Below are 71,651 nucleotides of genomic sequence, written 5' to 3'. Positions count from 1 at the left end.
GAAGTAAATAGACTTTGTGTCCTGTCTGCCAGGAGCCCAAAGCAACAAGGCCAAGTGATGGTGGTCTAAAATTTTTGAATCTGTGAGCCAGAAGAAAACTTCCCACCTTTATTGGATGACTTATTTTAGGTATTTGACCCAGAATCAGAAATCTAGCTAATGCCTGGCTCTTCAAGGACAAGTAAGTGCCTTTGCCTGAGTTTGACTTCCCCACCAAGGAGGCACAGGAGTGGGGGCAGCTTTAAAGCTCTCCCACATATTTCTGTGATTCAGCAGCTCATCTTCAAGGAGTGGAACCCAGGGTACATCAATCAATCTCCTCCCTCCCCAGACACCTAGATAAAGAACAAACAAGTTCATTTCTCGAAGTTTGCCCTCCTGTGTTCGGGTCCAGCCAGGAATCACGACACAAAGCTCTGTCTTGTATGCAGGAAGGGGATAAATGTCAGTTGGCCTCCCTGGGGAGGGGGATGAGGGGGGTCTCTAGCTCCAGGGAAATGTGTTTAAGCTTAGGGGGTATGTGGCGAGATGTTTGAAGTAGCCTTAGATTTCCAGAGCTATGACTTCCTTAATCATGGCTGTGCACGCATCTGATATTGGGCCAAAGCAATGGTTCTTCTTGGATCTGTTCTTCTTGCAGCTGTGACCCACTGCTGCATGGAAAAGCCACCATCAACAGAAAAACATCCTGGAGCTCACAAAGGGCTCCTTTTTTAGCCTCGTGCAGAGTCTCTGAGGAACATGCACTCTGTACACTGCTGAGGAGCTCACGCATGTGGAGGGTGAATTCTCTTTCTGGTCAGTTGGTGGTCACCATTACTATTACCTGAGGACCAGGAGCCTTCTCCACTACTGAGCAGTGTGGGGAGGCAGGATAACAAAAGACACTCAGACCTTTGTAAGGTGGAAGGGAGCTTGTGGATGCAGAGGGCTCCTGGGGACAGCATCAAGTTACTTATTCTCTGCACTACCTCTGCCATTGCTCATAAATGGCAGTTCCAGGTCCAGTTCTCTCTGGAAGATCATCTGCCTTGACATGGAAGCCTAGGCTGCTCACGGTGGGTCAGCAGCAGAGTGCTTATGGTCCAGCCCATCTCCCCAGACAGTTTCCATCTGTTAGAAAATGTATGTGATCAGTTCAATGGGGATTTAGAGGGCTCTGCAAGCAAGCATGCCCTTTACCTAATGATGGTGAGGCCATTAGCAGGTTGTGGGCTGTTCATAGACAAGATGCTGGGTGATAAGAGACTCTTATCTCCTGGCAATGCTCCCCAAGGATCCAGCCCTTCTGAAGACTTAGTCTTAGCCTGGAACAGGACACAGGCCATGGTGGCGACAGGGGCCAAAGGAGAGGACCTCTGCCTCCTGTCAAGGTAGACAGATGGAACAGAGCTTTGTCTGTCTGTGCATTGGAACCTTTAGGGCAGCATTGGTCCCCAGAAGCTGGTACCTGCCAGAAAGTACTGGCTTCACTGGAATTGGGATCTGGCAACAGCTCCAAATATATATATTGGTTTCACTGAATATTATAGAATCCCCCTTACAATGTCACTTAATTGTTTGGGGGCTCGACCAAGCTTGTCTCATATAACCTTATAAACATAACTCTCAGATACCAAGTGGCATGTGGAAAGCCTTTCCCCTCAACTTAGTGCTTCAGATATCTCCACCTTCTCAATAGTCCCTGGAGGCTGGAGCCATCTCTAGCGGCCCTCAGAACTTGTAGGCTCTCAGAATTTCCCCTGGGTCCCACAGCTGTTCAGGCACCACCCTGTTGGCTGCTGCTTTCAGCTTTAGTTTCTTCTCCATCCCTCATCTCTGCTTTCTCCCCTCACTCGCAAGGCGAGGCAAGAAGCTAGCTGTGAGGCCCAGAGGTGAGTCCAGGTGCCTGGCATTTGAATACTTGCTTATCTTGCTCCTTGCTAAGCCATTGTGATTAGCTAAATTCTAGATCTCCAGGAGGCTTTCTGGGGCGGGGGGGGGGGGGGGGAGGGGGGGGGGGGAGGACTTCACAGGTCCGCATGCTGATAGACCTCCTGGTGTGTCTTGTTCCCTGTTCCCTTTTCTGTCCCAACAAGTGCCTTGTTTTCTTTAGGAGACAGGATTAGGTCAAGCTGTGTCTCCAGTCTCAACTCTGTAATTCAGAGCTTCTTCTCTGGGTAGCACTGGTGGACATCAGGTGGTGGAGATGGCCTGGCATCTTCGTTCATCCTTCTGCTTCTTCAGGCCCCATCCCTCTCTTTATCTTCTGTCATCCTCATGTGGTCCTGGGAAAGGAGAGGGGCCATTGCCCCAGCATGCCTTCCCCTCCTATCTCATTGTCTAAGGTCCCTCTTTAAGCCATCACTGGGGATAACACGGGCAAACCAGCCTCAGGGAGGAATGTGATGGGCCATGCAAGTCCCTCCGCTTCATTTCCTGAAACTAAATTACCATACACTTGGTCACTTAGAAAATAGAACTTAATTTTTATTTTATTTTATTTATTTATTTATTTTTTGGTTTTTCGAGACAGGGTTTCTCTGTATAGCCCTGGCTGTCCTGGAACTCACTCTGTAGACCAGACTGGCCTTGAACTCAGAAATCCGCCTGTCTCTGCCTCCCAAGTGCTGGGATTAAAGGCGTGTGCCACCACTGCCCGGCTAGAACTTAATTTTGTCACCATTCTGCCTGGCATAAATTAAAAGTCAAGGTATGATTAGGGCTGCCCCAGACCCCTAGGCTCTATGGGACAGTCTAGCTTCTGGTGATTGCATTAGTTCCCCAGCCTGTGGCCACGAGTCCCCCTTCTCAGCCTCTGGAGCCCCACTGATACACTCTTTGTTTTCTGAATAAAGCAGGCACATATGGGTTTCCAAACAGGAGGAAGACAGGGTCACAAGGTAGGCTACAACCACTGTGGTCTGAGAAGACACTTTCCACTGGATTAAGCTCCTCCTACCCCCATTGAGAAATCCACAGTGACTTCCATTTCTCAAGATCCTTAATTTAATCTACAATGAATGACCAAGTGTTCAAGCCAGGCAGTATTCACAGATCCTAGGGGTTACAGACATATTTTTCTGAGGTTTACCATGCGACCGAGGTCAACGTTCCTTACCTCTGTACATTGGTGATGCAGACTATCCTCCATTGGCAAACAACAAAATCCTTGAATGTAATTATGGGGGCTGCAGTGGCTTTGAAAGGTGGTACTGTGCACCCTAGCAGTGTCGGACCTGCAGGGAGGAACACCAAAAGTTGGGTCTGCTCTTGGGTTTACTCTCTCGGGTTCATTTTCCTACTCTCCCCGTTTGGTCTTGACTACCTAGATTTGTGTGTGTGTGTGTGTGTGTGTGTGTGTGTGTGTGTGTGTGTTTGACTGCAGAATTCTCTCATTGTGCCTTGCCCGACATCTGAGAGCAGCGAGTGGCCTGCCTGGCATTGAAAAGGAAAAAGTTTCTGCAAGACCCACCTGGGGCTCTCAGCCTTGAAGTTGCTGTGGGTCTGGGGCTTGTGAAGGGAAGCTGAGATGGGGGAGGGCTGGATGAAGGTAAGGGACTGGCCTTGAAGGCCAGAGAGGGTGGCCCGAGAGACAGGTTCCTGGGCCCTGGCTTGGAATAGCACATGTGTGAGGACAGGTGAGTTTCCCACCAGGGACACTTGTGGGACCCCAGCAGGGAACCCCCACACCCCCGTTGCTGCCATTCCTAAGCCCCCAAGCCTGAAAGCTAGAGCCTCGGGGAGAATGAAAGGGTCTAGGCAAAAAGGCTCCAAGGCAGTTCAAAGACAGAAAGAGACCGAGGATGAAGTTTCTAGCCGCATCCAAGGGGAGGGCTTTCATCTTCCAGCCTTTGAATCAGGAACCAAGGTGGGCAAAGTTACTACCAGGTTAAAGTTTAAATGGTGCAGAATGGGGAGACGGGAAGATGAAACACTGGCTGGCTGGCCAGGGGAACAAAGCCGAGCCCAGCCCGGGCACCTGGCTGTAGGGGCAAGCGTTGCAGAGTCCCAGGCAGGAGGGGCCTCTCGCCATCATTGTTCCACTGAAGAATGAAAGTAATTGAAAGGAAAGGGGAACCAGGGAGTGGCTCGGGCCTGAATCGTTAGGGATTTAAAGGGAGCAGGCTCATCAAGCAGTTTCTCTTATGGAAATGCCTCATTGAAGGCAGGATAGGGAGGAGGGGCTGAGCATTCTTTGACTAAAAGGTGCTGTCTCCCATCCCTCCCTCCCCCCATCAAATACAGACCAACATATCATTTGAAATCAGGTCATTTTTGTAGACTTTGGTCCTCAGACTGCCTGGGCCAGGACTTCTTCCATGACTTTGGGGATTGGGGAGCCTGGAGTTCAAGAGGAAGATGTGCTGGACACCCACAGAGTTTCCGCTCTGAGACTAGGCTCCCTGTTTGCCTGGGAAGCCTAGCCATTCTGTCCTCCTTGGTTCTGCGTGGCACCTTTGTGTCCAAATTGCCTCTAGTCAGTGTTGCTTGACTGACTACCATCTGTGATGTCTGGGGGTCTTGAAGGCATGAATCGGTGAGTTAGCATCCTGATTCTGGATGCACATTATTAATAGGTTTCCTGTCCCTAGGAAGACCCACCTCTATGTTTTGTTATGGTCCATTTGACTATAATCAGGCTGGTAATACAGACTGGTAAGAGATATGCTAGCAGAAGAATTGACTCTGTAGGTAACTTCTGGGAAGAATAGGGAGCTTCTACTTCCAGCCAAGATGGAATAACATGGTCCAGATTGAAACCAAAAAGCTGGGTGAGATGCATAAGACAGTGGGTTGGGGACTGGAGACATAGCTCAGCAGTTAAGAACACTGGCTGCTTTTTCAAAGGACCTAGATTTGATTGCTGGTACTCACAAGTTGGCTCATGACCGTCTGTAACTCCAGTTCCAGGGGATACCAAGCTCTCTTCTTGCCTCCCGAGACTCCAGGCATGTGTGTGGTACGCAGACATGCATGTGGGCAAAGCACTTGTACACATGAAATAATAAAATAATGCAAGCAATGGTTTCTTAAACGTTGATATAGAAATGAAGGGCTGTGTTCCTTAAGGGATTCGAGCCAAATGAAGCAAGTCCTTTGTCTGCCTCTGCTTTCTGCCTTGAGGTTGCCAAGGAGCTGGACTGTCAGAGCATCGTGCAGGGGTAGAGTGAGGAGCTGGGTTGCCAGAGCCCCGGGCACAGGCATAGTGTGAAGAGGCACTGTCTGAGCATCCTGCAGGGGTGGGGTGAGAGCCCTAAGCACAGGGGTGGGGTGAGGAGCAGTAGATGGTCAGGTCCCTGATCGGAAGGTTAGACTTGAGGTAAGAGACCAGTGTTGCTGTGCTTACAGAGAGCGCAGGTGGTTCACTACATGTGTTTCAATGTAATCCTAATAAACCTTTGCATGCATGGGAGGAAACTGAGGCCAAGGAATGAACACCAGACACCCAGAAAGAGGAGGATTTGGAGGCACAGAGCTCGGGTGCTGCCTGTGCTGAGCAGCTGAATGAGAAGAGTTAATGATTCACAGGGCTTTGGACAGAGTCCTCAGCAAGGTGGCTACAGTTTGGGTCTTTAGGGTCCCCTAGATGCCCATGTGGTAAAGGCTTGGCCACTGATGGGGCGTTTATTATGTGAACTATGAGGTTCACTGTAGACTAACCAGGAACTGCAGTCTCCCAAAAGGAGACAAAACGAACCTTATCGTTTTGTAAGGTGATCGTCTTTCATTTGTTACGGTAAGGGAAAGCTGACAGACACAGGGGTCTTGTCTCAAAAGTAGGTGGTAATGAGCCTTAGGCCAAACACTCTCTCTCCTTCCACCTAATGAATCCTGAAAACAAGACCCCAAAGGATGAAACTGGTTCTGAGTACTTTAGCTGTAAGCACAACAAAGCTTAAGAATGTGTACACGAGCGTGTACACACACACACACACACACACACACACACACACACACACACACTCACTCACACAAATGTCCAGCATGCAGAAGAAGGTTAAAATTCAGTTTGGTGTCTATTTACAAATTATCTGGTATGCAAAGAGGCAGGAAAATGTGGCCCATGAGAAAGAGGAAAATTATTCAATCAAAACTGACACAGAATGGATACAGACGTTTGAGTTAGTATTGCATAGTGCTAATGACTGTATCCCTTGTTTAAAAAGTTAACTCTAGGCCTGAAAGACACACAAAGGCACAGATGAAGATATTTCACGGGAAGAGTGCGAGTTTGAAGTTGAAACGTTACATTAGATTAGAGCTAACGGTGATTCTGTTTTGCAGAATGAGAGAAGGGTGAATTTGAAGACAGTGCTAGAAGCCAATCCCAAGCACAAATGGACTGAGAAGGCAGGCTGTAAGAGCAAGCTGCAGGGAGTTTCAGCCTTTCCACAGCCACTCTAGGCTTCTCCAGGGACGGGTAGGAAGCATATTTGAAGAAACAGTGAGCCAATTTTTCCCCAATGTAACGAGAACTATAAACCCATACACCCAAGAACTCAATGACCTTCAATTACAAGAAAATGTAGATGGTATCTTTCAAATACTCAACGGATTTTCAGCCCATACTTTACACATAGAAATAAATTTATCTATCTATGTATCTATCTATCTATCTATCTATCTATCTATGTATCTATGTATCTATCTATGTATCTATCTATGTATCTATCTATCTATCTATCTATCTATCTATGTATCTATGTATCTATGTATCTCTCTCTCTCTCTCTCTCTCTCTCTCTCTCTCTCTCTCTCTCTCTCTCTCTCTACATTGATAAGGTTTCTTTGTGTAGCCTGGGTGTCCTGGAACTTAATCTGTAGACCAAGGTGGCCTTGAACTCACAGAGATCTGCCTGCCTCTGCCTTCTGTGTGCACCACCACTGCCCAGTAGGATAATTTTTAAATAATATTTATGATGGAACATCTACAGAACCTTCAACCCAACATTTGTCCTGCCTACAAGACGTGCAGGGATAAAGATGGAGCAGAGATTGAGGGATGGCCAACCAATGACTGGCTCAACTGGAGACCTATATCCCATGGGAAAGAGTCAACCCCTGACACTACTTATGATACTCTGCTACGCTTGCAGAAAGAAGTGTAGCATAACCAGAATGAAACAACAGGCAGAACTTGGGGAGTCAAGAACTAACACTAAAAATACCACCTACCACAATATATAATTTAGAATGCTGGGGACTGAATTCAAGAGAAAGTGTGCAAGAGCTGTACCCTGAAAAGCTAGCATGATGCTGAGAAATTGAGGAAGATCCGAATAGACAGACGTGCCCTGCCCACAGATGCCAATTCAAAAAGAATCCTAAAACAAGCTTCAAGCCTCTGCAAGCCGGGGACTAGCATGACCTGGCTTCAAGACTGAGTGAGAGTGAAGCCAAGCAGCAAGCAGGTAGGTGCAGCTCTCAGTGTAGAGATGGACAACAGAACAAACCCGGAAGTAAGCTCTTCATGTGTGGAAAAGCTGAGATTTCTTGAAGGTTAGAGAATGATTCTAGAAGTTGGGTTGGAGCCATTGGGGAGCCAGGCACAAAACAAACCAAGCTCAATTCATTAATTATCATATATAGCACTGAGCACGGGGGCCACAGGCCCAGATGAGAAATGCAAAAACCGTCACAAACCCCCAATAAGGAAAACTTTCTTACATGTAGTGTGAGAACAAAATTTGAAAGCAGCATTGTAACAATAACAAAAATTCATGGTCAGCAAAGACCACCAACAATTTGTTAAATATAGTCATAATAAAAATATTAAGCTCCTGCAGGGGCAGGGTGACAAAAAAATAAAGGCATGCAAGGGCGTGCCCAGACAAGTCCAAACAAGCCCAACTGAGTAATGGGCTATCTGGTGTTTACTTCTCTCTCCCTCCCTTTTCTGGGAGGTCCGAGTTTCTACAAGTTCTGCCAGTTCTGCAAGTTGCTGATGTTTGAAATATCCAATCATGTGTAAGCGCGCGAAAATGCCTTCCTCCCCCCACCCCATGCTATAAAAGACCCTTTAACCCACCACACGTGGCCAAAAACCCTGCTCTTGGAGCTAAAGAGCATGTCGTTTTTGACCGCCGGCTCCTCCCCTAATAAACCTCTGCTGATTGCATCCAGGTATGGTTTCTTGTGATTTTGGGGGGGTCGCGATTCCGGAGGCTTGAGGAAGGGTCTCCCGAGTATGGGGCTCTTCAGTAGCACCAAAATCATGGTCCTTCAAAGAAAAAACAAACAGTGAATTTGGTCTTATGAAAATGGAAAGCACCCTTTTCCCATTTGAAATATACAATGAAAATGAGGAAAAACAAGCGGAGAGACATTTGCAACCAGGTATCAGTGGAAGGATTTGTCCTTAGGATGTGACTAAAACTTTCAAGGTTCAGTAACAAAATAGAAAGGTGAGCCAACAGAAAATGACAAGCAAGGGGAGGTGGGCTAACTCAGGAAAGTGCCTGCCACCACACCAGCACGAGGACCGTGGTGTGTGTGTGTGTGTGTGTGTGTGTGTGTGTGTGTGTGTGTGTGAAGAGAGAGAGAGAGAGAGAGAGAGAGAGAGAGAGAGAGAGAGAGAGAGAGAGAGAGCGCTTGTATGGATCTCAGGTGAGATGCTTCATGCAAAAGCCAGATACACAAGCATCATACCAGATGATTCAATGCATACACAGCTGTAAAGACTGTGAGTGAACTATAGGCTCAGACATCCGTCAGTGGTGCTGGGTATTTGGGACAGTGGATGAGAGGGATAACGAAGCATCAGGAGGCATCTGAGGCACAAGGACAGGTGCGTTGACTTGAGTGTGGTTTCATAGATAGATGCATGTGTCAAAACTTAGGGGGTTGTGCATGTTAAGTGTGTGCCACTTATTGTGCACAAACCTTAATAGACTTGTCTGAAACAAAAGGAAGAAGGGAGAGGGGGGAAAGAAGAGTGCCCCAAATAGAGGGTTCAACTTGGACAGAGGCCAGTCATCAGGGGTTCACCAAGTAGGCCTGGCTGGTAAACACGGACATGAGGAGGGGAGAGTCAGATATTACTGTCCCTGTAGCCTGATTTCAGTACACTCTGTGCTTAGTGTCTCCAAGACTCCTAACAGTGTCTAGCGCGGCCATCTCTATGATCCTGTAACACTCAGCCTCCCGTTAGAGAGGTTCAAATGAGCCCCATGGTAAGAGCTGGAGGCTCTGGATACTGAGGCAGGGTCTGAAGGAAAGAAAAGGAACTTTCAGAGAAATAGGCCCCAAACCTCCCTGTAGCCAGAGGAAGGTATGTATTGAGTCACAAAAGCTAGTGTATGGATGAGTTGTTCGCACACATGGTTCTCTTGAATGAACCATCAGATATACATTTTATACACTGTCCAGCAGGGCTTTCTGCAACCATCCAAAGCCCAATGGCCATGGGCCTGGGGAGGTGACTCAGTGGGTAAAGGTGCAATCTATACAAGCATGAGGACCTGAGTTTAGAGCTCTAGCACCTATGTAAAAAGCTGGTGGCTCCTGTCTGTAAACCCAGGGCTGGGGAGACAAAGACAGGTGACTCCCAGGAGCTCTGGGGCCAGTCAACAACATTCCTGAATTCATTCATGAGCTCCAGGTTCAGTCAAAACCCTGTCTTAACATGTAAGGTGAATAGTGACTGAGGAAGACACATGATGTCAAAATTTGACTTGTATATTCACACATGGGCACATGCACCCACACACACAGGCATACACACACAGGCATGCACACACACACACACAGAGAGAGAGAGAGAGAGAGAGAGAGAGAGAGAGAGAGAGAGAGAGAGAGATGTGCACGTGCACACTCACACAAAAGCAAATCCAAAGGCTGGGGATGGTGGGGATGGAGGTAGAATTTGTGGACCGTTCATTTATTTGGAATAAGAATAGCTATGAGGGTCCATAGAACACAGACTTCCAAAAGGAAGCCCGAGGGGCTGGGTCAGTGTGTCATCCGCTGAGCTGGACTCCTGCAATTTGGCTTTCTGGTGAACCCATTTCTGCAGCGCAGTCTGCAAATTGCAAAGCAGTTTCCCCCTTCTCCTGGGAAAGTGGGCAACTGTTGGTGCAGTTTTCTCAGGGAGAGCAGATGTTGCTCATAGCCCAATGCTGAAGCCAGAAGATGCTTGTATAGGGAGTCACGGGTGTAGGGTGTGGTCAGGAGCCTACCAAAGGCCCTTGATGGCAAAGAAGGAAAAGACCCACACAGATATGTCCCTGAGGGTTTGGGGAAGTGGCTCTTTGTGAATGCTTTTTGGGGAGACATGATGACGTAGGTTTGCAAGGTGACTTTAGATTTGGATTGAGATGGGAGAAGAAATGTCCACCAGGAGGTGTGTTGTGTGGCATTCAGCAACAAGCATTACTTGCTCTGAAATGACCCTCCTGACATTAAAATCACGCCAGACAGGATAAGTATAAGGCGGTTGATGGTGTTCACATGCTTGCTGGTGTAGGTGTTTGTTTTGTGTGCTTGGAACTTTCTATCACGGACATGTATTACCTGTGTGTTTGAAAACATGGCAACCACTTTTCCTTCTAATGGGAAGATGAGCTTCTGCTTGGACAGCAGCTTGAAGACAGATGGAATCTCTTAAGAGATATAAGCCACGGGGTGCCCAGTCCTCAACTGTTGGAGGCCACTCAGGCGCCGTGTGTGTTCCTACCAGGCCACGGGCTTTACTGGACACGAGCCAGGGGTGGGAAAGAACAGGAGAGCATTGCGAGGTGCCAGGCGCACCTGAGCAGCTGGGCAGGTGTGACAGCTGCCCAGACTGCATGGAGCTGGCTGTGCCCACCAGTCCCCGTCTCGCCTGCCACCCCTACCTCCCCACCTTCCCGGCTAGCTCAGGTGTGGTGCATCTGCGGCCGTTGGCAGCTCTCATGCCTGCAGTGCTGGGGAGCTGTCAGGTTAAAAGCTGGCTTGCTCGACTTGATCCCACATGCGAGCTGTTTTATTTCCCCTCTCTCCCTTACACAGCTTCGGTGTGCTTTTATAAATATTTCACTAGCCTTGCTAAAGTCTATTTCATCTCTCTCTTAAATTTATTAAATATAAATGCAGCGACAACTCTACCATAAGTCTCTCTTTGCTGTCAAAAATCTCAGGCTCCTGTGGAAGTAAATAGAATTTGCTTTGTTTACCATGAGTAGTTTGGAATCCTATCTGCTTAACAGGTTCCGCCCAGTTCCCCCAAACCTCCCCATTTTTGTTGGTAGGGGTCTGTTCCATCTCTGCATACGGTACAAGAACACGGTCCCATTTCGAAGATAGTATGACAAAGGACTTACCAGGGGCTCTTATCTGAGATGTGGACTCTGAGTGCCCGGGTTCATCAACCCCTTCATAGTCCCTTGCATCAGCAACCATGGCCGCCTTTGTCACCAATCAGACTTGATCAACCCAAAGGCCCATCTGGGCAGAATTCTGCCCTCACCTCTCTTTTGAAGAAGAGGGCTCATTTGTCATAGCAGGAGACTTGGCCACAAAACACACAGGTCCCTATGAAATGCCTGAGAGGGCTGACACTCCTTCCTACCCATCCGAATATCTAGAGCCAAGATAACAAGGGGTGAGGCAGAAATTCCAGTCCCCCAAAACAATCCACAAGCACCACCCCCAAACCCCCTGCCACTTCCTTTGTTTTTTGTTAATTACAAAATAAACACAACCTCGCTCACCGACTGTGGGAAGAGATGTCTGCCAGCTGGGGACCAGCTGGCACTGGGCAGACTGTCATACCTTCTGCCATTTGCCCTCTGTCCAACACATGCGATTTCATGGAGGAGCCAGGGAGCAGGGAGCGGGGCTGGAAGGACCGAGCTTAGGAAGAGCAAGGAAGAGAAGTCCTACTATATTTGTCCCTGAAGCCCTGAGAATGGTTTTCTCTTCCATAAAAGAATGGATTTTTTTTTTCCATGTGAAAACAGTCCCCTTGGCATATCTTGTTTAACTCTTGTTTTGGCTAAGACAAAGGTGTAGAACGTACTGGATTCTCATCATCAGCACACAGTTTAGGCCCAGACTCAGGTACGCAGAATCTTCCCTCAAATTTGCAGATTCAGGGCAGTGGCTACAAACAAAGGCTCAATCTTAAGAGGGAGTGTTAAATATTTATGTTAAATGTTTAGAGTCAGCTTCTGAACGCACCTAAGGGACACAGACTAGTGGCCGAATCCCACAGCTCAGGGCTTTCCTGGGGTCTCTGGGTCCATCCTTTAGATCCAGTGGGGACACTCTGTGGACTCACCATGTGTCTGCCTCACTGTCCCTGTAGACACAGTTGGAGGTGACTTGGGCTGACTGAAGTCAGAGGGACCCTTTCCATGCCATGTATTAAACTTGACTCAGCCCACACTGAGTGCAATAGTTCGATAAAATTATTTTGATTAAAAATGTGAAAAAAATAGATTTGTACTCTTGAAATGACTAATAGTTTTGATTTTCCAGTTTTCTTTCCATATTTTAAACTCACATCTGCCGGAAAAAAAAAAAAAGGATTTCAAGCTGTTTAATGGTTGGAGGGGCGTGAAGCATATGGGGCTAAGCTCACTCCTTGTGCTTTAGATGGAGGAGCAAGCTTCCGGAGCCCCTTACCACCCACTGCCATCCTGGCTCCTCAGAAGCCCACTGACATCTTCCCATCACGGGCATTGTGGGCAGCTGAGAGTCCCCAGGGGGAAGTACAGGACAGTGAGGGCTCTCAGTGTTAGTCACAGGATGGCTCTCTGCCGTGGGGCTGCAGTTTCCTGTCTCTGTTGGGAGTGAGGCTATTTCAGGCCTGCACTGCTTCCCTCTGGCTTGGCGAGGGTGAGGAGGAGGCAGGCAGGGAAGACAGTGGCAAAGTCTGAGCTTCCACCGGGTGTTTCCGAGGAAACTGGTCCTCCTGTTTCTGCTGCCCACTGCTGGCAGAACGTGTTTGTCAAGGTGTCAATCTCTGGTAGCCGGTTAACACACCGTCTTCTTAGAATTAAAAAAACAAAACAAACAAAAAAAAAAAACACAAAAAAACAAAAACAAGAACAAGCAGGTTCTACCACTTGCTCCATTCAAGGTCGGGATGTGTCACCATATAAGCTGAGGTTTTCCTGAACTGAAAATAAAATTCCTGGGTTCTTTAGGATTTCATGGGTTCTGAGAATTCAATATATTTTGTCCTTTGAGCATTTTTATCTCTGGCTTCCCTTTCTCTGGGCAACCAGGGGCTGGGAAAGACAAATGTAAATAAAGGCTGTCTGTCTGTCTGTCTGTCTGCTCATTTTTTAATTCTACACCCCACTCCCCACCACACTGTGTTCCCTTAGCTTATCCTGGTGTGTTGAATGCGTATGGCTACTCCATTGCACAAGTATACAGCACTCTAACCATACCCAGTGCACTTGCACACAGTACTGTAACCATAGCCAGTGCTCACCTGTGCTCTGCAGCTCCTCTGGGAGGGCGTGGGTGTCACTAGGATGCTAATTGGTGTCTCTATTTCTCACCTGAAGCTATGGAGCTGGGAAAAGAAAACCATCTGTCCAGGCTGCAGGATGAGTCTCCAGCTTAGGAGTAATGTGCTCAACCCTTTGGGCTGGCTCCTTCCATACTTCACACCACCAGTTTGGCCAGTCTTGAGATTGTATTTTCCTGTGAAGGCCTGGAAGGGTCATGGTCAGCTTTTGCTTCCCCTCCCATCTGTGGCTTCTGTGTGCCAAGGAATGTTGGTGAGTCATGGTACAGGTTCTCAATGACAAGCAGATTTGTTCTCAGGGGACATTAGGAGGTGTCTAGAAACCCTGTTCGCTGGCCCCTACTGGGCGTGGGTTCTTAGCAACAATTAAACATCGCTTGTCAGATATCCTCCAACCTTCGGGAACCCTTTTTCTTCACAGATACCCATGGGTTAGCAGTGCCAGGTTAAGAAGCTCCAAGGCTCTAATTCAGGAGGTTTATTTTTTTATTGTTTCTTACTGTTCTCAGACCACGACATACAGACACACAGACACACAGCAAAGGGTTACCCAGTGTTTGTCGCAGGCAGGGCTCTAGCCAAGGGATCACATTATATTTGTAAAGAATATGTGTAAACGGGTAATCTGTAACAGGTGAGAGTAATAAGAGTCAAGAAAGTCTTCTGGGAGGTAGGGGCAGGCCTACAGGAGGCACTGAGGTAGGCCAAGGTGGAGGTCCCTATGGTGCCAAGTCCTCAGCTGGTCACTGGAACCTTTGTGTGCTCATGGTCCTATGGAGATGATAGTCTATATTTGGGTGAGGAACCAAAGCCTTTTGCACAGACTTGTGACATCACCCCCTAACTGTGGGCTATTTCCTGGAGGGGGTGGAAGTGAGTTTTGGCAGAGGGCAAGGCCATGACATCAACTTATGCCAAAGCATAGCTCTTGACAGGGAGCATCTAGGTGTGCGGACACACCCTTCCCTCCTTAGCGTTTTAAACTTCTTAAGTCCCAGCAGGATTTGTCTCCTGCAGCAGGAAACGTGCCACTCTACCACACTGCAACACTCTAAAATAAGGGGGTCTCACAGAAAGTTCTGAATTCTAATTTTCACTGAACATCAGGAAGGCTTGTAATGTGGGGCTTGTCTTGCTGAGGAGGGGTGGTGGCCTCTTGAATACAGGATGTCCCCACAACTCACAGCTACTTATTTACGTCTTTATTCTCAGTGCAGCTCCCACTGGACCCAGATGTTTTCCCACCAAGCGCTGGCGTCTCCCCTACCAGCAGTGGGCTTTCTGCATTCTGACCCCAGCATTTCTCTCTGCCTCCTTTCCCACAGCGGACTTTGAAGCAAACCTCAAGAATCACAGGGCAAACTTCTCAATGAAAACTAACGGAAACCAATCTGTCCTTTGTTCTGGGGCACCCTCCCCTTCTAGCTGACTCTGAGGTCCCTGCTCAGTCACACTTCTGCTCCTCCAGGTAGCTGTGGGGTTTGTGGGTGATTTGCTACTGGGAGCCAGCCTGAGAGTGGAGAGAGAACCATTGGCAGGCTTTTGAGCGAATGCTTCCAATGGTACAAGGTAGCAGCTTCATCACGCGGTGGAGAGTGACCCATATTTCCTAACGTGATTTCCCTGCTGTAACTCAAATTGAGTTCATGTTATTCTAATGATATCAGTTGACCTTGAGAATTAGACCAAGAAGCCTGGGGTTATTTCTTCCAGCTTCCGCTGCAGATTCTTGCGATGTGTTTAGAAACATGATCGTCTCCTCATTGCCCTCAGTGGGCAGAGGGAAACAGAAAACAAAGATTCTGACCTGCTCTTATTTCTAGAAAATGCATCTGGGTGGTGGCAGACCATAGGAGGTTTCCTGTCCCTCATTAGGTTCTGCGCCTGTGTGAACACACGGCTTGTGTGTTCTTGCCATCCACACTGCCTGGCCCTTGTCTGCTCTAGTCTCTCCTTAAAGCTTTTCACTGTTTATTCCTGTTGGTGAAGTCCAGGTTCCTCAGTCTGGTGACTTGTTCATACCCTTGGTCCTCCTGATCCTCATAACCCCCGCCATGCATGCACAGTGTGAATGACTGCCTCCTTCAGCCCACACGCTGTGCCCTCCACACCTTCATTTTGTGGTCCTTCTCAGAACCAACCAATCGTTTCTTGGGTCTTCTCTGTTCGAGGCTACATCATCCTCCTTTTACCCACTTAATGCATTGTGTGGCTCAGGCTACTTTGGATGTTGAGTCTGTAGCTAGGAAGGAGGCAGCCGAGTGACCATACGCTGCAAGGGAGGGGGAGAGATCCAGACAGAATACACAGGCAGAGTAGCGAGGGACCTTCTATGTGTAAGCCTCGAACATTGCAGTGTGGGATGGCTTAGGGAAAAAGCCCTGAAGAGGATATTTGAGACCAGAGCGGGTAGAAAGGCATTTAGTCCCTAAACTCTGAGGGGAAAGGTCTTGGATATCCTCCTAAGTACCAAGCTGGAGTGAGCTCCGTGCAGTGTCCCGTGGCTCAAGGGAGCCAAAGTGCCAGCCAGAAAAGGCCCAAGCGTAATACTGTAGGTCAGAACCCAGCACAAATGGTTCTATTCGTGTTCTCCTTGGATGGCTTTGTGACCTGGGCAAGTTGTTTGACTTCCTGTACCTCAGTTTCCTTGGCTACAGAAGAGGAATTGTGAGGAGCTGGCCGCTCATACTGGCGAAGAGTTTATAATCATTCGTGCATCGAATCCACGACTGTTTCTGTTTTCCCAAATTATAACCAGATCTAAAGACGACTGCGAATGATATGCATTCAATCCTGGAACAGAGCAGAGCAAAATAAAGAGCTCTGTATGAGGCTTGGGAGATGGAGTTGTCTGCCTGTGGTCATGTCTGGGACTCCCTGGCTGCTGAGCAGGTGAATCGATTGTGGCTCCCCAATCTTCCATTCCAGGGAAGCAAAACCATTGACAGGAGGTCCAGATGCATCCCCTACTCAGGGGATACCAGCCCTCAAAGGGAGAAGAGAGCATTTTAGCCAGCCGGGCAGAGTGCAAGATAAGCCAGGATACAATGGGGCGTGAGTCTTTGCCCTTGCTGAGTGGGAATGCAGAATTAAGCATTCAGACCTGGAAACCATGTCCCGGAGGAGGCAGCTCGGCTCATTTGGAAGATGCACCTCTCCTAACACAAAGGAAGAAAAAGACAGACTGAGGCTGAAGGAAAGACTTCTTGTGGCAAAGGAAGGCACTGGGACCACAAAAGGAAGGACAGAGAGAAAAGAAGCTGAGAGGGAGAGCAGAACGGAGAGAGCAAGAGGTTAGAGCAGGATAAGACCCTGAACAGGACAGACACACAGAAAGAATCCGAGAACAAAAGACCCCTCTCTACAACACAAAGACAGTGGGGGAGTTGGAAACTAAGACAGGAACAGACAATGAACCCAAGGCCAGGGTGGGACACCTCAGCTGACCCTCTTTGCCTACCATCATGTACCTGAAATGGTTCTTGGAGAAAGTCCCCCCTTTTATCGTCACATCTAGCCCTCACACTTGCATGGACATGTGTGTGTGTGTGTGTGTGTGTGTGTGTGTGTGTGTGTGTGCATGCCCACTTACATACACTCTCACACATCCAAAGATGCGCTCATAACTCAACTAACACATACACACACCGACTCACACACATATACTTTCCCATTCCCAACTCATACCCGATTTACTCCCATACTGCAACATACACGCTTTTATATCTATTCAGTCACATGTACACATTCACTCACACACACAATCACACACATCCAAACATTCACTCCACTTACATGGTCATGCTTGTGCTCACACGGTCACACACGTTCACATGCACATCCACTTATGCACACATACACTAAAATATACATACACACACAATCACACGTTGATACGTAGATGCATTCTCTCAGGATTCACACCCAGTTCCCTCTCACACTGACACATATGCACACTCATACACATTCAGTCACACACTCACGCATATTCATTCACAAGCCATTCACACTCACACATATTGACACGTGCACACATGTGCACTCACACTCTCATACATACCGTCACACACATTATACTCACCCACACAGTCAGCCATATGTATTCACACATATTCACACACACATATGATGTCACATACATCCATTCACACACACTCATATACACTCTCACACTCATGTATACCCTCACACACACATATAAATACACTCATGTACTCTCACATACATTCACACCAATTCACACACACACACATGCTCTCATATATGTTCATACACACACACACACACACACACACACACACACACACACACACAATGTCCCAAGAAGTCACATGTATCCCTCTCTTCTCCAGAACAATGGTTCTCAACCTTAATGCTTTGACCCTAATAAAGTTCCTCATGCTGTGCTGACCTCCACCCATAAAATTATTTCATTGCTACTTCATAACTGTAATTTTGCTACTGTTATGAATCATAATATAAATATCGGATATTCAGAATATTTGATATGTGGCCTCAAAGGGGTCATGACCCACCAGTCTAGAACCTCTGATCTAGAACCTGGCACCACTTCTCTTGGTTGTCATATCTCCTTTGGTTCATCCAACCTTGCATCTGGAGAGTTTTGCCATGAGTGTGGAGAATGTTCTTCCTTTGGGGCCTGGATTTTCTGTGGGCCTTTGCTGCCCCCTGCCCTCCAGTGTACATCCTTGTCCTTCGTGGCAGTCCCTGAGATGTTCCCACTGTCACTGAGAATGTTTCTCCTTTGGAATGGTTGTGGCAGATTTGGCTGGAGGCGTGGTCCCTGGGAATCCCAGAGCTTGAGCTAGGCAGAAGGACCAGCTATCACTCTCTGAAAGCTGAAGTTCTGGGCCCTGCTCTCTCCTTTTCCTTCCAAGGTAGCTGCTTTCCTTCTCTGACATGACCTCCAGTGGCCTGGTTTCTGATCCTGGCTGTGACCCTGGATGTAAAGTTCAGTGCTGGCCTGGCTTAAGGAAACCAGGACAATGGTGCCTCTACTCACCAACTATCCCTACAGCTCTGCAGAGGCACTGCTTCCCTCAGTCTTGGCTATGATGTCACCAGGACACAGGTGCCCCTGCTGGACCACTCTGCAATGCACCAAGCAGGCTTACAAAGCTATTCCCCAGGCAACCTTGTTCTGAGTGCCAATCCTGGGACCCTCACAAATGCACCACAGTGACTGTGTCCCTGAGAGATTCTGTCCTCAGAGTACCTGCAGGAGAGCCATATGGACTTGGCACTTCATTCCAGCCCCTCTGCTATGGGGCTCTGGGGTAGAGGCTTGCCTGACATGTATCAGACCCTGGGTTCCATCCCCAGCACACACACACACACACACACACACACACACACACACACACACACACACCATCAAGATGTGCTCATGACCAGTATTGTATCTGGACTCACAAACCACTAACTGAATAGGAAAAGCTGTTTTCTGTTGGAAGAACAAGGGGATTGATGGTTACCCTTGGAGTGGAAGCAAAATCGTGGTCTTCAAGGAATTTCTCATCTAATCCCTTGGAAGGACTCATGAGACAATTCCATCTTTGATGCAGATACCTGTCTGCCTGGCCCCCAAATGTGTTTTCCTTTTTTTCTCCACAAACTTCTAAAAAAATCTCTTGATGCTTACACCCACTTAAAGCCTCTATGGTGGTGGCAGCAGCGGTGGCAGCGGCAGCGGTGGCGGTGGCGAGGTGGTTTTTGTGTCAGGACTGAATCTAACCTTATTTCCTTTTTTTAGAGTTGGACTATGGTTTGGCTGCCCCAGGTTCATGGTAATTGGTACTTTAGCCAGAGTGTTAGCAATGGGAGGTGGTATAACACTGACTGGTGGGGAGTCTGCCCTTGGGACGAAGCTTTCCAGATGTGGCTCTCTGGCTCTTGGACGCATTCCTACCACTGTCATCCACCACAGCGTGGCCAGTTATATGAAGGTTCTGTTGGAGCTAAATGGATGGAGGAACCTCACCCTTGAACCTTCAAAACAGCTGAACGAACCTGCATCCTTCCTAAGTCTCAGGCATGTCATTATAGAGACAAAACACTAGTCCACAGCCTCTTCTCATTGGCTGCAGGCTCCTCTAGGGTAAGGTGATGTGTCTGTGTTGTTTAACAAGTCTTCCTGAGGCTTTGTATCTGCAACCCACTGTGTGGCCCCTCTCTCCACCTCCCCTGCTATAACTGGCTGGTCCCTGTGGCTGCTGATGTCTCTCCGTGGCAGCTCTACCCCTCAGCTCTTACCTGCATTTGGACGGCATTCTGCTGTCCTATCTTCCTATCTGTTCCTGGGATAAAAACCAGGAGCAAAAAAGAAAAGGCTCATTTTGGCTTGCACTTTATGGTCTGCAATCATGGGGAGCCAGGGCAAAAGCAATGAATTCTAGGGGAACCTGGAGGCAGAAACTGAAGAAGAACACTGCTTACTGGCTTGTTTCTCCTGACTCTTACTCACCTGGCTTTGTTAGACAAGTCAGGACCACTTGCTCAGGGGTGGTACCTTCCACATTGAGCTGTGTCCTCCCACATCAACCAACAATCAGGACAACCAGGCTGGAGAGATGGCTCCGTGGTTAAGAGCACTTGGTCTTGCAGAGACTGTGGGCTTGGTTCCTAGCACCCACACGGTGACTCACTACTCTCTGTAATTCCAATTCCAGACTATCCAACTTCCTTTCCTGACCCCTGTGGGCATCAGGCACTCACATGGTGCACACATGCAGGCAGGCAAAAATATTCATACGCCTAAAGCAAATACATCTAAAAAAAAAAAACAGTATGTGGATGGAGGACAGACAGGGGCTGCATAACTAAGATCTCTGCTATAGGTGGAGCTAAGGCTCTGCCATGTCCAACTGTGATGTCATTGAAAGGAGTGAGCCATGGAAGGAGGGGCATAGGTGACTAGAACACATTGTACAAAATTATCAAAGAACTAATAACCATGAGAAAAAGAAGATGAGTCACTTGGTGTGTCGGCTAGCTTTTATGTCAACTTTACCCAGCTGTCTCTAGGCAAGTCTGTAGAACATTTTCTTGATTGATGATTGGTCTGGGAGAGCCTAGCTCACTGTGGGCAGTGACAGCCCTAGACAAGCCGTCCTGAGTGGTATAAGAAAGCAGGCTGAGCAGGCCCTGAGAGCAAGCCAGTAAGCAGCACTCCTTTATGGACTTTGCATCAACCAAGTTTCCGCCCTGACTGACCTCAGTAATAGACTATTAGGTGGAACCATAAGCTTAAATAAACCCTTTCCTCCCCAAACTGGTTTTGGTCATGACGTTTTATCACAGCAACAGAAACCTAACAAAGACACGTACCTGTTCTGGATCATGTTTTGCCTCTGCAGGCCTGGACTGGCCCCGGGGCCCATCATTCCGGCCCTAACCACTTGTCCACACTGTTTAACTTGCTTGGCCAGCTTAGATTCTTATTTGAACCCTCACATACCATGAGGGCAAGGGGCAAGGCTTTTCCCTATGTCGGTCACTTCTGTATCCCCAGAGACAGAAAGAAGAAAGGAACAGAAAAGAAAAGAGCCAGGTACCTCGTAGCTGCACCTATATTTACAGATGATAAACAGGGTCTGGTTCTGATGAATGTTTGCTGGATCTGGAGATGGGAAGGAGCTCAGCCCTGCACAGTTGAGATAATGTTCCACTGGGCCCCTTTTGTCTGTATGGACGTCAGGGGTGAGTAAGTTCCTTGGAAGAAAATGGTGAGGACATTAGTCATTTACCTTAAAACCCTAAGACCTAGTTGGAGCCAGGCACAGACTTGGGTTGTGGGTCCCACTGATAGGCTGGTGGGTGAGTGAGATTCTCTTTCAGGGCACTGCTGCCCTAAATCCAGCTTCAGGCCTATCACTTCGGTGACCAGGGACACATGACCCAAGACACTTCTTCCTAAGGCCCCGAATCCTGATGGGAAGTGGACTGGGAATGAGCAGGCCTCACCCTCCTGAGTTCCCACCGTTGGAAGCAAAATGTACTGTGGGTTGATGTGGGAAACATCTCAGGCAGATTCCCTCTGGGGTACAAAGATAGAGAATTCGATTCTTACCATCTAGCAAATTAAAACAAAACAATTTCCAACATCAATAAACAAACAAGACAAAACAAATGAAAACATAAAGCAAAGGGAAACAAACAAGACGAGATTAAAACAAAACAAAACAAACCCCAACAGGCCAGGGTGCCCACAGAGCCCTGGCCCAGGAGCAGGGACATCAAGATGTCCTTAAGGTGAGTGGTCTGGGTTTGGTTTGGCTCCTGTACATCTTATAAAGTATCTGAGCATTGCTAGCCATCTGAGAAAGGCTTTGTTTGAACACAGCATACCCTGTAGTGCACAGGACAGCACATAGTCTTCTGAAATATTTCAAACCATGTGTGCCACAGGCCAGGAGTTCAGAGGCAGGAGTGACAGAGATCAGAGAAGGCTTCTGGAGGAGAAAAGGGAAGGGAGAAAAGGGGAGGGGGAAAGAGGGAGCAGAGAGGGGGCAGAACCAGGGAGGGCTCTGTGTGTGGGGATATTCCAAGGGTGAGAAGCGGAGGCTGGCTTCCACCTTTCTGACAGCTACGCATCAAGTTTCTCTTTGCCTGAATCCTGTTGAATGGTGAGCTTCTGGGAGGAAAGAATGTGGTTTCTCTGATGATGAATTCTGAGTGTGAGGCATAGAGTGGGGTTCATAAAGCATCGGATATGGAGGAAGCAGAACTCGAATTGTGAAATTGCTGAACCAGATGGGTTGCACCTGGTCACCTGCTCAGATCAGTCACTTTGCCTGTTCCTGGTCTAGTTTGGAGCAGAAGGACACAGGAGTGGCAGTGCCAGGCCGACTCACACCTGCTCTGACAGAACTGATGAAACGCTCTGGGGTCCAGTCCAGACTGACATCAAGAGACCACAATGACCAGTCACTTTGGCCTTTATGGGTCTGGTAGACTGAACTGAGAACATCTGCTGTCCCCTAGGCAGCCCAAGCATGGAAGATGCTTTTGAAGTTCGAAAGGGGGGTTCCCAGGTGGCATTAAGTGTGGGGTACCATTATCCCCCCCAGGGAACTCTCACTGTTTTGTCTGTGATGCACCTCTCACAGGTGACAGACAAGTCTGGGGTCAGGTTAGTCAGCAGAGATTGTGATCCTTTTTCTGAACGGGGATCCAGTTCCCTCCTTTCTAACCTGAGCTAAAAGTTAGGTGCTCAAGTTTCAGACTGATCCAGGCAGGTATTAGTATTGAGCTAACAGGATGGAATAAGGTAATTACCTCCCCCCACCTAATCTACCAGCAGCACCAATCAATCTTCAGCTGTCTACACTACGGAACCACATATATTATGTATGGGAAAGGTTGGAGAGCAAACCCTCACTAAGCTGCCATCTTCCTGTGCTGGATCCTGGTCCATCCTTTTAGGAGTGCTATACCCTGAGTGTGAGGGGGATACTAAGAGCCTATCCTGCTGGATTGTTGGCACAAGTAAATGAGAAAACAAACTCTGTGCTGCCCAAGGCTAGCAATCTGCATTGAACTATGCTGAAGAAGATGCAGCTTCAGGGTACAAAGAACACGTAACAGAGAGGAACAGTAACATCCCTGAAGGGGTCTATGTAAGTGTGTGTGGTCACAGGGACATGTGCACTCCTGATGCAGGGATGCGTGGAAGTATCTTATATGATGACTGTGGGGCACCCTGGGCCATGTACCTACCTTGGGACAATGATCTGAATTAGTGAAGGAGAAAAATGCAGAGCTGGAGCTCACGGGTCACCAACTGAGCAAGATCTTGATGTGTAGAACACTTGATCCACCTGAGGGCACACCGCTTAGGCATGTACCAAACAACGTGAGCCTCTTAGTTGCTGTGTGGAAGCAGAGCTTTCCAGCCTGAGGGCCACATGACAGAGAACTTGAAGGCCACTCAGTCAAAGCTCTGTATTCTTAGCAGTGGTGCAACTGGCCACTGATGGCAGAGATTTGAGGAGAGAGAGAGAGAGAGAGAGAGAGAGAGAGAGAGAGAGAGATATTTACTATGTAGCTGACTAATGTCTCTGCAGAGAGGACGGGCAAGCACATAGAGCAGATTGCAAGTGCCAACTGCTCTGCTGAGGGGTTCTCCACAGGAAGGAGGGGCAAGGAGGAATGTGGCCTGGGAGAAAAGCCGAGGACAAGGGAGGTTGCTAATGGTCCTGCTTCTGCATCTGCTCGTGGCCAGACATGTATGTATGGCAGTATAACAGTCAGCTTTTTGTGACTCTCATGAAATACCCGAGGCAAGCTACTTCAGTTAAAAGAGTAAGAAGTTTATTTTGGTGCATGGTTCTAGAAGCTCAGTGTCCCAACAGCAAGTGGAGGGGTTTGCAAGGGTGCCCTTCTGCTGCATCCGGACAAGGCAGGACCACATGTGCCTTTGTGGTTTGTCTCCCTCTCCTGGAGGCTCTGCCCTAATGATCTACTCAATCTAACTACTCTTCAAAGGCCCTACCATTAAACATCACAGTGGGATTACTGTTCTAATTTCTTAACTTCTTTACATCAGACTCTGCAGACCAAATTTCTGGGGGGAGTTTCGGGACAGTCATACTCAGATCCTACCATGCAGATAACCACAGATGCTCGCCATGGTGTGTCCGCTTCTGGAGCCTGAAGATCCCCTCTCATCACAGAGCCAGGAGATGCTGGTGTGTGGCATGGGACCTTTTCCTTGAGCTGTGCAGCCAGGGTAGGAGAGCCATGTGTACTTTAGTTCTGCTTTGAGATGTTCAGTGTTCTAAAGCAAATGAAGCTACCTGGAGAGAGCGCTGAGCTTTGTGAGCTGGGTGGGAAGGTGAATGGTTATGGTCAAAGGTAAGAGCAGTCAACCCCCCTTTCCTGTCCCAAGATGGAGCCATGCTCACTGCAGCATCTCAAACCATAACTCTCTCTGTTAGCCCTCTGCGAGGGCACCAGGGTGGTCCACAGTCACCACGAAGAGATGAAGGATATGAATATTTTATCTCCTCTCCCTTCTTGTCAAAACCTATAATATTGCTTTCCATAAATCAATTTCACCCGAGCATGCTGTTCGGGGTGCAGCATGACTTTATGCACTTAGTCTTTGATTTGGTCTCTGGCCTGCCTTATGAACAGCGGCCTCTCAGAGACCCTTCAGGGCTGGGACATTCTGATGGCGAGTGGGTTGGTGACTTCTCGTCAACTTCATTGCTTTTACATTAAAATAATCATTTCTGCTGGGGCAGCCGAGGGCCGAGCACTGGCTGCTTAATTGCACCCACCTTTTAGACCTCTTCTCGGAGATTGATTCCTCGGCTTTCTTAGCATAATACACGGCAGGATGTGTAAAAGCAGAAAGCGGCAGCCCTCTTAGCCAGAGAAGCAAAGCCAATTGACGCGTTTCTCCTGTTAAATTTACTGGCTTTATTGAAAGGCCTTTGGGGAGTGGCTTGCTCATTAAATACACCAAATACAAAACCTCGCTTAATATAGTATTATCTTGGTAATATGGAAGATTCCCCCGATGTGAGCTCAGAGAGATGGAATTGTCAATGCTTCGGAGGCCCTGCTAGTGGCGGTTCATAAGCAGCCCCGAATGGCTGCATTTTGGGGCATCATATTCTGCCTCATCTAGTCCAGTATGTCACCTTTAAATTGCCCTCTCTGTCCTCTTCATGGCCCTTGTCAAATGTGGCCATATTATGGCAGCTCACAGAATTATAGAGGGTTCTGTGTCCGATCTCCTCCCTAACTTTTTAAACTGAGCATGTGAAATGGCTTAGAAATGGACCCACAGACCTTGTCAGTTCAGCAGAGGGTGGTCAGTGTGGCCGGGGTAACTGGGAGTAGGCGGTGGGAGTAAAAGATGACAGTGGTCATTTAAAAAAAAAAAAAAAAAACCTCCCAAATGCCTGAGAGGGTCCCTAACCTCAATGAGCATGTGGGGCATATGTGATCCTGACTGATCCCTGGTGTACATAAGACATACATGCTGCAAGTGGGGACAGAACACCTTCCCCAAGGCAGGCGTGCCGAGCCTGTGATTCTTCCCCACTGATGTGACACGCCCACTAGACACTTGTTAAGTTCTGGCTGCCAGTTCCTTTCTGGGTAAAATCAGGTTAGTAATGCCTTGCTCTCTGTTGTAGGTTTGGCAAAAAAAAAAAAAAAAAAAAGACTCCATCCATTTCCTGGAAGAATATGGGTCAGTGAACTGCACAGGAAGTTTTGGATAATTTTAACAGACCAGAAATAGAAGGGGAAAGCCTATCATAGAGGGGAGAAAGCGTGCACTTAGTCAGCGGAAAAGGCATGGGAGTAGGGGGGACTGCCATAAGAGACAGCTGTAAATCTCTTCACTGCTGAGTTCCACATCTTGGTCCATCCAACTCCAGCATCTTCCCTTCCTTCCGATTCCTTTTGGAACCCCGTTTTTATGTTTATAGGTGACCACTAGTCTATGGGGCCTCCGTATTATTCCTTCCCTGACCGCCTGGACTGGGCAAGTATCTTGAGTTGAGCAGAAATCCATCCATTACTCTTCATTCCTTCCAGTATCCTGCCTGCACACTGGATAGCAAAACGGAGAAAGAGATCAGCATTTATATATCAGTGGGATGGGGTGAGGGTGTTTGTTATCTTAGCACTGCTTAGCCAAATGCCGAATGGTCCATGTACATGACGACCAGAGGCATATCTTACAAGTATGTTTCAATGAAAGCTGTGGTACATTTGTGGATGGCAGGTCCTTGACACTTGACAGCATGTGACAGAGGGAGCCAGCGTGGTGACAGCAACAGGGGCAAGGGAAGTGAGGTGTAAAGGGACAAATGTTCAGATCCCTGGTCAGGAGAAGCCAGCACTAGGGGACATTTGAGGAACAAGAAGTTAAGGGAACCAGAGTAAAGGAAATAGCTGTGCTGTGGGGTTGGCAAGGGAGATGGGGGCTTACAGACCACACTAAACACAAGGGAGCAGAGGCCCAACAGATCTGCCTGCTGCAGAAGCTTCTGTTGGGCCTTCTGGGGTTGGGAGCAAGGGTGGGGGCCTATATCAGACAGTCAGTTTTCTCCCGACACCAGCTACCTCTGGTCATCTGCCATCAGACAGCAGGGTACCCGACTGTTCTCACCCACCGGAGAAGGCGATCTTAACCTTTATCATGCCACAGTCCTGTTGGCAGCAGCAGAGCGATGCCTTTAAATGCAGGAAGACATGGAAGAGCGTTGCATCGGAAGCACAGTTGCCTAAGTAGTTCTTGTTTATTTTGATTTAGTAACGTGTTTCCTTGTGAGTACATTGCACAGCACATGTGGGGTCTGGTGACCACTGTCATTTGGAAGCTGTGATATGTGTGGTGCCATCTTGAGGGCTCTGTGACCTTATTGCCTGCACTTTTCATCTGAAGGGATGGCAGTTCTCCCTCAGAGGTTAGTGGAAAGGAAGATGGCTTTTTCTTGTTCACGTTAATAGGCTGTATAGCAACAAGCCCCAGTTTCCTTACCTGAAACCATGTGTCATGCTTGCAGGGTAGGGACCAAAAGCCATCTCATCTCAGAGGCTGACACAAGCTTCCTCAACCCCAGGAGACAGGCAGACTCCAACCTGGAGCTCTGCTGTTTTTTGCCTCTTCTGGCTTAGCTCTCCGACTCTCCGCATGCTGCCTCTCCCTGTCGAGAGTCTACCGGGGCCCTGGCTCCATTTGATCCCTTGCCATCCTCGATGCTTGTCCCCAGACACTGCTGTCAGCATCCTTCCAACCTGCAGTCACTGCTTCTGCAGAGGCTCCTAGCCCTGTGACATGTCTTGGGCCCTTGGGGAGCCCACTGAAGGAGTGGAACAGCTTCAGGGAGTTAAAAGGACAGACAGGCAAAAATCCAGTTGCAAATCCATTCTGTGAACAGGTTTGGCTTTCCAGAAAATGGAGGTGGTTTCTGACTCTTGGTGTAGACACATTCAGTTTAGACACATAACACAGACATGTAGCATAGACACAGTTAGCAGGTGACCCACTTAGCCATTTCTGGTGGCATTGGCACACGACCCCAGGAGGGACTCTAGCCTACTATGTGCTCTAGAACATATGCCATGGCTTCTGTGCCTCTGTCTTTGCATCTTTCAGATGAGCCCTGGTGTGCACCCTGTTAATCTCCTACTGGGCTGGACTATCAAGAGGCTTGCTAGTCAAGTGAAGAACCAGCCTCACTGTATACTTGCTTAGACACTCAGAGCCCGTGTCTCTTCACCTGTGAGAGCTCAGATCTAGCCTATAAACTGGAAAGGCAATAATATTCTGCCCCCAGCCTTGTGTCTCAAAGGCATCAAACCCCAAATCCACCTAACGTGTAATTTTTGTCTTAGTTTTGTTTTTGAGACAGTCTTGCAATGGAGCCCAGGCTAGCCTGGAATTCTCAATCCTTCTGTCTTAGCTTCCTTCAGTACAGGGATCATAGGAATATGTTATCACTATACTTAACTCCCCCATTTGAACTTTTGATACACTATCCATGTGTCCATACTGGGCCCGCCCTTACTCTGTCCAACTATCCTGGGCTTCCTGTAGAACTGAGACTCTTGAAAGTCCTTTGTGATATGAACTGATGTTTCCCTGCTGCTGCCAAGGCTAGCTCCTGAGCTCCTTCCTGTACAGGGTCCTTGTACCTGCTGTTCCTGCTGCAGAGTCCCCCACCTGCCCCTTCTTTCCAGTCAGTCTGGGCCTGATCCACTTGTCACAGCCCTTAGTTTCTCCCACAAATCTGTCTTTGAATTGTACCCTGGTCTGTGTGGCTGTACTGACTGACGTGACCTCCTTCTTCCAGTGTCCCATGAAAATAGGGTCTCTGTCCTTCTCTGTACTACCCCTGTCATGTGTGTGTGTGTGTGTGTGTGTGTGTGCGCATACACACACACACACACACACACACACACACACACACACACACCAGTGAGCCTTGCTTGATGAAAATATGCATTTGTGATGAAAGTGCATTTTGAAAGGAACTGGTAAAAACTGAACAAGAATAGAGTGGTGGTAGATATTATTAAAAAAACCCCTAGTGCCAGTGTGATGGCATGTACCCTAAATCCCTGCACTCAGGGGGCAGAGGCAGAAGGATAGGGTGTGTAGTCAGGCATTTTCTTTAAATCTTCAAGTTTAATGGAATCCAGGTTGGGGTGGGAGAAACCAACACAAGACTGGCCAAAATTTGGACACTGTTGAGTTAAGAGTGGCCTCCAGCCTTTCCATAAAAATGTTTAGAGGTGTGTGGAGAGTCACTGATGAGAGACTAGATTTGGCACAGACTCATTGCTTACTGTGCATTCACGGTCACTGCCCTTATACCTCGATGAACCGGGAGACAAGGGAGCAGAAAGGGAGCATGTAGGAGCCCCTCTCCTGGGAGCTCAGAGAAGGGTGTCCAAGGCTTTGGCATTCTGCAGAAGCTGTTCTGGTGGCCAATGCCACCCCAGGCCAAGAAAGACAGAGGTCCTTGCTGGCCCTGTCACTGGTGGTAGGCAAGTCCAAGGCAGGGCAAGCAGGCCTTGGAAACAGACAGCACAGAAAACCATGCCTGTGGAGCAATCTCATCATCCTGATTTACAAGTGACATTGTGTCTGGAAGTAGGCTGGGATCAGGGTGCTGGGTCCTTACTCCAAGGTTGAAGGAGCTTGCAAACAGGGCAGCAGGTAATGGATGGTCACAGGGGACTGCAAAGGCACTGCCAGAGAACCAGGGCCTCTTTTCAGCAGGCTTTCTCTGCCCACATGGAGTTCGCCAGTGAGAAGGAAAGAAAAGACCAGGATATGGGATGGAGACCCACATACCCCCTGTCCCAGATCTCTCTTGTGTTTGGGATTTCCAACAGTGTCAAAGTCCTGCTGGTTATTAACTATTCTACTATAGCATAGCTTGTTGAGTGCTTGATCCATGCTGACCCCAGGTTAATACTTTAAACTCATGACTATAATTCTGACAATCTCATGAACTTGGGCTTGTCTGATTCCATTTTGGAAGCAGGGTGATTGAGGTGGTTGGAGGTGAAATATCTTTCCCTAAGCCAAACCAGCTTTGTTGTAGTCTGTCTTGAGCTACTGGCTCCCTATCATCTGCTTAAGCCACAGCAGAGACTTCCCAGAGGGGGCTCTGTCCTTTGAGGAAGGCACCAGCTCCAGGCATGGACACTGGGTCACAAAGCTGGAAGGGGAAGAGTTGAAAACCTACTAGACCATTTCTTCTGAGACCCCATGGCTTCGTATAAGCAAGTCAGGGATGAAGCATCAGACAGCTGACCCAGGATCTTCCTGCCAAGCTGGAAGCCATTGGAGAGCAACACTGGGCAGTTCAGCTGTTTCACCGTCCTCAAATATCTGTCTGAGAAGGAAGCTTACAGAGGATAAAATAGGAAGAGAACCCGAACCAAGCTAATTCTGATGACTGACTGGGCTGTAGACTTTAATCACGTGACCCTGGTTGCTTAATCATCTGAGGCTGGTTGTCATGTGCCACTGAAGGAGCTCTGATAGGTACAATGTTCAGCTTTTAGAGCTACAATGTAGACTTGGGAGCCTGAAAACCAACTTGGGAGGACCCTTCAGGAGCCACTGGGAGTTTCTGAGTAGAAGAGGGGCTAGTGCTGAGCCTCCCTCCAGGCAAAGTGACAACCCCCACGGAGAACTGCTATGGAGGAGGGGGGGGTTGTCACGTGTGCAATTGTCTGTGTGTGTGATGACAAGAATCTGAGTACCTACCAGCCCCATGTTGGCTTCATGTCTGCAAGACAATGAGCACCACCCCATCAGAGCGGCCTGGCAGTGTTCATTCCTTAATCAAAACCACCCCGCTCCTCCCTGCTGCCTGGCACAGGCAGGATGATTCATTTAGTTACTTCCCAGTTTCCTGTCATGGTCTCAAGGCCTTAAGGGGGTGGTTTGATGAGACTGGGGCAGGGTGGGGGAATAGGTTCTATCATCACAATTAACTTGGCAGGGACAATGACTCCCAACCAAGGCTCCTGTCTTGCTGGGTGTTGGGTGGGTGTGAAGAAAGGCAGAGTCTACCTTACTGGGATCTGCCTCTTAAACTCCGTGGCCAGGCTATAGCCTGGCCTCAGGCTTTTTGTGTGGAGACAGCTGAGAGAGAATTTATGTATGCACCAGGAAGTGACCTCAAGGCCAAGGGCAGTCCTGTGGCTCCATGATGAATGCCAGTCACCATCCTCTCATTGCTGTGACATAGCTCATCACCGGCTGGAGGAGCTAGCCAGCTCTGGGCTGTCGTCAGCCTGGGTCACTTTCCTGAGCCTGGATCTTTTCAGTTTGGAGCCTTGGATTTCACATCCTGGGTCCTGTGCATCCTAGCAGCGTTCTACCACTAGATGGGTTGGCCAGTGAGTTTCAGGGATCCAGTCATCTCTGTGTCCCAGGACCAGGCCTACAGATGTGTGTCACCACACCACACCCAGCTCCTTTCTGTGTGGGTGCTAGGGATCTGAACTCAAGTCTTCGGGCTCGTGGAAAGCAAGTACGTTACCCAGAGCATCTCCCCAGCACCCTCTTCTGTTTTCAAACAATACCCATCACCTTCAAGGCCTGCCTGCTGTGGTTTCCCTTGCGGCCTGCATCACTGAATCTCCAACTTCTGGTGGGGCTGTGCTCCAGTGGCCCATGTGCTGTTCTTACAGCCAGACACTGCTTCTCTTTACCTCCACCACGCTGGGTCTAAAAGTCTTTTCCCTGTCTTGCCAGCCAGCGGCAGGGTCCTCTACATCTTATGTGTCCCCTCCTAGGCCTTGTGGGCTCACATTCAGCCCCTCCCCTGCATGTCAGGAAAGCCACAAGATCTCCTGATCCAGGGTCTCTCTGGAATCTGGGGGAACCATTCTGTCTCATCTAGTCACAGGCTAGCAGCTGAATATTTAGCTCCCTAACGAGAGAGGATTGTGGTCAAGGCTTTAGTTCCAGGCTGAGTGGGAAGAGGCTGTTCACAGACGTGCTCACTCTCCTAGCACACTTCTCAGAGTGCTCCCCATCAGCCAGGTATAACCTACTCTCTGCTTTCCCCAGGGCCTCATTCCCTTACCCCCCCCCACCCCACCCAGGGCAGCCTCTCGGTGCTGGGGCCGATCTGCCCAGTCTAGTCCTCCGCAGCATCTCTGACCAGGGCTCCTCCTTATGCAGCTACACCAATTGGCGAAGCCTGGAAAACCTTCAGGTTCGTGAACGTGAAGACTTAATTGCCTTATGGACATCGGAAGAATGGAGGGGCTTCTCCAGGGAGCCAGCCCTCGCTTCGCTCTGCCTCTCTCCCCCACCGGATAATGACAAGACTTGCCGCTGATTAAAGGGGGGAGGACAAACTCCCCTCTAGGGGGCCTGTGACAGTTCCACCTACATTGAATGTCTATCCCCTCCCGGCTTCCCTCCTCCTCCCACCGACTTTTCAGAGGTGATTTTTAATTGCGTTTTCCCAGGTGGAGAGAGAAAGTGGAGATGAGAGGGGTGGGTCAGGGATGTCTCCCAGCATCCTCCTGCTTACTGGGGCAAGCTTCTGTGGGGCTCCAACGCTCAGCTAGCTTGTGACTAGGTCAGTGAGGGAATTCTTCCTCTGACCTCCTCTCCCTCCAAGAACCTCCTGGCTCTCGGCTCCAGGCAGATTGACTGGCTTCTTCGTTTCTCAGACCTTTGTTCTGGGAACTCCCTCCACACGCCCAGAACCCATACTAGATTTCCCCACACCCTTATCTCCTCCTTTCTTGGACACTGCCTTGGGTGATCCTCACACCAAGTCCTGTGGGATGTCAAAGCATAGTCCACAGATCTTCTGGGGAAGGCTTCTGGGACCACGATGCTTGGGCACCTTTTATAATGAGGCACTGCATTTGCGTACAACCCGTGCATCAGATTTTAAACCATCTCCGATAACTTGTAATCCCTACTGCTGGGTAAATCCCATGTAAGTCATTGTTTCTTTGCATTATTTAGGAGATCATGGTCAGAGGAAAAATCCTTATATGTGCAGTATAGATCCATTCTTAAAAAAACAAATAAACTTTGTCTATGCGTGTTTGGTTGAATATGTAGATACAGGGCCAGCGGGTACGCAGAGCTGACTGTATGCCACTCAGAGGTCACACTAGCTATCATTCACTGTCCAGTTTTGACTGTACCTATTTGGGCTGTTTTTTTCTATTTGTGGGAGCATTAAACATCAGTCAGCTCATGTTGAAATGAACCCCAAGATGCATACCGGGGTGCCCTAGTGCTTCATGCTGAGTCTGAGTCATATTCCCTGTGGGAGACTAGAAGACAGGTCCCCTTATGGACCTGAACATGCTCTTTGGGCCCCTTAGTTCTAGCAGCAAGCCTTGCTTTGTCTGGTTGGAAACAGGCTGCTCCTAGACTTTGCCATTGACAATGGTGCCTTCTGGAAGTCACCTCCGTTTCCTAGCTGGCCCAGTGGGGCCGGGATAACGAAGCTGCTTTAACATAAATAATTTGCTTCCAAGGTATAAGAAATGGGGAATATTTTTAGAAGGCCTGCCCTCCTAGGGGAAGTAAATGACTTTTAAAAATGGGATTTTTCAAAGTGGCCTTCAAGAGAGAAGGGGGCCGTGTGTGATGGCCAAATGGAATCCTGTGAATTAGTGCGACTCATTATCCTGGCCGTCTTCACACAGATGCACACTTGCTCCTTCCGTCACTTCTCCTGCCTTCCATTTCATGGTCTTAGCTCAATCTGATATAAAACCCCCAGCAGCCCTCCTCCCTGGCCCTCAGCGGCGGCCGTCTGATTGGATACCTCCCACAGCCCCGAAGACCAGAGCTTCAAGGAGGAAGCAGCCGGGGACACGCTGAGTCCTCGCTTCTTAAAGTGTGCGTCGCAAGTTACCTTGAAATGTTATTTTTTAAAAAAAAAAAAGTATTTTAGGTTCAACAGACACTTGGGTTCCCGTTAACAACTCATTTAAGGCAAAAGTGGGGGAAGGCGCTCAGATCAAGGCTTCTTTGACAACGTGAACCTCCTTACTTTGAACCCTTACAATGTGGACGGGATGAAAGATTCAGTGGCGACGTGCATGGGTAAATGCACAGGTGAGAAAGGACAGATGTTAGTGACAAACGGAGACGTGGGATCTTGGGATGGGCTTTGTCTGGCCAATAATGGAGAATAACTATGGGCGGGGGAGGGAGGCCCAGAAAAACCAAGACACAAAACCCACTTTGTGGCCATTGTGTTTGCACAGGAGTCTTGATCTGGGGAAGATGTACCATCGTGAGGACTAACAAGGTGGCCGGCTTCTTTGATGAGACACATTCTGAAAATCAAGGTCTGTAGAGTCATCCATCACTGGTGTCCTGGGGTGTCTTTTCCTTTCTTCAAAATCTGGCTTCTTGGGGCCATGGGTGTGTCTTCTGCCAGATGCCCCCTGTCCCGCGCACCACCCCCCCGCACCCCGCCTAGAATCCCTGTCTCTAGAAAGTTCATGATAGCTTCCTAGCACCCATATGCTCAACTTGAAACCACTCAAAGAACCAAAGTCTACCGTGAGCTGGCTCCGTTTAGCTTTTGTTTCCAGTCACCTCCAAGGGACTCCTGCTCCCCAAGACTCCTACTGGTATCAGGCCGATCCCAATTTATTTCTTCTCTTCCACATCAGGGTCCATTCTCTGAGACTCGCTTCTCCACTTGCACAAGGTCAGCGGGTCTTGAGTCTCTGAGCTTCTCCGTCTTCACCAAACATGTCTGTGAGTTCTGATGCTGACCTGTGAGCATTTAATTGCCTTTGACGGTCCATCTGGTCTACCAGCTCCTCAGGGACACAGGCCCTGCCTGCAGATGCTAGGGCATAGTACAGGACCAATAGAGAGGCTCGATAAAAAAAAAGTATGCGCTTCTTCAACCAACATGAAGTGATAGTGTAGGTGCTGGATGGTTTGGGCTCACCTCCTCCTGGAGCTCTCCCAACCCCAAGACCTTAGGAGTGGGGCTCAAGAGGAATGGCTGCCATATTGCTCTCACCCTCTACCCTAAAACCCAGAGCCAATGGTGTGTGAAGCAAGGTCCAAACTTCCAGCCTCTCTTAAATCTTAAATCACCTTAAATCTTAAGTCTTCCAGTCTTCTATCATTCAGCAAGAGACTGGAAACCAATCCCTTCCCTGTGGATACCGGGTTTTTGGTGGTGAGTGTGCTAGATACAGTCCTTAGTATAAGGACAGTTGAGAGTCACAGGAAGGGCTGACAGACAGAATAGGTGAGAGCAGGTTGATCTATCTTTGCGCCTTAAGGCAGACTGCTCATTTCACGTGGACTTTGAGCAGGCCACCTGCATGTAGCAAGACCCACAGAAGCCAGGAGCCACGTTGGTGGAGCGCCCAATGGTGTGTTGAACAGAGTGGAGCTGGTGGGAGGAGATTATTTCTCCTTGGTGGCCTGAAGCAGGGCTGGCATTCGGAAAGCAGGTGGAGAGGCAAGTCTAAGCAGACATGTGAATGTGGACAGGCTCAGTCGTCCTCTCCACTAAGGCTGTAGTTCATGGGCTAAGCACGGTCATCTTTTCAGTATGCCCCGAGTCCCCTGCTGGGGCTTTTCAAGACTTGGCTAGCATCTCCTGGATGGAGAGTAGTGTCTCCCTCAATCAGTTACTTCCTTCCTTGATTTTTCTGCTGATGAGGTTAGCGATCTGCCTTGGCTCATGGTTCTCCTGGCGTGTTCATCCTCTACCTCATGAGAGACTGAAAAGCAGAGTCATGTCTAGTTCTTTCCAAAGCGAGGGTTTTGGAGAAGGCATAAAGCTGAGAAAGCGAAGGATTATTTGGAGTCCCTATCCATTTCCAAATCCAGTGACCACTGCAGACATTATTAATCGATCTCAGTGCTCATTGCTGCTATTCCTGGACATGGGTTAAAAAGCACCTGCCAGACAGCTCGCCCCTTCCTTTCTAAAGCACTTGTCTTCCACTGTTTCCTTCACACACAACAACCACACATTTAAAAGGACTTATTTAGGAACTGTTTCCAGCTAACCCCAAAGCTCCTTGAGGTGCAATAATGTATGAATTTGCCTTTCAGAGTCTCTAGAGACTGAGCACCTGTCATCTAGGAAAGGCACAGTTGGTGGCTGCAGCTGGAGAAAATGGCAGTTTAAGGAGAGAACCCAGGGCTCCTGTGAAAAATCGCTCATTTGCCCTGGTTTTTCAATTTCCTAATTCTGCACACTTGGGCAACTCTTTCCCCTTCTCTGGGCCTCAGTTTCTCTATCAACAAAACAAGGCTGAAACCACTATCTTCTCAGAGTCACCGTAGGTACGGAGAGTATCAAGGGACTAAAGACACATTGTAAGGTTGACCCCAGAGGAGCTATGTCCTGTCCCTTCTCTCTGTCAAGGCCATGAGCTGGCTGAGCAGAGGCTTCCTGGCTTTAGGGAACCTACATCTTCTTCTGATATGTGAGTTGGTTTCTTGTGAACCTACAGGTTGGTGGCCAGTGTGGCCTCTCTTTTCTTACTTGAGTCCAGAGAAGCAGCCTGGGTTCCAAGGATCCCGTAGAACAGCAGTTCTCAGCCTGTGGGCCACGACCTCTCTATGGGGTCTGTTGAATGACTCTTTCATAGGGATTGTCAAAGACCATTGAAAAACAGAGACGTTTGCATTATGTTTCATAACTAGCACAATTGCAGTTATAAAGTAGCAAAATGAAAATAATTTTATGGTCGGGGTCACCACAACACGAGGAAACGTATTAAAAGGTCTCAGTGTTGGGAAGGTGGAGAATCACTGCTGTAGAGAATGGGGCCCAGTCTCTCCCGATGCCTGTGGTACACATGGGAGTTTGCAGTCCCAGAGCACCCCACTGCATCTTAGTTTTATCTGCCTGCCTTCTCCACCACTTTTCCTCAGGCCTTCCTTCTTTCCATTGTGAGGAAAGATGAGGAAGGCCCTGTGGGCCCCTTTGTTGTTTCTCCAACTAGTCCCCATGGCCTCCCCACTGGGATGGATCCTCTAGAGTCTTTCTCCGCAAGACTTGAAGCCTGCTCTGCTCTGACCAATGAAGCCTACCTAATGCACCCCAGGGGTGGGTAGGGTGGGGTGGGGGGGTGGGTAAACAGATGCCTTAGTCAAGGCAGTTTGGCCTGCTCTGAGAGCTGAGGGCCCAGCATCCCAAGCCCTGGGAATTCTGTGCATGTATGCCAAATGCCCGTCACTAGTCCCAGAAAGGGTCTAATGTCAGAGAAAGATTCACTGTCCTGTCTTTTACTCTTAGCTGTGTAAACGTTCTCTTGGGGGTTAATGAACTGGGGAAATGGGTGCTTGAAGCCCAGAGACCTTGGGTTCTAGCATCGGGAAGCTAAGGATGGCCCAGAGAACATCAGCGATCAGGTTCAGAAGGGACTTGGGCTTTTCAGAGTCTGCTAATACTCTGAAGCCTGTCCAGCCTCATTTAAATGTCTCAGAAGAGTCCAGCGCCAGCTCCGCCCCTCTACAGTGCAACCTATCTCTCTACCTAAATCTAAACTCATGCCATCAGGGGTCCCAGGTGTCCTCAGTGCTAACATCTGTGTTTTTTCTGATAGTGAATTAATAATAGCATTCCTGACTTGAACTTCCTCTAGCACAGGAGTTCAAGGGTGTGGTCACCACTTCTGCAGCACATCTCTTCATGTCCCTGTCCCTTCCTTCCGTAATGTCCAACTCTAACAGCCGGTCCCCATTGGTGGCTCCTGATAGGCGGCTGTGACTCTGGGTGTGTATGTGTGTATGTATGTGTGTTTGTGTGTATATGTATGTATTGGTGTGTGTCTATGAGTGTTCCCCACTAGCCAGCCTTGAGACCTGGATATTGATAGACAAAGATCCTCCCCTACAGACAGCCACTAGGGACACACACACACACACACACACACACACACACACACACACACACACAGAGAGAGAGAGAGAGAGAGAGAGAGAGAGAGAGAGAGAGAGAGAGAGAAATGACAGAACCAGAGTTCCTATCTAGTTGCTTCTGCATCCTGCTCCAGTGCTCGGGCACACTGGGAAGGCTGAGCGTTCCTCATTGCTTGATGGCTGTGACATCTAGCCATAGATAAAACTAAGGAACTCCTCAGTGCTCTTGGGAGGTCCCTGTCTTTCAGCATGTGGCTTTGATTAGGAATGGCCCTCAAACCACTTGGCCTTTCTTGAGCCAATAGGTTGAAATTGTCCCTGCAGAGGACACTCAAGAACTCTCCCTGCGATTTATACCTTGAGCAGAGATGCTGATTCTGGAAACTACTCAGTATCACACAAAGTGTACACACACATATATACACAAGCACACACATACACGTATACACACATATACATAAACACATACATACACAAATACATAAATACATACATGAACGTACACACATAAACACATGCACACATATACACACATACACATGCATATATACACACATATACACATACATATCCACACACATATACAGATACACACACATACACACATTTACACACAAATATGCACATACACATATATATCTACACATAAACATACACATACACACGAACTCACATATACACACATATACACACAAACACATATTCACACAAACACACATTCACACATATTTGCATTATATATAAACATATGCACACACATACACACAGATACATACACCCTGAGAATGTGCATGTGTGTGTATGCACACATGCATGTATATACTCGTTCAGAAGCCAGAGGAAGATGTGGATTCTTGCTGAACCTCAAGCTTTCCACTTAGGTAGGCTGAGCAACCAGTAAGCTCCCAGGATTCACTTGTCTCCACCCCTTGTCACTGGTCACTGGGGCTACAGGCACTCCATGCCTGGCTTTTTAATGTGGGAGCTGGGGATTTATATTCAAGTTCTCATACTTGCCCAGCAAGGACTCTTACCCACTGAGCCATCTCACTAGCCCCAGACTTCCCAGTTTTGCCAAAGGCAGGTATGGCCATTGCTAACATCTTCTTCAGGTCATTTGCAGTCACAACACCCATCAAAGCCACTGGTGCCTAGAGCATCTACTGTGCAGTAACATCAGTCTGCTGGATAAATTAACCGTCGAGAAGTGCGACTGATAGGAGAGATATCTGTGGCCGTTTTAATTTGTGTTTTGTTCACAATCTAAAAAGCTGCGAATTCACGGTGCTCAGTTCTCTGAAGCTCTCTCCCACCTCCCCCAGGATGGCAGCTTCATGCTGGCTGAACTGCAGCTGCAGAAAGCTGCTGTCCCAGGCAGGGAGCAGAAGACATGTGCACACAAAAGGCCCGGGCTCTGGAAGCCAGGCTCCTTGAGTCACATTCTGGCTGAGAGGCAGGCAGAATCATGGAGACAGACTGGCAGCAGGGTGGCAGGGAGGTGCTGTCTTTGTTGAGCTGTGTGGCCCCCAGGAGCAATGTCACACAGCCCTAGTGAGTCCTGGAGTAATCCTAGAGGCAGTTCTAGATGGTGACTGGCAGAATTTGGGAGTCCCTTGAGACGGGTGCCAGATGGTGCTCCTGTCAATCTCTAGCCTCAGGGCTGTAGGAGTATATTCGGGTCACATTCTGGGTTTCCCACTGTCCAGTAAGACTGAGTACAAAATCAGATGCACCGTCATCAACCTAGAAAATGGCGTCCTTTTCCTGGTCAAGAGTGGAAGCATGCTCAAGGCTGCTAACACATCAGCTGCAGGGTGGTGGAGCTTGGTTCTGCTCTCTTACGTCCATTGCTGTGTGCTTCAGTGTATGAACCCTGCCTGGCATGTACATAGCAGACATTTAAAAACTGCTGGTACCTCATGGCACAGCAGAAAAATCATCTTTTACTGGGTGATCACTGCCTGCTAGAGATGCTTCCTCAGACTTCTCGCAGCAGCCCAGGACTGGATGCCCACCCTTTATTTTCTCTCTCCTCCCTCTCCCTCCTCCCTCTCCCTCCCCTCTTTATTCTGGTCATCCTGAGGAATCTATGCATATGATTTATTGGAAGCAGTGTATGTGTGTGTGTGTGTGTGTGTGTGTGTCTGTGTGTGTGTGTGTGTGTGTCTGTGTGTGTGTCTGTGTGTGTGTGTGTATGTGTAAGCTAGAATGTCACTTGTCATATTTCACATCTTCTGTCATCCACAACATTTTGCCATCCACATGATGCCAGATATGAGTGGCCTCCAGGACCCCACAGATCCCATCTACTGGTAAATATGTATAGACTTTTGGGGTTTACACACACAGGCCAGGGCCATGTGCATGTCTCAGAGGGTAGGGCTTACCTCTGAATGTGTGCTTTGCTGCCACAAAGCACCAAGGGTCCCTTTTTTGGTGTTATCAGCTTTAATGTTCTTCTGAATTCTCGTTAAGTCCTGTCTAGTTGGTACACATGGATACCACCTTGTTCTGAAATATATTTTTTGATCCTGTTTTGGAGGCGGAATCATAGCCTCGGAGAAGTGACATGCTCAGAGGCCCTCAGCTGAGTTGTGAATACCTGCGTGTGTATGACACCCTGAGCGCAGTGTGGAATGTCCAGCCACCTTTGGATGGGCCTACAGCTATGTCACAGCTGAGTGGACATTTGTGGGTGCCTCCAGCAGAGCATCTTGTGCTGGGATCGAGCGCCACCTGGTGGCCTCTAGGGGGAAAATGCTTGGGAAAGAAGAAGGGAAGGCGAGGAAGAAGGAAGACCACCTTTAAGGTTGAGGCTTTTTACAAATACAAAACCAGAACATTGTTGCCAAAAGTTTGACTATAACTGTTTTATTTGTACTTTTCTTAGCTTCTGTGTTTGAGACCTGGTCTACCTGTGTAAGCCAGGTTGGCCTTAAACTCTCCTTAGTCATCCTAGTCACCTGATGCTGGGGTGACATATGTATACCTCCATAAAAGGCTTAACTGTGCAGTGTATGTGTGTTCTTGTCAGCGTGGTGGGGCATGCCACAGTATGAATGAGGGGTCAGAGGAGAACTCTGGATTTTTATCTTCCATGTTGTTTGGACAGGATCTGTGATGTAGATCAGGCTAGCCTGAGGGTTTCCAGGGATTCTTCTGTCTCCAGTCAGGACTGGTCCTGGGATTACAAATGTGCGACTGCATCCAGCTTTCACACAGGTACTGGGGATTTGAACTCAGGCCCTCATGCATGCTGGGTAATCACTTTATCCACTGAGTCATCTCTCTCGCCCAAATGTTCTTTAAAGCTTGGCACACCTACACAAAAAGGCCAAAACTCCCAAGGGAACATCTCACTGAGTCTTCTAGTCTTCCCCCATCCTGCATTTCACCCGGTAGCCCTGCTCTGGCTTCTAACACTAAGTTACTGGGTGGGAGGCTGTGTTAAGTGAGAATCGAGCAGTTTTCCTTGAATTTTGCTGTCTTTGCATGATGCTGTTTGTACATTTTGAGCTGGTCAATTTCTACATAGGTTCTGGTTTCTCTAATGGCAGTATGTTGTGTGAACAGACCTCAGGTCTTTCCTTTTGTTGATGGGTCCCAGGCCTGAGTCCAACCTTAAGCTGCACCAATGGGGACTGCTATGAACAGCTAGCATGTCTCTAGTGCTGACATGCACCAATCAAAAATGCTGGGCCATGGGGTCGTTGAAGTTGGCCTTAGCAAGTGCTGCATTTTTCTGGTAGTTGGCTAACACAGTATCCAGGGCTGTGCATGAGAATTCAGGTTGCTCTATAAAGCCTGCTGGCAATTGTCACTGTCATGCATGGTTGTCCTGTCTGGCATGCAGTGGCACTTCCTTTGTATACATTGTGTGATTATGTCCTATCATTTGTACATCCTGAGGACTGAGAAATTTTTAGGCTTATCAATAGCCACTTACCTATCCTATTTTGTAAAATGCCTGCGTGATAGCTAGATTTTTGACTGTTTCCAGTTTGGTGAGCTTGCACTGTGTGCCAGACACCCATCCATCCCCCTTGGGGCAGTTGGTTTTTTGACTTTTACTGTTCTTTGTTGAGTAGAAAATTTCATTTTAATGCAGTCCGTGTGTGCATATGTGTATGTGCACACGCACGTGTGTTTTCCTTCTCCAAGGCCATTTGTTTTCAAAGCATTGCCACCACCTGGATCCACTTGGATTTAAATTTTGCTTATGATGTGGCCATATGCATTTCCCATATGGATATTAAAGTGTCCTGTCTGGTCTGCTGGGAAGATACTCAGCTTCTGGTGTGCCATAACAGAGCCACTCTGTTTCTGTTGTGTGTCCGTTTCTGGGGAGAGTGATGTGGCTGTATGGTTTGCAGGAAATTCCAAAGTTTATGAGGTCCTCAGAAGACACAGTGCGCTGTGGGTAATGCTGTCAGAGCCTGGCTTGGGGCTGGCTGGGACATGTTTTTTTTTCTGTGCTGGCTGTTCTGTGGGCTTAGACTCACTGAGCTGTTAGGCCAGGTTATCAGGAAGATGAACATGCACAGTGGGCTCCTTCCTGGAAAACCCCTGGCCTCACAGAGCATCCACAGAGCCTTCTTGGTTGCAGGTGGAGTGCATCCCATCTTCTTCCGGCCTTAGCTGAGCTCCAAGGAAGCGACAGGCTTGACTATGTCTGGAAGATGGCTCCTGACTGCCCTAAATAGAGTCCAGAGGCACAGTGAGTCCCCTGGGGGTGTGACTCAGCTCAGCAAGAGTTACTAGTGAAAGTCAGTTCACACAGATTCTCTATCTGGGGGCCTGGAGGAGAATCCCCGAGACTCTGGTTTAAGGTTTCTAGTGAAAAACAATGCAGTGCTTCTGCCACATGGAGCCACCAGCCTGGTGGAGCCACCAGCCTGAGAGGGACAGGTCAGAGAGGGCAGTGGGTTGTGGGCTCCAATGGGAGCTCTGCCACAGCTCAGAGGGACCTTAAGGGAACTCTGTCCTTCATCTCTCTATGCTATGGGTTGGATTATGTCTCACCAAAAGATTTGCTCAAATCCTGAAACACCGCCTTATTTGAAAATAGGTCCTTTGGAAGATTGGTAGGTTGAGATGAGGTTATTCAGGTAAGCCCTAATTGGATATAATCCATGAAACAGAAACACAGAGAGATAAGCTATGTGACAATGGAGGTGGGACTTGTGGTTGGTTGCCAGGGACACCCGTGGCTTAGGCAATGAGACCAGGAAGAGTTCCCTCAGAGTTTAGCATACAGCCACATCGGTATCTTGATTTTGGACCCCCAGCTCCCAGAGCTCTGCAACAGGAGGCCCTGTGAACAGGGCTGGTTGATACCTCTGCCTGCTGCATCCATCTCCAGTTTCCCTGTCTGGTTCCTTACTGACCATGGGAGACACATGGTAGGGGCTGAGAGTGACTCATCCAACTGATCCCTATAGACTCAGTTGCTCTGGTCTTCTCTCTGCTCTCCCTCAGCTAATGTGTGGCCCAACAAACCACTCTCAAGGTCAGGATGACGTCTCCTAGAAACGTGTCCCTTACGTTCATGCCTTTAATGACAGGATTGTCCCAGCTTTGCCTCACTTGCTCTCAACATGATTTAAGTCTTTCAACAATGGCTGGTGTCTTACACCACTGACCCAGCCAGGCCCTTTGGAATGTTACTTTGTGATTCTTCCCTCCTATGTGGATACAGGCTAGTCTCAAGCTTTGAATCTGAGCTGACCTTGGTGCTTGCTTTGGCCACTATAGACCAGCGTGAACTAGAACACAGTGTAATTCATGTCCTAGTTCTGAGCCGAGCCTCTTAGACCTTGTTGCCTCTTAGAATAAAGACATTCCACTAACACAAGCCCAGGCTTGTCTGTTAGGCCAGAGAACAGCCATTCTGAACAGGACTTTTCAGGACCATCTTGCCCTAGCTGACACAGACACAGAGTCTAGGTCTGCCAAGGCCACTCACAGCACCTCAGCTCAGTGGACCTGTAGGCTTGTAGAAAGTGCATGCTTTCAACTCTGCTTAGGGTGATTTGTTACACAGCATAGCTCACTGATGCAACTCCTTAGTTAACCTCCAGACATGCCCTCCCTTTTATAAACACTTTCTCCAAGGGGCCAGCAGGGTTGTCTCCTCTTCTCTCCCTCATGGGAACTCCAGACAGAGGCTTGCAGGCCTGATCTCTTCAGGTATAAGAGGCTAGCCCTTGCCACTGCAGATGCTGGGCCGTCTCTGTAGTTCCCTGTGATCGTGACCCCTCAGGATTTCTGCTGATGAGCATTTTCAGTCTCTCTTTTCTCCAGAGTTCAAGTTACACAGAGGCAGGAGTATGTCTGTTCCCACTTACACTGTCCTCAGCCTTGTAGCTGCAACACACAGTGGGTACACATGAACACACAGTGGGTACACATGGAGAGTTGCAAAGCTTACGACTCCCTCGCCCCCGGTATTTCCTTTTCACTGCCCTTGCTGTCTCGGTCCTCTCCCTCCAGATTTAACTACAGCTTCCCAGGTACTGTGTAGTCCTAGCCTCTGAGCCCTTGCATGCTCTGTTCTCTCTGCCTACTCCTCCCTCTCTCCTACAGATCCCAGCATTCTTGTGTCTCAGTAAAAGCAACCTCGTCCTCCAGGAAGCCTTTCCTTTCCAGGGACTTGACTCCATTTTGTGCCCAGGGTTTCTTACCTGCTCACTCCTCTGTCATAGGGACTCTAAGCCCTGTGGGTTGGTGGGTGGGTGGGATAATGGACTAGCAGGATCCCGGTCACTGTCTTGAGATTACCTGAGTGTGGGGTGCACTAGTTTTCCCCCTGGGAACTTTGTCTTGCACACAGGTCCCAGAGCTTGTGAGACAGAGCTTCTGTACAGACAGATCTAGCTCTGAAGGTGGGACCTGGGGTCTTACTAGCCCCTAAGAGGAATCCAGAAAGCCATGTAATACACCTGGTAGGCAAAGGATAAATAATCAATAAAATCTGTAAAATCTGTGCTATCATAGCCCAGCATCCGCAGTGGCAAAGATCAACCTCTCATACGTGAAGAGGTGAGAGAAGACAGAGGCAGGACAGAGATCAGGCCTGCAAGCCTCTGTCTGGAGTTCCCATGGGGGGGGGGGGGAAGAGGAGACAACCCCTCTGGCCTCTTTGAGAAAATGTTCATAGAAGGAAGGGCACATCTGGAGGTTAACTAAGAGTTGTATCAGTGAGCTATGGCTAAGCACAGTTAGGTCACAGAGGGGACCAGGACAGTGAGAGCAGTTATCACGAAGTCAGTTCTTCTAAGAGAGGACTTCAGCCACCAGCCTCAGGCCTACACACGAGGGCCAGTTCCCCATACATCAATGTCCTTCATAGGACAGTGTTATGTGTCACCAGACAGCCGTTCAACTTTTCCTCCTCTTTGAAGTTCCCCTGGGGACTTGAAGCCCCATTTTTCTTGCTCAAGAAGAATTCTTTACTAAGAAGCAATTAAAAAAAAAAAAAACAACTTTGTACTCCCTCTCCCCATTTTGGTGTTCTAGACAGGACCTCATACAATGTCCCAAGTTGGCATTGAACTTGAACCCTGATCCCTCTGCCTCCACCTGCACTGGAATACAGGCAAATACCACTGTGCCCTGCAAGCTTCCTCTAAGGGAGTTCTCTTCCCGGTTACTTCCGGGTTGATGCAAAGTAGAGCTGAGGACAGAGCTGACATCAGCTAGTGGTGATGCATTCGACTTATTCGCCTGGTGCGGTCTACAGAAGCTAGTCAGCAGGGTGCTTAGCCCCCATGGGATGAGTCTCCAGTGGGCAGAGCAGCTAGAGAGCTACGCTTAATCGCTGTCCGAATATCTTTTTTGCGTCTATCTCGGCCTCCACCATGTGAGGGTGGATGTCCACATTCATCCCTGCATCCTTGCACAGCTTGATCAAGGTCTTGATGTTATTCTTGGACAAACGCAGGTACCTTCAAGAGAAGATAGGAAGAGGTGACAAGGAGCCGTGGAACCTGACTTTCACTAAAAAAGGGATTAGTTTTGGGCTTGGTGTAGTAGCCCACACCTTTAATCCCAACATTCTGGAAAGCAGAGACAGGCAGATCTCTGTGAGTTTGAGGCTAGCCTGGTCTACATAGTAAATTCCAGGACAGCCAGAACTACATAGGGAGATCCTGTCTCAAAATCAAAAACAAAACCAGAAACAAACAAGCAAGAAAACCAAAACAAGCAAAGAAATAAAAATAAAGAAGTGGGTGTGGCAAAGGGGTTGGCTTTAAGCAGGAGGCCAGGCAAGAGACCTTGTCCTGGCTCCTCCGTGTGTGTCCTTGAAGAGGGGTACCCTGCAGGTGGCAGAGGTGCTAGGATTCATGGTGCTATAACTCTTGGAATCCAACCTGCCAGGCGTCATCCTGAGTATCACCAAAGAAAACAGGCTAAAACAGGTGCTCATTTGGGAAGTGGGGTGATCCATCCATACAGTGACAGCCAGGTACAGAGTGGGCCATCCTGTCCAGAAGACTCGGTTAGAATGGCATCAGGAAGAAAGAGGATGTGGCTAGCGTGGCATGTGGTATGTGTAAGAGGCTGGACCGTGGTGTGTTGCTCACTGCTGCAGGCAGAGGATCTGAGCCAAGGCTGGAGGCCTCAAGTGTGTATACACAGAGCCTCAGGAGCAGGCGGACGTGCCCTTCCTTAACACACACGCAGTTAAACACCAAGGCCATTGATTTAAAGTGTTTTCTAAAGCCTTGTAATTCTGCCTTCTGCTGAAGAGTGAAATTGATCCCATCTGTGCTGTGGGATCCGGGCAGAGTTTCTTATTCCACTGTCAACCTTGACCTTGGGGCCAACTTTATATTTAATTACTTCATTTATCTAGTTATATTGAGACAGAATCTCATTACGTAGCTCAGGCGACCTCAAGCACAAAATCCTCCTGCCTCAGCTCCTGAGTGCTGGGATAACAGAGTCTGTTACTCTGCTGGCTTCTTGGTCCCAGCCTTCATAGAGGGTGGATGCTACCAGCTACCTGCTCCCTGGTTATGGGTGACAAGGAAGAGCTGTGTTGCCATCACCTTGGCTTTGTGCCTGTGCCTGGTGCCTGGTGCCTGGTGCCTGGTGCCTGGTGCCTGGTGCCTGGTGCCTGGTGCCTGGTGCCTGGTGCCTGGTGCCCGTGCCTGTGGGGTCTTGGGCTCTGTACTACCTTTGTTTATGGCTCTAGTTCTCTCCACCCAGGACAGTCTGCAGGGTGGTGCAGTGGACCAGCACTTTCACATAGGCCTCCTTAAGACCCCACTGCACCATCTTCACCCTGGTCTTACGTGCCTCCCCAGGGATATCATGGATGCCATCTGTCTCAGTGCTCCTGCACTGGGCGGGAAAGAAGCCTGCACTGTGGAGCCAGGCATAATTAGAGCCACGCCTGTTGCTTGTTCTTGTAAGCAAAGTTGGTTGGGTTTTGCTTCTTATTGGCTCCATCCCTGCTTCATCTCTTAGTCTCCAGGAGCAATGGGTAGCACTGGTTAGTTTCTAGGCCCTGAGGCCAACTTTCACCTAGGATGGTTATATTGCTGCCAGCTTGGTGAGAGTGACCCTGTTACCCTCTTGCCTTGATTCCTCAGCTGAAGGTTTTTAACTTTGCCTGGCAGTTAAGGATGGCACTGGCCTTGAGTGTTTTCAGAGTGGAGACCTGGCTATGAGGTATGGATGGAGAAGAAACAAGAGGTAGGTAGGGCTGTGTCTCAATAGTGGGACACTACAAGGCTCATGTGAGGCCCCGGGTTCCATTCCAGCTGTGAGAAGAAGAGGGTAAGTTGACAACTCATGGTTGTCTTGGGAATCTAAACCCCAAACACAGCAGAAGGTCACTGGGACAGTGACACTGAAAAATGGCTACTGTAGGATCTGCTGTTTGAATACTGGGTCCATCAATCGATGACATGGTTTGGGGAGGTCTAGATAGGAGTGGTCTCAGCGGAAGAAGTGCATTATTTGGGGGGTGGGGAGACTCTGAGGAAGTCTTACTCTACTTCTAGTTTGCTTGTGTTTGAAGACATGAGCTCTCAGCTTCTTGTTCCTGCTGCTTCTGAAGTTGCTAACGTTCTTCCCTGCCACTAGGGGACTGTCCCTCTGGAACTGAAGACCCCAAGAATCTCCTTCTCATCTAAGTTGCCTTGGTGGTGGTGTTTGCACAGCAACAGAAGAGTAACCAAGATAGACACTCTTGCCCAAGCTCACCAGAGTGAGGGAACTCAGGGCAGTTTGTTTTTGTGTGTGTGTGTGTGAGAGAGAAGGGCCACAGACGACCTGTTATTTTCCTTCTGACTAATCTCTATAGCTTCTGTTGTAAAGCAGATAGAAAGTGTGAATTTCCAGAGGCAGAGCTCAAAATGGTAGCCACCTCCCCCCACCCCCCCCGCCACCTGTCCGTCCACCAGGGGAATTTTAATAGGGGTAAATATATATCTTGGTGCCTCTGGCAGTAAAGATGGCTGGGAAACCCAGGGATTTGTCCCTGTAGGAATTCTTTGCCAGCTAGAGCCAGGTAAGGCTGGGCTGTCCCTCCTCCATGGCCAGGCATGTGATCACAGCCTACTGACCAGGTCTTCCCATACACCCCCGTGGTGCTCACCGGCAGCTCAACACCTCCTCTGGCTTCAGCATCTTGGCGTTCTCCATCTTGGGCTCGATGCCCTTCTCCATGAGGCTCTTTAGCTTGCGTTCATAGTTGTTGTCAGGAGCCTTGTTTGCCCAATCTCTCAGGAGGCCTGCCCTCCGGCTGCCAAACATACTTTCCTGAAGTCCAGGATCTACGGAGCTTTGTCTTCGGAAAGCGTTTACCCGACTGTTGGTTTCCAGGGCTATAACATCCTTGATGTCTATGTCTGAAATTGGAAGATGCCTCCAGGAAGTTAGATCATGGCAGAGGTGAGAGTTGGGCAGGGAAGGGTGGCGGTAGTGTAAAGATGGAAGTAAAAGCATGAATGGACTCCTCAGAGCAGACCTGAGGTCTTGGCAAGCTTTCCTGCAGGGCTGCACTTAGCTCAGCTTTCCTTCTCCCAGCCTTCTCAACTGCCTTCCTGCTCAGCTCCCTCTTGTCCCCTTCCTTCAGTCTTTGCTGTCCTCCCTTCCCAGAGGGAGGTTATCCAAAAGGGATTAGCGCAGAAGAAGAGATCAGAAGAGGGAGAGTTGAGCTGAGATGAGAAGGGCAGTAGTTTATGGCGAGGAGACCTGTTGCAGATGGCACATGTGGATGGAGAAACAGCACATAGCTGCATAGGCAGTAAAACTGAGAAATGTCTGACAGGAGCCAAACATGAAGCCAAAGCTGAGATGCCTTTGCATTTTTTTTTTGTTAGATTCTTTGACATCAGTGGTTTTATAGGGATTGCATATCAAACATCCTGCTTTATGATTCATAACCGCAGCAAAATTACAGTTACGAAGTACCAGTGAAAATAATTTTACGGTTGGGGGGGGTGTCACTGCAGCATGAGGAACTGTATTAAAGGGTCATGCAGTATCAGGAAGGCTGAGAACCACTGCTCTCCATGTTTTACAGAACTACCAAATGGCACACTTGTCTGTCTACTCATTCCATGTCTACTTGCTGTGATAAGTGCAGAGCAAAGTCTATCCATTCAAAAATACATTGTCGATTAGAATGTCTTGAGTTTTACAAATATTTTGGAGAAAGTGAAGCATCTTCCTCCCTCATAGTATTTATAAAAACTACGTATTCTTGGCACAATGAATTTGACCATCTAAAACAGTAAGGGTGGCGGGCTGAAACCACTTCTGTTTTGATCTAGGTTTTAATTAAAATGACTTTAGCGTCCCATTACTTTGAATGAGATTGGCCAGTTTCGTTTATTTTCTTACTTTTGTTAATAAGGTCACTTCGCTTTATGGATGACTTCTTTTGTCCATTGAAACCACTGTGTGGCTTCTCCCTTAGTTGGTTACTGTGAGTACTGAGTATTCAGGGTCCCTCACCCACTAGATGCAGCCTGCTCAGTCATGGAGTGCTAGCGATTACTTCAGACCCTGGAGTGATTGATGTATTTTCATGAATTAGGTATATTTGCTAATGTATTTTTTAGTATTTCTTGTATCTATACTACTGAGTTTGTTGTAGTACTTTTTGGTATAATGCTACTTTAGAGTTATAATGGTTCGTTAAGTTAATGCCAAGGTGTCCCTGTTTACATGATCTGTAAGGCTAGAGGGACAGTTCTTCATAGGCCAGTATCAACCTGCTCTCATACAGACGGCACTCTTCACCACAGCAGAGATAAAAGACTTACAGCGTGCAAGTATTCTTAGTATCCGAGCGCATGGATTTCTTTTCCAGAAAGAATTGCATTTGGCCTCCCTGTTATTTCTTTTAACTAATCACACCATGTATCATTTACTCTCTCTCTCTCTCTCTTTTTCATAGTGAGCCTGTCTGTACTTATTACAGTATAAAAATCCAAGTTACTGCTCGTCTTGTTTGTTTTATGTAGGCAAGAACCATTACTTCTAATTTTTGTTCTTTGTGTCGGTTTCTCTGTGCCAAGAGGGTTTGAAACAAAAAAGGCTTGTTTGTATTAGTTATTTGATATGTAGGTAATTTTGCTATGTGTTTCTTAGTCTCCATTTATTTTTAGTTGAAGAGTATTTTTTTTTAACTTCATTTCTCATGAGTATGTTAGGACAAAGTAGATCTCTCTAAAATCCTTAAGTTTTAGGAAGCTGAAGAGATGTCTCGGGGTTTCAAACTCCGTATTACTCTTGCAGCGCACCCAAGTTCAGTTCCCAGCACCCATGTCTGGTGGCTCACAACCACCTGTGACTCAAGCACCAGGGATCTGATACCTTCCAGCTTCTAAAGACACATGTACACACATGCACAAAACCACACTCAGGTATGTGTGCATATATATAATATGAAAAATACAAGTAAACATTTAAAAATAAACAAAATAGTTATACTTCAAAATGAAAGCTTTTTTGTTGTTGCTGTTGTTCTGGCGAAGCATATAGGTGATGCTGATGAACAATTTAAGAGTTACACTGTGTAGATGAGAGTGTATAATAAGGTCTCTAACTGCATGACCGTGTCCTCTGACTTTCTGTTACAGGCTTTTATTTTGAAAGAGGAGTATTTGAAAGTTCCTAAGTAGTCATATTTTACAAAAAAGATTTATTTTTATTTTTTGTGTATGAATGTTTTGCTTGATGGATGTATGTGCACCGTGTGTGCACCTGGTGCCCAGGGATGCCAGAGGGTGGTGACAGACCTTCTGGAACTGAAGTTACATTTCTGAGCCACCACATGGCTGCTAGAAACTATACCCCAATCTCCTGCAAGAACAGACAATGCCCTTAACCACTGAACCATCCCTCTACCTCTAGAATATATTTTAAAAGGTTCTCCTATATTCCTTCTGTGGTCCCTATTTAGATACATTTTTGGTTGTGGCTATATAAAGTTCTTATTGATTCTTTAACATAGAAGAGTAGCTATCTCTGCTTCTTCCATGTCTCTTTCTACCTTGTGCCATCTCATCTCATTTGCATTTCCTTGTTTTATCTCAACCTTAGCCTTTGTGTGTATATATATATATATATTTTAATCATTTGGTTTTAAGGATGCAGCTGAATTTTGACTTTGAAATCCACTATTTCCTAATGGACAGAGTTGCTTTCTTTTGTGGCATTTGCTATAGACAGAGATGTATATGACTATGCATCTTTAACGTTTCCAGACTTGCAGATACCAGTCACCCTGATGAGATGTTCGTGTGTGGGGGAGGTTTATGAGTTGTGGACTTTCCGCTGTAATCTAAAGCGGCCTCCAGCATCATGCCAGATTGTTGCTTTTCTCCTCATAAGATTTTCCTCATACGCCTCCCTGCAAGCTTTAATGTTTTATAACATTCAGGAATCTTATCAGGATAACCCTATATCCTCCCATGGGTCAAGAGAGCAACCTGACTTTCCCAAGGTCTCAGATGGATACAAAGTAGCCTTAGAACACTTCACGCTCCATATAGTGTTCTGGACCGTGGCTGGTCCCTGACAAGGTGGCTGGGTTGGGTGGCCTCAGCAGTGTCTGCTTGTGTATGGTAAGGTTGGTGCTATGTTCCAGGGAGGGGCACTGTCATACTGTCCTCTGAAAATCAGGGATTTTAGAGCAACAACATATACTTTCCTGTGCTTTCTGATGTTCTTCTGGATCCAGATGCACCTACAGTGGAAGGGATAGCAACACTATTAAAGGTTACAGGAATTCAAGGGCTTTCTTGGGGGGGGAGGGTCACTCTAGCTTCACAACCGTATCATATACATTTAGCTAGTGAGCAAGCTAAAAGTCATGCACCCGAGATCCCATTTCTAATTCATGGGGAGCCCGTGGTGTGAACCCAGGGGCCTCTCCCTGAAGCCTTTCCCAACCACTCTTTTGGGAAAAAAAATGATTCCCATTTTTAGTATATAACTGAAGAGAAAAGTTGGACTTTTAGTGGGCCACATTTGGGACTCAAAGTGACCATTCATGTTGACAAAGGGTGCATATGTATGGCCATCATTCTTAGCTTTTCCCATTAGAAAGGCCACCCTTGGCCTTGAGAGCTGCAGCGTACATATAGGCACCCAAGGAGGATGGCTGCTAGAAGCCTCTTCTTGCTAGTATTTGGACTTCACCGGGCTCTCTGTCATGGAATGTGTCTCATGTTTTTCTAGGAGCTTTTTCTGACCTCTGTCCATGGTGACCATACTAAAGTTCTCTGACCTCTGTCCAGGGTGACCATACTAAAGTTCTCTGACCTCTGTCCAGGGTGACCATACTAAAGTTCTCTGACCTCTGTCCAGGGTGACCATACTGAAGTTCTCTGACCTCTGTCCAGGGCAACCATGTTTTAAATCATGCAGTGGCTAGCTATTGTATTTCAAGAAAGCTTCTCTTCTGGAAAAGTCTATCGAGATTTGCTTTCAGCAGAGACTGGATAACAGAGTGAGATTCAATGAAAACACAATGAAAAAGAAACCTGGACATTGTGAGAGACCACAGCATCGAGACTTTGGACAACAGACAGCATGAGGTGGTGAGAAGAAAGAAAAGACATAAGCCCCATAACTGTCCCAGGTTGCAGCAGGTACGTCTATTAAAGTCAACACAGGGGAGCTCCCCCAAGTTGAGTGAGAGTGGGCCATGTAGGGAAAACCAGATAGCAACAGGAAATGCCTCTATAGACTGTTGCAGACTGTTGAAAAGCTCTCTTAGCTCAGCACTGATCAGCCAGTGCAGAACAGGATGAGGCATAGTGGTAGAAGTGGTAGATTAGAACAAGAATGTACCTACATCTGGGAGAGGGAGTCTCATGTAGCCTAGGGTGGCCCCGATGCTATATAGAGGATAACCTTAGATTTCTGATCTTCCTGCCTCCACCTCTCAAGTCCTGGGACTACACTTGTGTTCCATCATGCTTGGTACTATATGATGGTTCTGGGGCTTGAACACAAGCCTTTGTGCATGTTAAGCAGGCTCCCTACCAATCGAGCCACACCCTGAAGTCTAGAAATGTCTATTTAAATGTACCATTATACTCACCAAGACATGAGCATGCTAGGGGGTGGGGGCATAGAGGATTGAAAGTGACTCAAATTGAAGTTCTAGAGATGAAAATAACAACGTTTCAAATGCAACTGTATGGGAGTAACACCAGATTGGGCATTGCAGACAAAGACAAGAGGTTTGGGGGCATAGCCACAGAGATGACACACCGTAACTCACGGAGAGAAAGAAGGCTAAAAGACAAAACTAATGACCTGAGGAACTTCATTCAATATGTGGTTAAGGTGTCTGGAAGACAGAGAAGAGAGTGAGGAACTAAGAAAATATAATAATGGCTAAAATTGTGCAATATTGATAGAAAGCAGAAACCAAGAAGCCCCCCAAACCTCAAACACAAGTATATGAGGTACAAAGCAAATGACACTGAGGCTTGTCCCTGGACAACCTCTTACAGCAATCCCTTAGAAGGATGCCTAGGAATGAGGTGTATCCAGATCCAGACGGCAGCCAGCTTCCAGCTTCCAGACTCCCACTGGCAACCCCGAGTCCGGCAGGAGAAACTGCTAGAGACCTGGGACAAGAAAGACCCTCAGCCAGGACTGCATGAATTTGAATTAAAGACCTCTTCGGATGCTCAAAAGCTGCAAGATCTTACTCTGCTTTTCAGATGTGTTAAAAGAAAAGCTCTAAGGGAAGGGAAGTGACTCCAGATGGAATTCTGGATCTACGAAAAGGAATGAAGAACACTTGGAATGCAGGCAAATGTGTGTGTGTGTGTGTGTGTGTGTGTGTGTGTGTGTGTGGTGTGTATGTGTGTGTGTGGTGTGTGTGGTGTGTGTGGTGTGTGGTGTGTGTGTGTGTGTGTGGTGTGGTGTGTATGTGTGTGGTGTGTGTGGTGTGTGTGGTGTGTGTGTATGGGGTGTATGTGTATGGGGTGTGTGTGTGGTGTGTGTGTAGTGTGTATGTGTGGTGTGTATGTGTGTGGTGTGTGTATGTGTGTATGTGTATGGGGTATGTGTGTATGGGGTGTGTGTGTGTTTATGAAATACCAATGATGCTTTGTGAACTTGTCACACGTGGAGAGCTGTGGGAGCTGGCAGCACAACACGAAGGAACAAGGAATGGAAATATCTTTTTGTAGGTCCCTTATGCTGGCAGGAAGAGGAGGAGACTGTGAGAAGTGACGTGCAGGCTCCAGCCAGTGTGTGTGTGTGTGTGTGTCAGGGTTATAGATGACAAACCAAGAAAGAGGAGACAGGAACAAAAATCACCCATGAGGCAGAAGAAAAGGGAGCAGGGAGGGACAGAATCAGATAGAAACAAATACCCGAAATGGCAGTTTGTAAACCCAGCCACGTCAGCAATACTACTGTGTTCATCTAATGCGGCATACCTTTTATAGCTTTGTTGAGGTATAATTGACAAATAATCTTGCTTGTATTTAAAGTGTATACCATGTTGATTTGATGTACTCGTGGATTGGGGGATGACTAAAGCCATCATGTTAAGGCGGCCAAGCTCAACTCTCTTAGCAAGTTCAAAGCATGTAATGCTGTGTTCCACAATAGTGCGACACGTTCAAGCGTGTGGTGCAGGGCTGCTAACTACACTATGAATCCATTGGATTAGATCTCAAGTGGGGGCGGAGAGGTCTTTGTGCTCACACAAGAATTAGAGAAACCTGGAATGCCAGGCACTGAGGGCAGTTCCATCAAGGAAGGGACATGCAAAACCTGTTGTCTACTCAGGAAGCCGCCGTGAACTGCTTTCTAGCCTGGTGACCTTTACATTATCTGTGTATCTGGAGACTTTTCCAGCATCGAATCCTCCCCCAGACCCTTATCATATTTTTTTTCCTCCATCAATCTATAGAACCTATCTTTGTGGACTTTACAGAGAGTTTTTGTCTAATCACATTTGATGGATGTTTAACTTACTTTACTCTCCAGGGAGATTTGTGTATGCTTTATTGTGCACTCGGGATTGAGTTAATTATGTGCACGATAGGTTTTTTTTTTTTTTTTTTTTTTTTTTTTTTTTTTTTTTTTTTTTTTTTTTTTTTTTTTTTTTTTTTACCAAATTGTGCTCTGCTTAAATATGCCTAAAATAAACCTTCAGCCTCCTGAAGTTTGAACCAACACCTGCTACTAAGTTGTGTTGAAACAAACTTGCGTCTTGCCTTCCTCAGCCTGTCGCTCTGCTGTCTATGAGTCTCAGGATTTTATCTTGTCCTGAATGCCTATACCTTTGACATGAATGTCCCCATTTTGACACTCGAGGCCCTCAGGAACCACCATTCTCCTATTTCTAGAAGCTTAGATCCACATACACACATGGGCTCACATAACATTTGTCTTACTCCAACCTTTCACTTAGTCTGAAGCTCTCTCAGTTCTTCTGTGTCGTTAATACAAGAGTTACTTCTTTTTCATTCCTGTCTAATATTCCATTGTGTGCACACTCATCCATCAATGCCTCTTATGCTGGTTCCGTTTTTTGGCTGCCGTGGCTAGTGCTGCCTTGAAGGCGCAAGTCCACTGATGCCCTTGGCATTCCAGGTTTTTCTCCTGGCTCTGTATCATGAGTGGGATCGTCGGATCATATGGCAATTCCTTTTTAATTTTAGAAAGAAATTTTATGTTTTCCAAAATGCTCTGCCAGCTTACAATCTCACAAACAGCATGAAGCTCTTTTCTCTTCACACTCTTGCTGATAATTTGATCTTGTTTGTCTTTTGATTCTGACCATCCTGTGAGGCATGAGGTAGTACCCTCTGCGGCTTTGGCTACTGTGTTAGGCTTCTCTAGAGGAACAGAACTTATAGAGTCTCTCTCTCTTTAATCTATATATCATATTTTTATAAATAGAAGTTATTATTCTAACAAATCTTTATAAATTGCAATGTATAAATATAATATATAATATATAAATTTGCTCATAATATAAAGTATTAAAATATAGATAAATTATAGGCATATGAAATATATTATAATATAAACATATATAATATATAAGCATATAGGTATATATGCTATATTGTATAAACATATATAAATATATACACATATATATGGGATTTATTAGAATGACTTACAGACTGTGGTCTAGCTAATACAGAAATGGTTGTCTACCAATGGAAGGTTCAAGAATCCAGTAATTCAGTCCATGAGGTTGGATATCTCAGTTGGTTTTCAATATACTTCAAAATCCCGAAGAAATGCTTCTAATGCTAATGGATGGATTTGCTAGCAAACCTGAGAGCAAACAGGCAAAGGCCAAAAGCTTCCTTCTTCTGTGCCCTTTATATCTGCTCCTAGCGGAAGGTGTGACCCAGATTAAAGGTGGATCTTCTCACCCCAAAAGATCTGTATTAAAAGTATGTCTTCTCACCTCAAAGATCCACATTAGAAGTGGGCCTTCCAGCTTCAAATGATGTAAGAAAAAAAAGCCCTCATAGGTGTGCCCAGCCATTTCAATTGTAGTTAATTCCAGATGTAGTCATACTGACAACCAAGAACAGCCATCCCAGCTCTTGATAGGTATGAGGTGATGTTCTTGGTGGATTTGGCTTGCCTTCCCTGATGACTAATGGTTCTGAGCCAGCTCTTAGGAGCTTGATGTATATCTATATCTACATATCATCTCTGGGAAAACATTGTTTGCTGATTATTTACCTATATTTAGAAACATTTTGACTTTCGTTGTTGTCCCTGAGCTCACTGTCATTGTGTAAATACCTGAGAAAATTAATGGAAAAAGAATTCACTTTTTGGTGAACGGATTCAGTCAGTCTATGGTTCCACTGTTTCTGGGCCTGTGGTGAAGCAGAATATCATGGCAGAGGGTATGGTTGAGTGGGCCATTTTTCTTATAGTAGATGGAGAGTGGGTTAGAGTATCCCTGGAGAGCAGAGGAGACCTTCCCAGTGCTTGCCCAAACAAACTACACTATCTAGACTCCACCTCCTGTTTTCCAATACTGCCCGACAATGCCTGTGTGAGGAGTCATCACTGAGTCAGCCTAGAGACAGAGCCAGTGGTCCCAGGGCCCGGTCACCTCTGATGACTGGCTCCAACAGCTAGGACCAAGCCTTCAGCACATGAGTCTTTAGGGGTCTCTGTCCCCAAACCACAGCAGATATCAACTTTTCCCTGGCAGGCAGGGTGCTAACACTCCCTTCTTCCTGGCGTTTTTTACTTTTGCAAATTCAGTTAGCTGCACAAATGTCTTTTATTTTGACATGGTCCTTTGGTTTATATTTTGCATTCATTATCTGTGGTGTGTGTGTGTGTGTGTGTGTGTGTGTGTGTGATATCATAAAGTCATTGTGAAGACCAACATGAAAGAGTTTCTCCCTGTGTTTATTACAAAAGTTTGATACGTTTCAGGTCTCACAGTTCAATCTTCAACCTACTGAATTTTTTGCTTTTGAGTTTTAAGAGTTCTGAGTGGCATAGGACACACTCCTTTGTGTGTGTTTCTCCATTTCCATGGTATCACTCACTGCATAGATTATTCTCCTTCATATGTTCTTGGCACCCTTGTCAAGTATTAGCTGACCGTATGTGTGGGATTATTCCTAGGCTGTGTGCTATTGACCTGATGTCTTTGCTTTTAACCTGATGTCACACTGCTTTGATTACTGCAGCTTTAGAGAATAGTTAGAGATCAGGAAATCTGGTGCCTCTGGCTTTTTTCTTCTTACTATTTCTTTTTCTTTTTTTTTGTGAAAACGCAGTAGAAGTTTTGACAGATCTTACATTGACTCTGTAGACTATGTTGGGTAGTGTAGGAAATCTGAGAGGAGTTTTCCAATCTGTGAACCAAGGTCCCTTGTCATTTATTTGTGGCTTCAGTACTTTCCTATGTTTTCAAAGCATCTGTCTCTTATCCTCTAAATATTTTATTGTTTAGATGCCAGTATAAATGTTAGTCTTGGAAACTTTTTTTTCAGGGGCTGGGGAGATGGCTCAGTAGGTAAGAGTTCTTGTTTGGTTCCCAGCACCCACATCAGGAGGCTTACAACTGCCTGTAACATCAACTCCAGGGAGTCTCACGCCCTCTTTTGGCCTCTCTGGGCACCACACACATACAGGCACCACACACACACACACACACACACACACACACACACACACAAATAAAAATAAAATCATAAAAATTTCCTTTTCAGCATTTGTTAAGAAATGCAGTAATTACCATATTAAGCTAAATAAGCCAGTATGATAGTGTTTTCTCTCATGTGGATGCTAAACTGGTGTGTGTGTGTGTGTGTATGTAAATTCATTTATGTTTAACCAAGAATGAAAGTAGATGTGAAAGTATCTAGAAAAAGAAAGACTAGCAAGAAAAGGGTGAATGAGGTCGAATGCATGACACAGTTGACAGTGTGTTAGGAAACCCATTGCTGTGGGTGATGGATGCATGCCAGTAAAACAGAAATAAAATCAATTCTATTCTTTGTAACTTTAATTTCCTCTTTAATTCTGTTGTGTTTTGTTTGTTTTTGAAGTCTTTAGAGCTTTGGGACTATGACATCTGAAAACAGATGATTTTATTTCATCCTTTCTGGTTTCGGTCTCCCGTTTTCTTTTTCTCTTCTAATTGCTCTGGCCAGGGTGTCCAGTGTCATGGTGAACAGAAAGGGCTAGTGGGCACCCTTGCCTACTTCCTCGTCTCGGAGTTTCACAGTGAGTGTGATGTCAGCTGTTGGCTTGTCATGTGTGGTCTCTGCTCTGGTGAGGTGAATTTCCTGTGATTTGTTGAGCCTGTATCATGAAATGATGTTGAATCTCAACAAAAAACTTTTGACCTGATTTCTGTTCTTGGTTCTGCTAGTGCAGCACACTCTGTGTGTGGATTTTCATGTGTTGAGCATCCTTCCATGTTGGGGGTGGGGTGGGTAACTTGTGCTTGGTCGTTGTGGCACAGTCATTCTAGTGAGGTGCTAAATTCAGCTGCTACCATGGGTACTGACCTGTGAGGTTCTTTTTCCTGCCGTCTTTCTACATCTGACTTTGGTATCAGGAAATGGGCTTTGGTATTGTAAATAGGCTTGAAAATATTCTCTGTTCTTCTGTGGCTTAGAAAAGCTTAAGAAGGATTAGTATTGATTCTCATTTAAACCTTTGGTAGGGCTCCCCATGAAGCCATCAGGTCCTGGGCTTTTAATTGATAGGTTTTCATTATTGATTATTGATTCAATCTCCTTTCTATTGGTTTGATTCCTTATAATTCAGTTTTGACAGATTTGATTTTTCTAGAGGTGTCTTTCAGGCAGTGACTTACTGCTATGTAGTCAGTTATAACAGTTCCTCACATAATTTGCTCTTCTGTGTTCTGTGGCATCTGCAATGTAGACTTTTTATTTACAAAGTTACCTCTTTTTTTTTTTTTTTTTTTTTTTTTGGTCAGTCTAGTTATTTATCAATTGGTCACCTCTTTGAAACACCAACTGTTAGTTTCATTGGCCATTTTATTATGGGAGAGTTTACTTAATAATAATTACCTTTGTTATTTACTTTATTCTGTTAACATGAGTTTAGAGGTTTTTGTTTTTTTTTTTAATAATTTTTATTTACTTGCAATTTACTATTTCTGCCGGACAGAGCCTGTAGTTATAGACATCATGACTTTTGGATTTAAGTACTTTTGGACTTCTGGGCTATCCTGGTTGTTCAGAAGAATGCTATTTACCATTTTCCTCTGAGTCTGGTTGAATGCAGAGGAGACATGTCCATGAATCCGAGGCCTAATGTGTGCTCTACCCTGGAAAGTGCCCATTCTGCTTGAGAAGCATGCGCAGCTGCTGCTGTCAGACAGACAGACGCTCTGTGTGCATCTGTTAGGTCCAGTGGTTTTGTGTTTTTCCAATCTGCTGTTTCCCCGATTGATTTTCTGTCCAGATGATATATCATTTCCCCCTCTAGGTTATTGAATCTGCTACTATTATTGCCTTGCTATTTATTTCTGCTTTCAGTGGCGTTAACATTTGTTTTATCTATTCAGGTGATCCAAGGTTGGGTGCACAGATATTTACAACTGTTGGGTCTTCCGATGAATTGACCGCTTCACTGTTATGTAATAACCTTCATGGTCTATTTCATCTGGTGCCAGTCCAGCCACCTCCTGCCTTTTCCGCTTACACAGAGTGTCTTTCTTCCAGCCCTTTACTTTCAGCCCATGTGTGTTTTTAAAAGTTCAAAAGAGTCTCTGTGGTCCGCACAGCTCGATTTTTTAAAAGCTTTCTAGCTATTCTATTTGGATTAGCAAATGCTGTAGTTTACATGTACTCCTCAAATGCACACGCTGGAAACTTGATTCTCGATTGAGATTGAGTGGTGTTGGGCAAGTGGGTCTTCGAAGAGCTGCCTGATTAATCTTGTCAGGAGAGCATGCTGTCATGTAGCGAGTCCATTCTCCACACTTCCTTTCCTGAACATACCAGCTGCCCTTCAACTATTTATGATACAGGACAAGAGTCCTTGGCAGGTGCTGCCGCCAGCATATCCTTAGGCCTTGTATCCTCCAAGGGGAGGTAAATAAGCCTTTCTCTTTGTCCTGCACAGTATTGTTACAGCAACAGCAATGGGTTGGGGGGACTTTCCTTTTATGTTTAAAGACAAGGATTTACTCTTGCTACTTTGTCTCCAAGGGCCTGCACTCCTTTAGTTTCTTCCCCCACCCCCATCCTCCCTTGTGTGTTTATGACATCTTGCAGTGCTATTTTGACCCCTTTCTCTTGCACATCTACTACAGGTTGTTCTTCCGTGGCTACCATGAGGCTTACTCGAATCATGTGACAGTTACAACATCCTATTTTAAGCTCTTATCAGTTAGCCTTGATGGCATAGAAATGGCTTCTGTTTGTGGTGCTGGGCATTGAACTTTGGCCTCCTGTACTAGACAAGGACTCTACCACTGAACTACCACCTCCCAAGCCCACAATTTAAAATTTTTAATCTTGCGTATTAATTAGCAAAGCAGTATAGTTATAGTTTTTCCTAAATATATTGAAATTTGTTAACCTTGTGGCGAAAGTAATAACCCCAGTTCATAATTATAAATAGCTCTTAAAGTCTGCTAGTGGACATACAAGATAACAAATATATGACTCACAATGCACACTCACAATAATTTGGTAAGTTCCATGGTTAGTGTAAATGTGTACCAATATTATGTAATCAATTATAAAAGACAAAAAATTAAAAACCTTTGCCCTTACTAGATACATCTCAGAGTTATAGCTTTGAAGGTGTTTGATTTTCGGGATACAGACATGTCGAGTAGTTAGAGCACATGCTGTTCTTGCAGAGGACCTGGGTTTGGTCCCTGGAACCCACAATCAGGTGGCTCACACGTATCTGTAATGCCAGCTCCAGGGGAATCTAACACTGGCCTCTCAGGCACTTCTACTCATGGGTGCACACCCACATACAGACTACACACCACACAAGTGTGCATGATTAAATCTAAGAGACGTGTTTACCTTTGGATATGATTTACATAGAACCATTATATTACATTAAAAGCGTAACAATGCCACAGAATTCTGAGTTTGACCATAGTTACCGTTACCAGGGAGACTGTTGCATCCATTCGTTTGTATGCTGTTAATACATACCCTCTTTGTTCTGTTGCGAAATGCTCTATTGGTAATACAGACGAACTCCCTCCAATTTTGAGTGTTTGAGAAAATACCGACTGCCCCCATGCCCTTTTCTCTGAGTTAGGGTCTCCATGTAGTCTAGGCTGGCCTTGACTTGTGACTTTGCAAGTACAGCCCCTGAGCGCTGGGGCTACAGGCATGTGCCATCATGTTTGCTTGTCTCTTCCATGTCTAAAGCACAGCTTTCTCTTGGATTAGTATTTTGGGGTATCAGGTGTCCCTGACTTCAAAATGTTGAATATGTCATTTACCAGTGTCCTGATCTACAGCATTTCCATTTAGAAATTCAGTCTTCTGGAAGCTCACTGTGTGTGAAAAGTTACTTTTCTGTTGCTTTCAAGCTGTTGCTTCCTTCTTCTTCTTCTTCTTCTTCTTCTTCTTCTTCTTCTTCTTCTTCTTCTTCTTCTTCTTCTTCTTCTTCTTCTTCTTCTTCTTCTCCTTCTCCTCCTCCTCCTCCTCCTCCTCCTCCTCCTCCTCCTCCTCCTCCTCCTCCTCCTCCTTCTTCTTCTTCTTCTTCTTTTGCTTACACTTGGAATTTAATGTCTCTTAGTATAGATGTTTTGGGGCCTCATGAATCTGGAAGATTTTCCTCTCTCCTCTCAAGTTTTGGAAGTTTTCATTCATTCATTCGTTCATTTACAAACAGGGTGTCTTCAGGCCTTGACTAGCCTGAAACTTACTCTGTAGACTAGGCTGGCCTCAGGCTCACAGAGACCCACCTACAGAGGGTTCCTATAGCTGGTGAGTATAGGGATTAGAGGCGCACATCACCGTGACCATGCCTGGGTCATTTACTCCTTAGATGGTCTTCATCTGCTCTTCTGGTTTTTGGACAACCACAATGCATGTATTATTTTATTTTCTTGAATTTCATTTTTCCCTCTCGCTAGATCATATCAAAAGTGTCTTTGAATTGAGGTGTGTTCTATTTCACCGGCTATGATGTTAAAATGCTCCATTGCTGGCCTCATTTTAGAATTCTCAGACTTCAAGATTTCTGTTTTTTTTTTTTTTTTAAGTGATGCTGGTTTTTCCCTGCACTTCTCATTTTATTTAAACATGCTTTTCCTAATTTCATTTTGTTGCCTGTTTTATCTTTTAGTCTCCTGTTTTTTAAATTGAGAATAATTATATTTGTACAATGTATTCTGATCACGTTTTCCTCTCCCTTATCTTAGACCCATTCCAGATCCCCCTCACCCATCCAACTGTGTCTTCTCTCTCTCCTCCCTCTTTCCCTCTTTCTTTCCTTTCTTCCTCCCTCCCTCTCTCTCTCCTTCTCCCTTTCTAGAAATCAAACAAGCAAAACCAACCAACCAAAAAACCCAGAATTGAAAAAAACAAAACAAAGACCACAAGAAGTGCACATGCGTGTACGAGTGTGCACATACCCCGCCCCCAACAGACACACCACCACCACCACCATCACCACCAACACTCAAATAGAACCCATAAAAACATAGGAGCAGAAATTATAATATGCAAAAGCAAAAGAGCAGGAAGGTGGTAAATTCCGAGACAAAGCAACAGATATAAGACAACAAACAAACACCCCCCTCCAAACCCTTGTAAGAATACCACTGAGTTCATTTTGTGTTGGCGATCTATTGCTGGGCATGGAGTTTTCCTAAGTGTGGTCTATGTCCCAGTAAGACTTCACTGGAGGCAACTCCCTTTTCTTTTGCGAGTGGTTGTCAGTTGGAGATGGCTTCTTGGTAAGGGATGAGACCTCATGTCATGTCCACCTTCCCTCTCAGCACTGAGATTTTATCTCGATTGGACCTGTTCAGGCCCTGTGTGTTCTGCCACAACCCCTGTGTTGGATCTGCTGTGTTTAGAAGGCCTTGTTTCCTTGGTGTCCTCCATCCCTTCTGGCTCTTACAATCTTTCACCTCCTCTTCCATGAAGCTCCCTGATCCCTGAGGAGAGGAATTTGATGGAGATATCCCATTTAGGATTGAGTGCTCCCAGGCTCTTTTGAAACATTGTCCAGTTGTGAGTCTTTGTATTAGTTCTCATCTTCTGGAGGATACATCTCTGATGAGGGTTACCTTATAGTTCATTAAGCTTTAAGATTGTTCTGAATTATTTTTCAGTCAGTTCACTGATCTTCAATTCCTTTGTGGTAATTTACCCATCCTATGAGTTTTCTTATTTTCTGTGGCAACACTGTGAAGAAAACTACATTAAACACAAACACACAAATTAGGAAGGTAAATGTGGCAGCCATTGAAGCCAGAGCTGCAAGAGGATGGCTGAGTGGAGGAGTAAGGGCCAATTAAAAGAACAGTGGGGAAGGAAAAGGGAAGATGAACGGATGAAGGCATGAAGACGGGAGAAGCATCAGACCAGGCCATGGAGGTTGAAGGAGAAGGATATCAAGAAGCATGGCTTTCTTTCTGCTTCTGCAATTGCACTGTCGTCCTCTGAGGTGGGCAAAGCTTGTTGAGCCTGTATAGTTCAGAGTGGCATTGGGAGTTAGGTAAGTAACTGCATCCCTGCTCTGAGGCTGCCTGCTCTCCATCTTGTCTCCCAGTTCAGATCCTGCCTGCTTGTCTGAGGTAGCTTGCAAGACTGCACAGGAATGTGTCCCTACTGTGGCTAAGCTCAGCCTGACTCAGTCCTGGGTGCCAAATGTGGACAGGTGCAGGTGCTTCTTTGATGCCTCTGAACACACCTGCTCAGCGTGTTTGCTTAGACCCCTTGACTGCCCTCCGGTGGCTATGGGATGTTTCACATCAAAAGCAGCAAGACTTCCCGGTTCTCAGACATGGTGAATCGGTCTTAGGTGGTGAGGAAGAGGGTAAGAGGCCAACAGTGGACGAAACTGCCTGCAAGTCAGCCTTCACGTCTGTGTCTTGTACAGTGAGCTGAAAACCATTACTCCACTGCCAGGAGGTTCAATTAGGGAGGAGAAAAATTTTCTTTAGGAAAATATCTTGATCGCTTTAGAAATGAGACAGAAGAAACAAAGTCAGATTAAGTAAAAAGCCAGTGGCACTGCATGAAGTGGAGAGTGCAGAGTCAGAGGCAAGGACGGAGGAAGAGAAGGAGGAGAGCCTCCGAGACTCAGACTGAGGAAGGATTCTTAAGCTGGCTTTTGCTCTCTCCTGCAAGCAGAGCTGGCAACAATGAATCCCAGGACTTCCAGTTGTCTAACTCTAAACTCAGCCTGGAACTTTCAGAAAACCCCAGGAAGCTTTCCCTACTGACAAGTGCAGCCAAGAAAATCTTTGTGGGGCTAGGAGACAAAGGACTCTGAAGAATGAAAGTGGGGTCTCACGATCGGCCTCTGATTTGTTAGCGATGTACCTCTGTGATGTGGATTCTTCCCCTCTGCTGCCCCTGAAAGTCTCAGTAAAGTCTGCTCACACACAAAGACTTCCTCCGAGGAGTCTGGGCAGAAATCACAATGGCAGGGCTTCAGGAAGCAGAGGAAGAGGTGAGGTTCTGCTGGAAGCAAGATCTAAGAAAGCTCGGGAACCCAACGGGGCCAGCTTGGCAATAACGGGAGCCGCAGAGCCCAACTGGAGTCCGAAACTTCCCTCCCATCTTGATTTTATTTCTAATTAAGAATATATATAGCTTTATATAATAAGAACAGTTAGAATAGGTTCAAAGAAAACAAACAGGGCTTCTACTACCCGCTCACTCACTTTTCCTGAGAGAAAGTATCTCATAACTGTAGTGATTTCTTTTAGAATTTTAGAATTTTGGCTTCTTTAAAAAAGCAGAGAAATGCTGTAATTTTAACCCCGGGTATAGGGACGTGGGCTGCTCTGGACCGTCCACAGCGGCTACGGTTTGCCTCGTGCTCTAGCCGAAGTGGAGCTTTGCCAGCTCCAGATAGTTTCTGCAATTATGTGACATTTGGAATCCTGGGAACTTTTCAGAGAGTACATGAATGGTCAGATCTCAGAGGCAGAGGAGGTGGTGACCGATGGTAGTTTAGGGAGGTTGGCTGTGGTTTGTTAGCAGCCATGTCAAAGAAGAAACAGAAAGAAATCAAGATTCAGGGTCTCTCTCTCTCTCTCTCTCTCTCTCTCTCTCTCTCTCTCTCTCCCCCCACCCCCACACCACACACCCACACACACTATCCCTTCTTTCCTATGTAGTGTTGTTGGGGGAAGAAACCAGGGGCATAAAGCCCGGAAAAAGAAGAAACCACAAAGTAGCCAAAATCATCTCCATATAACCAGAGCACATTTACCAAAAGCGAGGGATCTATGGCTGACCATTTGCATAGCTTCTTTGGATTGGGTGAGTGTCCCTGCTAACGTGCTGTTGTGGGTTCAATCCAGTGTCCCACAATGCTTTTAGCACTGCAGCCCTCAGAGAGATCCTCTGTCACACTGAACTGTGACAGACCGGAGGCTTTGGTTTGCTTACCACGGCTTTGGTGTACTTAATGAAAAGCTGAGGAGGGGATTTCTTTTGGGACACGAGGGAAACAGCTTAGTGACCCCTGCTTCAAGTTCCCACCAACTTTCTACATGGGCAAGTAGAAATTTCCAAAAACTTAATGTATCTGTTTCCCAGCCCTCTGGCCACCACCTTCCTGGAATTTCCTGTGTCAGGCTGGTGATTGACTGGCCTCCATCACTGCAGCCTCACAGCCTCAATACAGAGAAAGTAGAGTTACTACATCATTCTATATGTGCCTAATCTAGACTCAGAGCTGAGAGCACGGCCAGGATGATACAGTTGAGTTGGTTATGGTGGTGGAGCAGGGCTGTAACACAGGCCTATCCCTCTCTAGGAATGCCTACCACTTGACAGAGGTCAGGTTACCAGATTGGCGCCTTCTGTAGTAGACATCGCCATGGTGTTTAAGTTAGAAAATTTGGAACTCACGAAGGCAGTGTCACCGAAATAGTTCAGGAACAGCTACCACACTGTGCTGGATTCCTGACAATACCTGTGGATAAGTAGAGCCCAGCAACCACTCCCCTCCTATCCACAGCACGCCCAGAAGGTCAAAGCATCCTGGGTGATTCCCTAAGAGCCCTGAATGCTGGCTTCTGGCTCCTATGTACACAGGTTGGATTGGCATGCATGCTGCAGCTCTTCCGTTCTCTCTTAGAAACTGGACAAGGGAGGTCAGTTCTGGTATCCCAGGGCCAGCAGGTATCCCAGGGCCCGCGTACTTTCCTTACCAGACTTCTTACTGACGTCCCTGCTGAAGCTGCTAGGGATCATGCTCAGACGCTTGCTCCTTTTATCTGTTTCAGTCCCCTTGCGGTAAATGCTGGATTCCTTCTTGACAACACGGATGTGGCTCTTAGAAAGCAGGGGGAAGTTACGCTCTGCTTATAGACGTTATGCTTGCTCAGCACCCTCTAAACCCAAACCGAGAGATTCCCACAGCTTGCTGGAGGACCTGGCCTGAGCCCAGCAAGAGTTTAAGGGGACAGAGGTGTCCTCCATGCTGGCTCTTTGTCTGGTAAAGGTGCATGCAGCCTATCCTTGCAGGCAGATTTGGGATACCCTCTAGGTATAAGGATGAGTGTCCCCGTGGCTCTCAGGGCCCTGGCATCATGGAGTGGAGAGGGATGTGGGTGGAGGAATGTGAGACACTTGTCCTTAACTGGACTTCAGGAAAGAAGGGTTGATGGTGAGGCTGCAAGGAGTGTGTGTGTGTGTGTGTGTGTGTGTGTGTGTGCGCGCACGCGTGCAGAAGACTCATCTCTTGGGGTGTCATGGGGCAGAGAGGTATCTTGGGGTCTTCATAAATCATGTGGCAGACACCACAGCAGAGGAGCAGCTGTAGGGGAGGCGGAGAGGTGGTTACCTTGTTGAAGGTCACTTTGCGGCTGCCTTTGTCTGGCTTCTTCTTAGAGCCTACGCTTTTCTTTCCTACCTTCTCTTCTGCACCCTTTTTCTCTTCCTTCTTTTTCTGAAAAGGCAGGATAAAGGGCTCTGCAGCCATCCTGTGAGGGTTCTACCCACTTTTTCTAAATAGGAGGACATACCTGGCAAGTGGGAAACCAAGTCTTAATACCAATACTCTAGAGCCCTTCACTGTCCCTTGGCCTCTGGACCACCCTGGCATCTACCCCTGGTATCTGTGACAAGACTCCAGCTCCCTGCTCCTGCTAACAGATATTTTTGGTGTGTTTGTGGTGTGTGTGTATGCAGATACTTGCTAATGATCGTAAATGTGGAAGGCCACAGAAGTTGACATCCATCTTCAAATTCTTCTTAATCTTATTTTTTAAGACAGAGTTTCTCACTGAGCATGGAATTCAACATTTAGGCTAGGTTGGCTGGCCAGCAACTCCCCAGAATCTTTGTTTCCAGTCCCCTGTGCTAAGATTTAAAGGGGGTCACCATGTCTGGCTTTTTATATGGATGGATTCTGAGATCTGCTCTTGAACGTTGTCTGTGACCTGTGATGGCTTTGCTGATCTCTAGCGGGAACAGAGAGGAAAGTTCTTGGGGTTCTCCAAGTTTTTATGGACAAAGAGCTTCACAGAGCACATTTAGGATAACACCGCCTTGGAAGTAGCCTGTTCAGCCTTATCAAGGTGGAGAGAGGATGCTGAACCATTGTGGGAAAGATCAGGTTGAGCAGCTTCGGATTATGCCACTTGTGGTTTCCAGGGTTGGATGGCCCAGGTTTTCAGTTCCAGGTCACTTTGCCCTGTCACTTGCTTAGTGGCTGCACTACCCTGGGCAAATGCCTGCTCTCTCTCTCTGGTTCAGTTTAGGGTCCATGAACAATAACTGCTCTCTGGATGTGACATGAAGACCCTGAGAGGGCTGTGGGCTGATTGCTGAGCTGGCAAGGAGCAACGCAGAAAATCTAGGGTTTATCTGTTTTAATTTGTTTTCTATGGTTTTCACAAAACTCCATGACTGAAAGCAACTTGGGAGGAGAGGGTGATCTGTTTTATATGTCCTGATCACAGTCCACCATGAAGGGAAGTCAGGGCAGAAACTCAAGCAGAAATCTAGAGACGGGAAGTGCTGTAGAGGCCATGGAGGAATGCTGCTTATTGGTTTGCTTTCCATTGCCTGCTCAGCCTGCTTTCTTAGAGCATCCAGAATCTTAATGCCTAGGGCTGGCAACTGCCCACAGTGAGCTGGGCCGTCCCACCACAATCAATCAATAAAATGTCCTGCATACTTGCCTAACGGGCTAGTCTGATGGAGGCATTTTATCAGTTGAAATTGCCTCTACCCAGATGATCCTAACTTGTTTCAAACTGACAGAAAAACTACCCGGCACAGTATTTAAGGCCAGGAGTCATAAAGCTGCCTTCCAAGGAGGGCAGCTGGTTCATGTCAGCATGGTTTTGTATGGCTTAGTGGAAAAAGGAGTTAGAGTTTGGGCCAAGGCTGGATTTGCAGGTGGAATAAGGGATAGGGTATTTCCTCGTCCAGGGTGCTCTCCAACACTCAAGAACCCATGTCCCCACAGGGACACTCAGAACAGTTCTGTTACAGTCAGTTTGGGGGATTGCTGGGATGTGATGTGGTAGAGCCTTAGACCCAAGCAACGTGCAGAAGAAAGCAATTCAAGGTCCTCTGTGACCGAGATAATTCTGGATCTCAAGGGCTCGTCAGCCCAAGTGCCTGTGGTGCCAGCAGCATGATGAGGAGTCTGGAAGGGAATTGTGCTGTTCAGTCAGGACCGTCAGTTTGACGGGACCAAGAGTCACCTAGGAGGTTAGCAGAGCACATCTCTGTGTGTGTCTGTGATGTTTCCAGAGACAATCAGATCCTAAGGGATCTGACCCAGTCAAGATTCATCTCTTGATGAATTCACAACATGAAGATTGAGCAGTGGGGAGAGTGGGGGTTAGGGCCCACTGGGAGGAGTAGGTTCCAGGGGGTATGTAGTAAGGGCAATATCCTACCCTTCCCTTTCTGGTATTTTCTCTTCTTTCTGCTGTCATGATGTGAACTGCTCTTCTTCACTGCACACTCCCCACTATGTTAGGTGTTGCCACAGTGCTCAGGGAGTCACCTAATTAGGGGCAAAGTCAGGGTTGCAGGCCTGACCCAGTGAAAGAGGAATGGAGAACCAAGGATCTCCTCCCATGAAAGACCTGTCACCCTTCTTCAGAAATCTAGATGCTTCGGGGGCCCACGGTGAGGGATGGAGATTTGTGTTTTAAATGTAAATTTGTTTCCTCTCTAGTTTCAAATTATTTATACTGAAGCCATGTGCAAGGCAAAGCCGCTGAAACGCTAAAATATAATCTCTCTGAAAGGAGGTGGAGACCTATTAACCTTGAAAAAAGAGAGTTCCAGAGACTGATACTGAATTTTAAGAGATCCAGAAGCCAGCCCTCCACCACCCTCAAGCCCAGATGATGGTACAGGCAGGCTATCAGAGGTTCTTCTAGCTGTATGAGAGGAGTAGAGAGATGAGCAGGCAAGCATCTGCTGAAAGCAGAGCATGGACTGCAGAGAGGTCGGAGGGAACGGTAACAAAGCTCGGACATGGAAACGGACTAAATCTGAATTTGAGAGATTGCCCTGTGCTTTCCTAAGGCTGTGACCTTTGTTGATGGAGTTTCCTTGTTTTTCAGCTGTGGGTAATCATCACCCTTGGCCATACAGCCTGCCTAGGAGAAGTGCATGGCAGCACAGAGTAGCTACAGGATGACTGCCATTCTTAGTCATGTCATCATCACGGACAAGCTCTAGAACTGTAGGCTCTAGGATCAGAGCATCCTTTCTGGCTGGGAGATGTTGTCTCTGAGTATCTTCTGAAGAGGGTCCTACCTTCCATAGGCCTGGCTTGATTTTCATAGATGATGGGGCCAGGGGACCTAATCTCTGGAGAAAACAAAGGCAAATTTGATATCTAAGATTCCTGGAAAAAGATGATCAGGCTGGTGAGAGCAGTCCCTGAGGTGGGGGAAGAGGGAGGTATATACTAGTAGGAGTCTCAGTGTGGCAACAGTAGTAGGAATGAATGATCTATCCCAGAAAAGGGAAGGTCTGGAGACAGTAGAAGGGCTCCTGTCCCTACATGGAGAACCCATAAGCGAATGCCCATGACTGTTTCCAAATCTGAGAGATATTAGCAATGTCCACAGCCTGATCTAACTTTAGAGACTTCCTTCTCACTACAGACTCTGACTCAACTGCTTTCTAGAGTGTCTACTTCAGATCACTTGTATTTGAGCAACCTCTTTCCCTCTGAAATATAAATTTGTTATCCTCATCCTACACTTTTTCTATAGAGAAACATCTTTCTCAAGGACCAGGAGCCATCCTCTAAAATACGGTCACTAGTAAAGATTGTAATCCTGTTGTTGAAAAGATAGGAGGAGCCCAATCATAATAACTGCCATCAGGAAACAAGGACAGCCTATCTATGGTGACCCATCTCTCCTCTAGGACTTGCCCACTAGCTTACTCCAGGATTTAAAAAATGATCCCCCTTTGTTTGGAGGTGTTGAATTCCAATTCTCTTTCCTGTTAATAATTTTGCATAGTCTTCCAGCAAAGTCTTCCATTGTACTCACCTGAAGGGCACGCTTCTTGCCCTGTCTCCGCTCCAGCCATTCCAGCACCCGGGTAAGATCAGACATTCGTCTCTCCTCTGCTGTCCTCCAGAAGGATTTCCTCTCAGTGGGCATCAGATTCTCGGTGTCTTCTACTCTTTCTGTCATGTTGATATCTCAGATGTCCCCTAGAGCAGTCTGTCACTCTTTTCTCTGAATCCCTGGGTTGGTTGATATGGGGGACTCAGAGGCAGGATGTGGCCTCTGGATGTAATGACAAAGGACAGAGGCAGGAAGCAAAGGGCTATTGGCAGTAAGGATATAGAACGTCTAGAGAGTGATTGTGAGGTCACTGTTGACTTAGCAACTGGCCCCTAGGTCAGGGGTCAGAGTGGAGGTAGAATATAAGCTACCTCCATGAGATGATATCCTATCTCTGGCTTCCTGTTTCCCTTGAATTCTATAGTCTCTCTGTTCAAGTTCTGTGAGATTTTTCCTGAGGCTATGTAACACAAATGTTTATTCACCCAAGAGAAGGAACCAATGACAGACCAAAATAACAATTGTACCAAAGTTTAAATTAGCTAGCCCATGAGTTGATTTAGGTGTATGGCAGAAGACTTTCTT

The 71,651-nt window shown here is 47.0% G+C and overlaps 1 protein-coding gene across 1 annotated transcript; it reads right to left on the bottom strand.

Annotated features, from left to right (window-relative positions):
* Positions 1-45,012: 45,012 nt before the first annotated feature.
* On the bottom strand, positions 45,013-71,316 carry C18H16orf78 (chromosome 18 C16orf78 homolog). Its single transcript, XM_076916080.1, has 6 exons — positions 71,046-71,316; positions 67,352-67,456; positions 66,717-66,840; positions 51,534-51,566; positions 47,964-48,219; positions 45,013-45,300 (listed from the first exon to the last, which is right to left on the bottom strand). Exons 1-6 carry the CDS (start codon positions 71,190-71,192, stop codon positions 45,153-45,155), a joined length of 813 nt encoding a protein of 270 aa, XP_076772195.1. The 5' UTR covers positions 71,193-71,316; the 3' UTR covers positions 45,013-45,152.
* Positions 71,317-71,651: the final 335 nt, after the last annotated feature.

The sequence above is a fragment of the Arvicanthis niloticus genome, chromosome 18, assembly GCF_011762505.2.
Source record: "Arvicanthis niloticus isolate mArvNil1 chromosome 18, mArvNil1.pat.X, whole genome shotgun sequence".
Taxonomy (NCBI): Eukaryota; Metazoa; Chordata; class Mammalia; order Rodentia; family Muridae; genus Arvicanthis; species Arvicanthis niloticus.
Note: the sequence above shows the minus strand (reverse complement) of the source record. Positions and strands in the feature narration are given on the sequence as shown.

What these genes read in the sequence shown, in the direction of transcription:
- C18H16orf78 (XM_076916080.1), bottom strand. Translation starts at nt 71,192, where the DNA reads ATGACAGAAAGAGTAGAAGACACCGAGAATCTGATGCCCACTGAGAGG. An exon ending in GCAAGAAGCGTGCCCTTCAG is followed by an intron (nt 67,457 to 71,045) that starts GTGAGTACAATG and finishes CTGCCTTTTCAG; the next exon opens with AAAAAGAAGGAAGAGAAAAA. An exon ending in GAGGAGGTGTTGAGCTGCCG is followed by an intron (nt 45,301 to 47,963) that starts GTGAGCACCACG and finishes CTTCTCTTGAAG; the next exon opens with GTACCTGCGTTTGTCCAAGA.